Source organism: Ptychodera flava, chromosome 2 (assembly GCF_041260155.1).
Source record: "Ptychodera flava strain L36383 chromosome 2, AS_Pfla_20210202, whole genome shotgun sequence".
NCBI classification, from domain to species: Eukaryota; Metazoa; Hemichordata; class Enteropneusta; family Ptychoderidae; genus Ptychodera; species Ptychodera flava.
The window spans coordinates 26,855,424-26,916,371 of record NC_091929.1 but is presented as its reverse complement, the minus strand read 5'-3'; the positions used below and the strand labels follow the sequence as shown (position 1 = coordinate 26,916,371).

Below are 60,948 nucleotides of genomic sequence, written 5' to 3'. Positions count from 1 at the left end.
TACTGCTATCCCGTAACTTTCCTTTACCCACCTATGTTATTGGGTGTCTACAAGCCATGTGTACTGATATAAATATTTTGCAAAGTGAATGCCGTTGCACGCAATACCATAACATTACCCAAAATATCAGAGGTTTCATGACGCAGAAAGTTGACATCAAATGTCGAGTATCTAAAAGTGTGGAAAGGATTTACCATCCGTAAGCCACGAAGGCAACCATAAAGTTTTGTGAGAAAAATCCTCCTTTCCGCAATCAAACAAAAAAAACAAGCAACAAAAGATAAGCAAATAAGGAAACTCTCCCGTACGGCCATAAATTGCATTTGAGGGCATGTCGCTGACTTAACCTTGTTTGTTGCGTGAGAAACGATAATATGCCGCAGCGCTTTTGTATCATTCCGACCCGGATGACACAAGCCGACTCTTGGTTCGTCAATCACTGGTGACATCAAACAGTGGGTCAAAAATTCGGGTACCTTTCCCCTGAGGACCTCTGTCTGAAGGAACATGCGAACAGTTTTTTACGATCTATTGGTACGTTTCAAAAATGCTTTTCATCTAACAAAGTTGTCAAATTTATTTTTCTTATTTATATTGAATTAAAGATGCAGATGATCACAGGCTTCACTGTTTGAGGCCAACCAAGATCTAAAAAACTTATGTTATAGACACTATTCCTATATATTATACGATATTATAGCTTTGTCGTGACGTCGTCGCCAGATTATTACTGATGATCTATCCAATTATCCAGCATTGTGGCTTCACATCTTTTCTACATATAAAAAATCACTATAATTGCCAAAATATATACTAATAGCAATAAGGTACCCCCCCCCCCTTTCCGGCCCATAATGGACTTTAATAAACTTTACACTCCATAATATACTCGGCGTCGACTCGTAAATTATGTCGTGCAAAGTTTGCTTGTGTCATTTATTGTCCGGAAGGGTTAAACTATTACTTATAAATATAAGGGCTTTAAGAACAACATCCGCTATGATTAACGTCAACAGCAAGTTCATCATACAGGAGAGTTGAAGTCCACAACCAGCAGGGCCTAAGGCAATACTGGCGCGTACGATGTACGCAGACATAAATCCCGTGGATGTGATAACACCTTAAGTGTATGAGGTGGGTAAAACTATATTTATTTTGCTGCTTCATAAAATTAATGGAATTAGAAAGAGGGAATGAGGACAGCATGAGGTTTTAAAAGACTTAACTCTACGTTATGGAAACCGAACTTTAGAGAGTGTTGAACATGCATTTATCCTGCACAACCTTTATCAGTGCTTGCCTAACTTCCTCACACCAGATTGAAAAATGTCACACATGTTATTATCATAGGAAAATATCATCAGTGACAATGCTGAAGCTCCTGTCACAGACAGTAAATAAAAAATGTCTAAATGTTGCAATTTATGTCATTGGCTGGATTCCTTGAAGGTCATTACCGGACCAATTCACTTATCATACTTTTTATGTGAGGAAATATGTCAGTTGCACTGTGGTTAAAAGCTAGTCTTCTAAATAATCCTTGTTCACTCGTCTCACTTTGTTTTAGCTTATTTTAATTTCGTATCTAGCAATAAGCTTTCATTATTACTGTAGCAAACAACCGTTTCCGTTGATTTATGCTTATATTATGAACACTTAGTTACGTTATGAAAAAATTATGACAAAGATGACCTTCGCGGAAAGAGTTGTGGTCGTTTTTGCAAAGTATGCAAAATTATTATTTTTAAAACTTTAAATATAGTGCTTTTTTGATGTCTTTTTATGCATCTCAGTCTACCTTTCTGTTTGTTCCTACGGGGTCTTCCTGTCTCACAAAAATGCAGCTTTTCGTGTTCTCAGGTAGCTTGGCACGAATGAAGAGGGTTTGAATGAATAGATAGATAGATAGATAGATAGAGTATACGATGACGTCAAACGGAGAAAAATTCCATGGGATTGTAATTATCATATGAAAATCTTCTTATTTTTCTTTTGATGGGGATGGATCAAAATTATTGTCACAAATTTCATCATTTTATCGCGATTTTTGTTTTATTTACGCGGATTACTTCCATTTAATGTGCAGAACGGTCCGTCACCAAGGAGATAAAATACAAATTATATACAGTTACGTTCAGTCATAAATCCGATCAAGTTGAAAATTTGTGGCAACAGCACGATCGAAACAGTAGTTCTCATTCTTAAAGATGCCGTGGCTTTTAAAATATCACACGTTTACGACCAGTTCGATGACACAAAAAGTGTACCTTATTGCATCATGTTTGTGGGCACAACGCTGCCATCACCGATCTCCGTTCAGTACGTCTAAGTGTGCTGACTGTACACTTTCTCTTGTCCGCATACTGTAGAAGGGCTATAGCGCAAGTATGGCTATAAATCGATTTGCGCAATAAGCGATGACTAGTAGTTGCTATTTCTGGCTCGTCATGTTGACGTCTGTAGCTATGGTACTATGAGTCACCGTCGCCCAACTATATAGCTTTACAGGTATACAACAAAGGCACTACACGCTACGCTGGTCTTTCAACGCCCTCTGCCCATCGACCTGCCTCCTGTGTCAATTGGTTTAAGGTAGAACGCGCCTCGGGGACAGATAGTCAGACTCGCAAATTTCTACAATTCGTTTCTGATCTACCACTTGTAGGGGCTCATTTTAAAGCTCTTGGAGAAAGAAAAACTTTCACCGTCTTAGTTTGTCGAAAATTCAAAATTTATTTTTTTTCCCATAGTTTTAATACATGGGTGGCGGCCGGTATGAATTTTAAATATTTGGTAATTTTATTTCGCTGGTTGCAATCTTTGCTTGGTGATCCCCGAGTTTTTTTTGTTGATTTGGTAAAAGAATGGTTGAAAGTTCCCTTTAGGAAAGTTTGATAAAAAATTTTAAGTCTTTCACTTTCGAGGCGCATACTACCTAACTTCACTTTCGAGACGCATACTACCTAACTTAAAGGTAATTTGTCAATAAATAGAAGGGTCACCGAGTCAGACAAGCGCAGAGAAGTCGTATTAAAGCCATTTCGATGTCAGTGCGTATTGCTGCTGTGCCCAAAGCAAAAGAGGAAGAGTTTAGATTGTAAACACTTTTTTGTCAACAGTACATGTGAAAGATAACCCAACTGTATCAGAGAAACTGATAGGTACAGGAGGACTGCACTATGATAGAGGAATCACCAAGGATAGACCTTAGAGTGCTTGTGTGTTTGGGTGTGCAATATAATAGAAGACCATATGTGATACAGCACATTTATGATACAGCAATCAGCATAAATCAAAATTTAAACAGACACAGGGTAGGCCATTCCCTAGTCTCAAATCGAAATACATTTGATCAATGCATTTGGATTTCATTTCATGACCCTTCCTCTGGTTTCTTTAAAATCAAAATTCAGTGCACATACGTGCGATGTGTCGTTGCTTGATCCCGGTGACTATACAGGTTGTTGCTGAACTATCAACTTTGTGGAGTCTTCGACCTCTGCTGAGCTGTGATTAACAAAGGCCCAGCCAAGTTACCTCCGCAAATAGAATAGCTTGGTCCATATATATCAGCATGGTGTGCGGAACGATGATCATCAACATTGGAGAGAATATTTTCTTAGCAATACTGATTAAAATGATCGTTGTAAAATGCCCCGACTATGAATAAAATTGATGGATTGATTGATTGATCGATTGATTGATTGATCGATTGATTGATTGATTGATTGATTGATTGATTGATCGATTGATTGATCGATCGATTGATTGATTGATTGATTGATTGATCGATTGATTGATTGATCCATTTATTACGTTGGTGAGGTTAATAAAAGTATTCTTACTGCTGCCAATATGTTCAAATCAAATGCCAAAATGAAACCTGTAAACCTAGGAAGTATCAATACAGAAACTGTTTTATTTCAGAGAGAAGACCGAGAGGTCAACGTTTGCGGATTAGGAAGCAGAATGAAAATGTCAATTTACGTTTCATTGCATACTGTAAAAATGCACAACTTTTATCATTGTGTCTGTCTTTGACAGGTGACTGGAAATAAATAATATTTCACTTTATATTTACTTTTAAATGCTATAATGTTTGATTTCTTTAAATATCTTTGTAAGGTTTTCCATTTTACCTTTCAGGTGAGAGGGCGGGATATGAAAACGATTTTATTTCCTATCAAGGACTAAACGTTGGCCTCTAAATTGTTTTCCAGCGTTTACAGATGAAAAATAATGCAGCTCAGTTAGTATAGATATCCGGGATTTATGATCAAAAGAAGTGAAAATATAATAAAGGAATGTGGATACATGGATTAGGATTTTTTTCTAAAATATGTGTTCACTATCCAATAGCTATGATATGTCGAGGGACTGTTTACATGTTGCCTTTCTGGGTCAATGATGTCATGATTTCCGGGAGTTTATTGTCACTCCTGAAAATTTCAGGTACCCTGTTTGTGTTAAATTAGACACAAATCATCTCGCTTTTAATGAAACCCAGAGAATACACCGCCAATGCACAAAATATAACTGACGGGCAATATAATACATTCAACCCTTGCCAACTATTCGGTTCCACAGCCATAACTATTGAGATGAAATTGAAGCATTTTCAGTCGATTGAAAAGTAACACGATTGGAACTAATTTGGAAAAATTGGATGAGAGTAATTATTAGGAAAGTCTCACGAAATTTTTATAGCTGAAATTTTACAAAATGATAGAAAAGTGTAAATTTTAAAATATTGTTCTCATCGAACAAAACAACGAAAATACAAGGATTATTGAATACTTCTTTCATTGGATTCATTTTGATGAAAAAATAACGTTTATTTTTGTGTAAATGTTATAAGAAACGAGATAAATTGTATAAAATTTCTCTAATTGACGACTTTTGAGTCAGGGCACTTTTAAAATATCCCTGACTTTTTTCGTGAATTTAGTTCTTCATAAACACCAAATTGAGTCAGGGCACATTTTAAAAGACCTTGACTGACCTAACTGTAAATTATTCGAAAAACTTCATTTTGGTCAAGGCAAAGTGACAAACTGAGATAAGTACTAGTATTTCAGTAATGAAGAAACTACAGTCTAGCTCACATATTTTCATTCAAATATAAATATTGTTCCTATGTTTTGAACAATATTGCATTAGATACTATCATGCACTGATTTTTACTCATAACATTTCAACAGCATTGTAATTACTCAATAAAATTATAAAGTTTGTGAGCAAATATGGTGTTATATTGGACAAATTTCTAAAATTTGTGAGAAATTGTGCCAATCCAATTATCCCAATTTAGTTCCAATCAAGTTAAGTACAATAATTATTCTGCTAAAAGTCGGAAACTAAAATGGTCTGGGAAAACCGGAAAACTGCGCAACCACGTCACTTTTGCAAAATATCAATGACCAGAGAGCAATCTTTTTTCCGTCTTAGGTAGGAAATACTCACGTCGTTCCACTACTTTTGAAAAAATGGGGGCAGCAATACGTGTAACTTGAAATATTTAAAGAGAAATTTTAAAAAAGGTACGTATACCGGCGAAAAGATTCCAAGAAAATCATAAATATAATTGAATACAATCTTCTTGGTGACTGAAATAGTATACCTTCATAGTTTCAGCACATTCTTTGTCCATCTTTGTCGCAGATTCTGATTGCATTTCTTCTTCAATTATTAGCGAGACGATTACCACTTTAGCTGTCTAAGATGACCAGAGACAAGAAGAGTCATGTTTCTACAACTCATGCTGGTACAGTAAAATATTGATGTAGCAATTTTCAATTCTAAAAATGAACAACGGTCAGTGTAGACGAAATGGTCATAATAATTCTTGCAACCTTTGTTAAACTTTCTCGGTGCAAGTCATGTCTTGAACAAATATTTGTCGACCATTTCCTTTCGCTGTATTAAATATGGCCCGGAAGCAACTAAGTTAAACGACAGTGCTAACTGAACCTATTTCACTCTTGAAACGTCAGCTTATTATCGAAAATGACTATCAGTGGGATGAGTGCTCTCATAACATCTATAAAGCTATTCTGCTGTTTGCCACGCTGGTAATGAAAGTCAATTAGTCAAATCAAAGTGAGACAAGTGACTGAGGATAACCATTAAAAGACAAGCTTTTAACCACAGTGTAGCTTGCATACCTCCTTGAATAAAATGTATGATAAGTAAATTGGGTTTGTAGTGACTTCAGCCGATGTCATAAATTGCAACCTTTGCTCAAATTGACATTTACTTACTGTCTGTGACAGGAGCTTCAGCATTGTCTTTGATAAAGTTTTCCTATGATAATGAAATGTATGACATTTGTAATCTGGTGTGAGGAATTTGTGCAAGCACTAATAAAAGTTGTGCAGGATAAATGCCTGTCCAACACTCTCTAAATTTCGGTTTCCATGATGTAGAGTTTAGTCTTTTAAAACCTCGTACTGTCTTCATTCTTTCTTTCCCATTCCATTAATTTTTTGTGAAGCAGCAAAATAAATATATTTACCTTTTCATGCCTTGGTAGGATGCTATATAAATGCTCATACAGATAAGGTATTACCACATCTAAGGGATTTAAGTCTTCGTACATCGTACGCATTAGTATTGCCTTTGACGCAGCCTGTACGATGTACTCGCCAAGGACGTTAAACATAGCGGGTGTTGTTAAGGTAAAACGCACCTCGGGGACAGATATTCGGACTCTCAAACTTTTACAATTCTCTTCTGATATACCACATGTGGGGGTTCATTTTAAAGCTCTTGGTGAAAGAAAACTTTTCACTGGCTTAATTTTTCGAAATTCGAAAATTTGTATTTTATTTTTTATTTTTTAACATAGGGATGGCGGCCATTTTGAATTCCAATATCGGTAAATCTTGGGTAATTTGTTTCTGTAGGCCTAGTACCAAAATTTGCGCGGTGACCCCTGTTTTTATTTTTGATTTTGAAAGAGAATGATTGAAAGATTCCTTGAGGAAAGTTAGAGCAAAAGTTTAAAAGTCTTTCGCTTCCGAGGTGCATACTACCTTAATGCCCTTAGGCCTATATCTATGTGAAAGTGAACCCTTCCGGACAAAACGTGACACATGTCAAGCAAACTTTGCACGACATAATGTACGAGGCGAAGCCGATTATGGAGTGTAAAATTTATTAGAGTCCATTATGGCCCTGAAGGGGTTACTTTATTGCTATTAGCTTATATTTTTGGCAATGACAGTGAATTTTTTGATGTAGAAAACATCTAAAGCCATAATGCTGGATAATTGGATACATTACAAATAATAATCTGGGCGATGACGTCACAAAATTCACTGGTATTGATAACGCTATAACATAGTAAAATGTGTAAGAATAGTGACTGTAAAAAAGGTTTTTTAGATCTTGTTGGCCTCAAAGAGTGAAGCCTGTGATCATCTGCCACTTTAATTTGATGTAAATAAGAAAAATAAACTTGACAACTTTGTGAAATTATTAGTATCTTCGAAACGTACCGATAGATCGTGCAAGTCTGTTCGCATGTTCCTTCAGACGTAGGCCCTCAGGGAAAGATACCCTAACTGACCCACTGCTTGATGTGACCTGTGATTGATGAACTGAGATTTGGCTTGTGTCATCTGGGTCGGAATGATACAAAAGAGCTGCGGTTAGTCAGCGACATGCCCTCAAATATATTGTATGGCTGTACTTTCTGGGGCGTTTCTTTACGTATTTGCTTTTGTATGGTTGTGTGTTTGTCTGCTTTTGGACAGAAGGATTTTTCTCACAAACTCTAAATGGTTGCCTTCGTGGCTGACGGATGGCAATTCCTTTCCACATATTTAGATACTCGACGTTTGATGTCAACTTTCTGAGTCCTATAACTCTGATGTTTTGGGTAATATAGTGCTATCGCCTGCGACGGCGTTCACTTCGTAAATTATTTGACATCCATTCGGTATATCTGTTCACACGACTTGCAGACACCAATATTATACGTGGGTAAAGCAAAGTTTAAGATAACAGTACAGTTTAGATACATCTATTACATATAAATATGGAGGAGTAAGTTCACAAGCCACCTGATTCTCAACATATCGCGGCAAAGCAAAGGTAGACAATATTAAGGGATCTAAAAGCTATGCAAATTACAGAGTGCTACTTCGATTCGTGGGTAGTGACTCCTGGCATAGCACATGGCTAAGCTCGACGCAGATAAACGTATGATGAACACATATTTATAAGAATTATATAAGAATTATAAGAATTCTATAAAGTTGCAGCGGTTACAAAGACTGAAGTCCCTACCCTAACGGTACATACGAGTCGCACTCGGCAACGACCCTCTACAGAAGTAGCATGCGAACGGAGAAACCAATCACTGGGATTGTAAGTCCTGGCTAGAGCTCCTGAGGAGCAATATAAACGAGTGATTCATTCGAGTAAAGAGCTGCCGCTCATCAAGAAATGCTGAAACTTTTACTAGAACTTCTTCATTAACCCGAGTTTCTGTAAAATAAACATGATTGTAAGAGTGTAATTAAGATACGGGTATTACAATAACAGGACAGGGGGATACTGAAGACAGTTCTTTACTTTGTTGTCATGACAACTGTCCTCTATAAAAGTTGCAAATTTAACGAGCAAATATCTGCACAGCCCGACAACACTCAAATGAGACTCGAACATAGTTACCTTAAGACTGTAAGATGAAACAGGGGTAGCTTCATACGTTTTCACGACTGAGAAATCGATATGCCAAAACAACTCCAGACCACCTCGCAAAGTCAGGTAACACTATCAGCATTTCTATTCCTATTGTATATACACAGGTGTATTCTGATCACGTTACGCTACTATAATGTCCGATTACTTTGCGCACCTCAGGTCACCAAAAATGGTGCTTAGTCTTTGATATCCGTAAAAACAAATGTGGAAGATAAAGATGAATTGAGAAGGAGTGAGATATTGGTAATTTGTATAATTTATTTACGTACGTTGGTATCCTTGCTTTTCTGTGCTAACTGTTCTGAAGTCGTTAATGTCAACGAACTCAGTAGCTTTACCTGACAACGACATCTGACCCCACTTTCACCTGACCCTATTGAATAGAAAGGTCGCTGTCGGCCAGCTTGATTGTACTAGCTATAAAAGACCTATTGATATCGGTATAATAAGTGCCAATGTGTTCAGGTCATTCTGAAAACAGCTCAGTATTTCTATTCACAGGGAAAATGGAAACACTGTACACCAAAATATCATATTCAGGCCCTCCACAAGAGCTTCACGACGTAGCTGCAATGCGAGGCTATGTAGGAAAAACATCGAAATTTAAAACTACATTTCTACCAAAAGTATACATGTCAGTTAAGGATATATCATTAATGTTGGCGCAAAGTCGTAAACTTTCGTCTGCTGAAAGACGCTGGTCCCTTTCAAGTGTTCCTTCTAAACTTCCTAGGACGGACAACTTCATTTAATTTATTAAACATTACCCAGTGATAGTTACTTTTTAACAAAACGCCACATTCTAACCAATCTTACATACCTTAACATCTCTGCTGTGTTGAATGTTTCAACTAATGAAATAATCACCGTGTGATCCCTGTCTGTTCCAAAAACATAGGATTCGTAATATTTTAAGCAGTGGTTAAAGTGTAAATTCTTACACGATCTATTTGGGTAACAAATATCTAGAATATACGGTATTTGATGAAAATCATTTATTACTTTGATGTCTGTGCAATTTTAGTGTGTCTGTTCTTCATCAGAAGCTTACGTAAATATGCGACATTTACCAGGAAGAGCGGCGTGGTTGAAATCACATTTTAATAGCAAGGTGGCTGTAGACGAAACAAAGGCACTAGTTTGGGGTTTTTTTATTTGATGTAGGACAGTGCCCTTTGGAAAGAAATGCTCAAGTATTCAACCTAGTCTTGAAATGTAACCTCAGCTGCGTTCGTAACTAAAAAAAACCTATGCAAGATAATGCATTGCAGCTTGACAAACGGACTGCGCTGACATAAGGGGCATTTTGCCGAGGAGTAAACAATTGCAGTAGAACTATTCAGTGTGGATAACCTCCTTTCGTCAACACACATGAGCAGAGCCCGGCCACATCAACGTTCAAGCTGGGATATGCCGCACAAATTAGAACACTTTGAGAACATGTCAGAAAATACGAAGGAAAATTCGTCTTCTGAATAAAGAAAGCATGAAACTGAGCAGTTTTGAGATCATCCTGTAATATCGATAAGTGTCGAAATCTTCGATCTATTGTATTTAAAAAGGTGCATGCCGGTCACGTTTTCTGAGGTACTACTTTGTGCAACATGGGTAAGAAAAATGTCGGCAATATTGCGATTCCTAGAGTCACTGTCCCAAAAACCGTTCGTGGGGGTGGGGGTTAAAATTCAGTAAGGGACGAATAATAGCTGCTGTAGTTTTATCCATCTATACTATTTGTGATTGATTGTATCTATTGTCTGTATTCACTGTCATGACATCATCGCTAGCATTAACAGAGTAACTCCACCCGACTACAAAATCAATACGGCCTGCTCTTTTCCCGTGACCCCTTTCAATATAAATGTCGCTGTTGATCACCTCGGTCGTACTGCCTCTGAAAGGCCTATTCATAGGTACCAACGTCTTATAATCAGGTACGAAAATAGCTCTGAACGTTTTGCTCACAAGGAAGAAGTAAACACGGCCAGATACATACCAACTACTTCATCTTAACCAGCAACGGTGTCATCACAAGCTAATAAGAATTTTACCCATTACATTGAACATTTTCTTTTGTTCATGTGATGTTCTGAAAACAACGTTCAACTTGAATATTTACACATAGTGGTGTTTTGGGTTACTGAGCTTTGTCTGAGCTTCAAATGCGCACATTTAGAGTTTCAGATTAAATAGAACTGTTGATGGTCCAATCCTGACGGGTGTAACATGCTAGCAGGGTACGCTTACCCATTCCGGACACCTGGTACCACCACTAACTATCAGTGGTTCAGGATGGTCCTACTTAAATTTGTAAAACACTAAATGTCCAACGGACCTGGTAATGTATTACCTTGAATGAAATGATTATTGAATCAATTAACGTCATAATTACACATGAAAACATACTACTGACAATTATTCTATAAAAGTTTCTACCAGTTTTTATCGTGTTCCCCTGAGGTCTGAAATGAAACGGTAATGATTCCAAAGGGCATGCTTTCTTTAGAGGCAAACGTCATAACAGCACCCCTTAAACGTATGGTCGTGGGACTTTCCAGTTTCGGGGTTTCAGTCAGAGATACACAAATAGTTAAATAGGAAGCATGACTGAAACGTCTAATTTACGCAAGTGTATTTACAGACTTGAACGCTAAATCTTGTATTTCAACAATGTTTGTGGAGTTCTTGGTGTTATTTTCGTCAGCTGAACTTGAAGGCTTCCCGGGTGTTACCCTCGTTTATGCGTCGTCTACCAAGGGTTTTTACCCCAAGGCTGAAATTATTTATTCACATGTGACTAAAGACTTAATTTTGATTGGCTGATATAGAATGAATCGTTAAAGAGTGTGGCGATGCCACTTTGCGTCGCGGCAGGTAAAAACGGAATATTTGAATTAAACAGTTTGATAGCTGTTGTGAATAGGACGTGGCAATTCTTCTAAATTGCTTTTTTATTCTTGGCTTCTCTTTCTTATGAATTTAATGTTGTGATTAATAAAAAACTGGTTAATATGTTCATTAAAGAAGGACACGACTTACCTATTCCATTTTAGTCTGGTCTCTTTAAGAGAGGGTTGTACCCAAAGACTACAATAGTTTGTTATATTTTCTACTTCCTTGTCCACATTTAATCAGTTTCGGATCAAGATGAAGCGGTTTTTACTTTTGCTCGTCCTTTTTGTCAGTTTATCGATCTGTTTCGGCTGCCGCTCGGGAAATAGCCGTTGGAGTTCATGGGCTAGCTGGAGTGGTTGTACCGGGTCATGTGGTGGGCTGGGTACAATGTTTCGATTCAGGGAAAGAAGAATATCTGGTAGCTGTAGACGAGAAAATGATGTCGTAGCATGCCCAGAAATATGTTATAACGGAGGTACATTTATCGGAACCCAGTGTGTCTGCCCTACTTATATGTTTGATCCTTGCTGCAATACAAGTAAGTGGTATAGCTTTTCTTTGTATAATCGTTTGAGAAGCGATTTCGCACTGACTTTACGCTAAGAAATTGCTGTCTTCAGGGATCGCTTTGCCTTTGATGTCGTATCGTGTATGCATAAAATCTTCTCTTCTCAAGAGAATCAATAATTAGGTAATTTTGTTTCAAAATCCTAGACGATTTGTTACTTTCAACATGACAAGTGTACCTTAATTAACAACCATTGTATCGGAGCAAATGCCAGTCTCTACGAATTATACACTTGTCATTGTCTAAGTTACAGTTAGATTATTTTAGAGCGGAATGCACTGCGTTAAATTAGTAGGTTCATCTTTTTGTCAATATGAAACTCCCCATATGTTTTCTTCGTTCTCTATCAAGTTAGCAAAACCCCCAACAGATTAGGATTATCAGATACGACGTAGAATATACATGTAAGGTATATGCCAGAATTTATCTGATTGAAACCTTGAATAAACTTAATAAGCCTTTCTTTGTCACGTTTTAACATATTTTGGCGGATTTGTGCAGCAATCGCGATCCAAGTAATATTCGTAGACACAAACAACTGCGCAACGTATTGGCGTGCCTCCAATTGAAATACTTTCACACAATGGCTGTCTTTGCCAGACTACCACAGACACGGAAGTGACCTTTCAAGAAACTTTTATTGACACGTTCCACATATGTGAATTATATTTGAACAGCGCCTCAAGTGGTGAAACGGCATAAGAGCAGCTATGTTTATAGAGATGTGTTTAGGGGTCTGGACTAATAAACGTTTAGTTCAGCACTACACATTCAATCAGACAAAACATTTCAAGTACATCCTATATACTTGACACTGTACGGTACGACGCGGCCTGGTACCTGTTTCTCAGGTCTGCTGCGTGATGTTTCAAATTGACAACGTCTCCAAGTGGTAATAACAGTACCGGACAGTTAATATAGGTTTGCAGAGCCTAACAATTGAACGGCCGACAATTCTTTTTATTAAGAGTACGATTTGATATTGAAATATTTTCCGTTAGAGTAAATGTAGATTACGTGAGAAGGCACGTCTGCATTGTAATAAATGAGAAACGAAGTTCAGTCTAAGAGAGATGTAAAAAAGTTGAAGTTTTACCTCGAGCAGAGTTCCCGTTCTGTAAATACATGCAAAGTCATCAAACTCAATTCTACTGGCACGTTCGTCTTCAATTACACACGCATCACGGTGCCGTGTTACTTTTTATGCCTGGTGAGGACTAGACCCTGTATGACTACTCTTCGCAAAAAAACAAGTTGGACCGATTGCTCAGTTAAAATACCAAGTGAAAGTTTTGTTGCCAGCGTGTAAAGCGAATGCCCATTGAGAGTATATCTGGACAGGTATAGTATACTTCGAGTTATAAAAAAGTATGTAAGTGCCACTACAACTGAGATGATGAAATTAAGATTGATCAATCAATTAGCATGACAATAGTGACCAGTATATGTTTGTCTTGGCTGACACAAAAAGGTAATTTAGTGAAAGTTTCATTATACGAACCTGGTAAAACTTTGACTTGAATCTTCTCCGACAAGCTGCTTTGCCCTCGGGATTCGCCTTAATTGTATCGTTTGTCAGCATTTACCGGACAAAACCTATCAGCAGTATCAGTATCTTTAATGTACGCCCTCAGCATAATAATGAGCCATCTTGTGGCGATCAAGAGTTATTGTTAGAAGTACGCATGCTCATATAGACATAAATGTAAACATCTGGTGACACGCAACCTTTGTCATTTGTTTCCCCTAAAACTTGCAGACTTTCAGTCTTGTAAGCAACGTTTCTCATTAGAAAATAAAGCATGTTGTAATACACTATTGCTTAATGCTCTACATATGAAGGAAAACTGCACAGTAATATTCAGACGCAGATTATTCCGTAGTGGGGCCATTCCACTCGGCTGGAGGGGTTGACATGCACTGTCAGAGTAAACAATTTAAATGTTTAGATGTCGACGCTTGTTTTCACAATTTTAAAGACGAATGCATTCATATTCAGTACGACGGTAAATGTAAAACAAAGCCGGAGTGTGTAAAATGAGTGTTTTTCCATGTTGTGAATAATAACGTCAGCCCTTCGAGAGAGTTATGGGGTCCTTCAAAAATTGGGTCGCACGGGCGCTGTTCAGCTAGGATTCCAGAGGGTGCTCGAGTGACCTCGCAGAGTGACTAGTACACCAGCATTAACGAACGAAATCTGGATATCGTAACCCTGACAATCAACTTTCTTCAAGGATGTACATGTCCGTAGGCGCCTCCTTTGCCGAATTCACCATCTTAGACAGGAATCGGCGGTCTTGGGTGGATTAGTACTCAAAGTGAGTACAGCGCCCTAACTCGTTTGAAAATTCATCGGGCGTTTTGCTTCAGTACGAATATTTAAAAAAAAGGTATTCGGACCGTCTTCTTTTACATTTCCGTTACTGGCTTGCCCGAGTGGAAGATGAATTTCTTGTCTAAATGACCTCCACTAAAGTTTGACGTTCTTGGAAGTATCTTATAATTTGTACCTGGTGTCTGTATCCCTGAGACTTACACTGTTCCCTTGGAACGCCATCAATCATGGCCTCTCTGAGTCACTGTACATGTCGGGAATATAGGACATGTGCGTCGTCTCTATTCTGTATTTTCAGTTGTGTTGTCGTATTTTTGTGATCGATTATTGGCTATGCTTGAATATAACTCACTATCTGGATATCGAAATCATCCACGGAAACATGTCGGACAAAGGTCCTGTCGCGATGCTCTTCAAACCGCTGCCATACTCTTCATCAGCGTAGACGACAAATAAAGTCGTACGGTCGTGAACAATGAAAGGTGTCGGTCGCAATACATGCATATTTTCAAGGCGATTGTCTGTTTGTTCGTTTTTTGTTTGTTTGTTTGTAAAATGTACTTGTACTATTAGTGCAAGGGCCAAAAACTGAAAGCAAATAACAAACATTTATCCATAATTATAAATTACCTTTCGGAGTGCCCTAACAGGCTATGACTAGAAAACTATTCTTGTGATCTATTTTGCTGATTTTTTATTTATCTGTCAATGACAAGAATATGAAAAGAAAAGTTTGGACGAAATGACAGTGTCATGATCTTCCCTAAAGCATATCAACATAGCGGAATAACTGCTCGCGTTTATGAAAGTCGCTGTATCACAATGCAATTAGTGTCAACTTATTTTTATTCATAATTAATAATGAATACTGTGATCTTGATGTTATTGGAAAATGTCTTAATGCTGTATTTATATGCAATCTGATCAGTGTTGCAGCCATGACCGCTCTTGCGACATTGTCCCTAAAACGGAACTCGTTTCGCATTCTAGCATACTGCGGGTCACCTGTGGCGCACTCATGAGTCAAGTGTGTTGGATGTAGTCAGAAAGTAATATCTGAAACCGACGGTGGCCTATGTTTTGCACGATTATTTTAAGGCTTATACAGTATGTATGTACTTTTGGAGCTGTGATTAATCTGGCGATGGATACGGGTATACTGCTACAATTGCCTGAAATTCAAGCATAGCAACGCTATCCCGGTAGTTTGAATTTTGTCATGTAAAACTAATTTGTTACAAAAAAGTACTTCAATCAAATTTGAAAACGGACGCAAACTGTGCTAAATGTCCCCCAAAATAAACAGAAGTGGGACATAGTGTCCCCTGGTTTAAAAATCCTGGCTGCAACACTGCAATCTGCATTGGTAAGAATCGACTACGACAAATTTTTAAAAACTTTTACCGTGACAATTTTAGTTAAGTTTTACGAAATTCAATGGTGATTTGTACTACACAAAAAGTTGATGATGATGATGATGGTGATGGATTATTATTATCATTATTATTATTATTATTATTATTATTATTATTATTATTATTATTGTTGTTGTTGTTGTTGTTGTTGTTGTTATTATTATTATTATTATTATTATTATTATTATTATTACAAGTTTAGGGGCTATAAGTATTATATAGAAATCTAATAACAATTCATTGAAGCTGTGGGAATTCTGAAAAAAAGGAAAAAGGTGTTGTTTATTTTAATTTTGTCAATAGGGGTGACTTCTAATTGTCGTACGTATATTCTCTCCGCCCAGTTAGATAGGTGTTTCTTTTGACATCACTACCCTTATGAATATTCATATACTTGCAAAAACCAACAGTCGTTGTCTCTGGCAGCGCGTGCTCACAGCTGCTGAGCTGCACAGCGTAGCCTTTGATCGCAGGCCCATCGTAGCAGTCGTGGGCGCCCACAAACAAGGCACAGCGACTGTGGAGAGTCTATGCCAGTGGAATGTTAAATGTATCTTCAGCGTGGCATTTGTAGTTGTGGCGAAAACCATAAACCCTCTCCCTGTGCTGACGTTGTTGGGTTTTATTTTGTTCATGTGCATTTACTGTAAGCGATCGAGGAAGTTTTGGGATGGAAAAAGCATGAGTTTTTCCGCGAAATCTGTGCTGCAAATATAACTTCACGCATGCGCACTCGTTTGCCAGTGTACTCTGCCAATATGAGCATGCGCGTGAATGTGTCGTCTGTACACTACGTCTCGTGCTATAATCTTGTCGTTGAGCTTTGCATGTTGACAGAAACTGGAATTACTGCAGAGAATACTATTCAGGAGATCACAAGTGAGTCCCTAAGGTAACAATTAGGACGTTTAGGAAATCATTTCAGAAAGTTCACGCCGCCTGTGGCCATTTTGTGGAGTATAAGCTTATACGAACCTGGACTGGAGCGACGCTATACGGTATTTCTACTGTAAATATTGCCAGATAATATGCGATGGAATTTTGCGTTTCACGTCGTTCAATCATTCAGATGGAAATGCCGGCCTTCTCCAAACTTTGAAAAAATTAGGGTGACAGACTTTGGCTAACTCTTGTATAACAATGACGTAATTTAATGAGAAGAACTTTGTATTCGAGCTCGGCAACATGTTTTGATTTGAGAACTCTGATCATGACGGATTCACTGAAACAGTGAGTACGAGTATTCAACAACTTTTCCCTATGTCCATGTAGCACTTGTGCAAAAAATAAGCGAGTCCACAGGCCTTTTGCGAATCAATAAATGCGTTTTTCACCAAGCTGAAAGGTTGAAAGATGCGTCCGTCACTTTGGGACGAGCTAGATAAATGCAGTCAAACCCAGCTGGGCGTAGAAATTTGCCATATTATGACTTTGTTCTAGAGACGACCGGCCGTGCGGTGGAACTTTGCAACAAAGTTTCCATATCTGAACTGACGTACTTGAATGACAGGCACAGGAAACGCCAATAAAAATGCATTCTCGTTGCATTTTGATAATAATGTATCAATCACAATGACACGGAAATTATGCCTCCTCCCAACAGAAGGGCCAAGGTCTATTTTTAGCCCTGCTACAGCATATCTCAGTGCTGAATCGAAAATGCCATATAGCGCTGTTCACGGTTACAGGTTTGTTACTAAATATAGCTGTACGCGCGCGACATCGCACACGCAGCTTGAAATGCGGACAAATTTTATCAATGTTGCATACGTGGCCGTTTTTGCAGCTAGTACTCAGAGTCGTGAATATGTTTTTTAGTATTCATTGTTACACTAGCAGTCACCCACTGAGATGTATTTTCGTCGTTCTTGCATGCGTAATTTTCAAAAGCGTTATATGAAAATGTGGACAAATATTTATTTTTGCATATTAATGAGACAACAGTGACGTTAACTGTGAACGGCCCTATTGTTGTCATATTGTCCTGGCGACTTTTAAAATTTGCATACAACTGTTAGAGTGAAACGGGTTGTTTATAGGCCACAAAACTTTTGAGTCCCACTGTCATCCATTACACCTGTTTCCTTGGGCATTAAAGGTGTGCAAGTATACACATCAAAAGACTAGAAATTCACTTCATGGGCAGAACCTTGTAAAATAGCCCTTTCTTGTCTGGTTAACGAAAAAAGATACCCCAGATCTAAAATATGCATGGGCTACCAGCCAGTGTCACCCTCCTACCACATTCAGAACATGGTTGCCCAAGTGGACGACCAGGGAAAAAAAGTTTATTTCGAGCCCTGGGCAATATTAAACATGAAACATTTAACTTGTAATATTTCCCCTTGTCTTGGCCTGCTGGGTTTAAAAAATGTTTAAAGGTATACAGGGACCATGTTCAAATTTAGCCATTGCTACCATGGAAAGGGGAGATCTAGCTAATCATATGAATCATAGAGTTTATGGGGTCACGCCAGGTCACACACAAAAAAAATGCACCACTACATGGCCATAATTTTACTTTAGTTAAAGAATCAGAAATAATTTGTCTTCATTATTCTTCCTAGAATGAGGCAAAGAAATCAAAATAAATTATTATAAAATGAACATTATTATACGTTGTTAGTTATAAATCCATAAAATAAATAAGTACCAGTGAATTATGTTTTAAATAAAACAAAAAAAAACTGTTACTGGTTCTGTCTGTGGCCTTTCAGCTAGGCGACTGATGCCGTATGTTGTGGGTTCGAATCCGATTTAAAACTATCCGAATTTTCTACCCTGGGTAGGTAACACTGCTGGTGGACAGAATTGTCCCCGAGGTTATCGTTCGCCCAGTTAAAGCGATGAAATTCGTTTCTTCGCTTCGATAAAGTGTGTATGTGCGATGTATGATAGTGAGCATGCGTGCGTGAGTGCTTCACGAACTCTACAACGTGTTGAGGGGCCTCAGTCAGAAAAATGTAACAACTTAGCCGGCTATTGAACCACTCTTTTTTGGGAGTGGAGATTTAGCCGACTGGTTCTGTCTGTGGCCTTTCAGCTAGGCGACTGATGCCGTATGTTGTGGGTTCGAATCCGATTGAAAACTATCCGAAACTGCTTCTGATAAATAATGGTACATTGGGTGATAAGGGGAATTGGGTTGATAAAATTAATTTGAGATACAAGTAGAATTAATTTTAGCACATAAAATTAATTTGAAGGCATAAAATTAATTCGATGACTGCATAATAAGTTGGTACAATACTCTATAACACTTATTTGGGATGACTGCATGAAACAAAATTAAAAATGCTTGAAAAAATTTTTTCTGGTCTATATAAAAATTAATTCAAACACACTATAATAAACGGAAAACAATTTTGACAAGAATGGCCTCAATGTACATTATCTTTATTATTCTTCCTAGAATGAAGGCAAAGAAATTACAATTATTATTATTATTATAGAACACACATTAAAAGTTGTTACTTAGAAATCCATAAAATAAATAAAAAACAGTGAATTGTGTTTTAACATAGACCCACTCAAGGGTCTTTTGTTTTAAATTAAAAAAATTTGTGGTTCCCAAATAGGTTACCATGGCAACATAAAACAAAAATGAACATTGAGTTCATGCTGTGATAAATACACTTAGGAGAGCATTTGCATAGTTACTACGATTACTTTTAATGGAATTTTGAAAAAAAATGAAATTTTAAAACGCAAATAGGTTACTATGGAAACACAGGAGAGGTAAAAATGGATATCATATTTTGTCTTTCTAACCTAAAATAACCCTTTGGTATAATATTTCTGTTGATTTAATGGATTTTTACACTGATATTAGGTCTTTCTAATCAAAAATATCCCTTTGATATAACACATTCTGTTGATTACTGGATTTTAGGTGGAATCTTTGAAACACCGGTAATTTTTACTCATGAATGGTTGCCATGGAAACATCTCACATTAAAATGAGTGTGATTTTTTTTGGTGTGCTAACCAGAAAAACCCTTATTATCAATTTTTTTACATCAATCAATAGTTCTTTAATAGGAATTAGGGAAAAAGAAACATTTTCAATCCCACATTGGTTACCATGGCAACTCGAAACATTAAAATAAGTCTGTTTTTTTTTGTGTTGTCTAACTCGAACTCCCCCACTAGATAATTTTCATAACAACCAAAGTAACTTTTCATGGGATATTAGAAAAACTGGAATTTTCAACCCCTAAAATGGTTACCATGGAAACATGGGGCAGTGAAATCGATATCATATTTGGTCTTTGCGACCCAAAATACCCCTATGGTGAAGTTTTCATGGAAATTGAACCTATTATTATTCGCATTATTATTTCTATATAATACTTATATTAATTATTATTATTATTACAAGTTTAGGGGCTATAAGTATTATATAGAAATGTAATAACACTAGTTCATTCAAGCTCTGGGAATTCTGAAAAAGAGGTGTTGTTTATTTTAATTTTGTCAAAAGGGGTGACTTCTAATTGTTGTACGTGCAGCGCAGAATTATACACAATACTGTACGGAGAGAGGGACATCATTAGGCCAAGGAGTAATTAAATGCTTTTCGGAAAAGTGACACTAAGCAGTTTAAAGCGATACCCAGCAGGCCTAGACTTTTAACTTGTGTGCGAACTTTATGGATACACATTCAATCGGAAGCCACAGAACAGCACCACAAACGGCAAAAATTAGAGAGGCACCTTTTTCATCATATAGGCAGAAATCAATGTATTATTGCCTTATGTGTATTGTACGGTGATTGTTTTAACAGCACAATGGCAAATTAACTGTAATGTTATTAAAAATTACTTCAAACCATAACATAAATGATCAAAACAGGCACGTGCATATAGAATAAAACATTTTTTTTATTTCTTGAAGTGACAAGACTCAAATAAATTACATGTACCGATAACAAAGTTTCGGGCAAACATCTTTTACAAACTCTCTGAATATCAAAAGTAACTTATCCCACAAAGTTGCATTTTAAAAAAGGGACAAATAAAGAGCTAAACAAAAAATATAGGAAACGAAAAGGAAAGGTACACAGAAACTGAAAAAATACAAATTGAAATGATCAAATACCTTTATTTTAAATACAATCTGAAAAATACAGACAAAATTAAAAAATGAGAAATACTTGAAATCAAATGGACACCTGCAACTTCCAGGGTCGTTGTATTCTGTAAATAGATAAGCAAAACAAGGTTATTTACATCTGTACTTGTTAGTATATATACTAAATCATAATGAAAGCATTTAGAAGTATTTCATTCTTATTTTCATGCTAAAAATTGTAACTTTTCCAATGATATTTCATGTAAGATAAAACTGAAGGAAGTTTCATTTGAACATGTGAAAACATCCTAAAATGGTAAGTTTACATTTAATTCATCATTACATATACAGGACTTACCATAAAGATGACTTTTCAAACATCAATTTTAAATTGAACAAGTCGTTGATGGCACAGTCCCCACTTGTTCATTGGTACTTTAATTAAAAGTCCTCAGAGAGGATAGAGTCCTCTTCATTAATTAGGTCTATGATAAAAATACTGTGATACAGATGGCGCTAAATGGCCAAAAATGAGTTCCACGGTGGTGAAAACATAAAACCAATGTAGGCCGCCATCCTAATTACAAAATGTCATTAAATGAGTCAATTAGTAATGAATCAACAGGATGTTGCCGAACATTTTTGCATACTATCCTAACACTAATAGATTATCACCGGTACCATATTTCATAAAGTTTGATGCAGCATTTACAAACTATGAGATCAACATCTGTACCGAGTTTCATCAAATTTTGACGCAGTATTTGTGGATATATAACTCTAATTAGGAAAGTTCATTAATAAGCAATTACAAATTAATTAAAATGACACTGATAAATGCCTTTTTTTTGTTAAAGCAATGTAAGCTTAACATGTGTACCAAGTTTCATGAAATCTGATGCAGTATTTCTCGACATATCAGTCTAATTATGAAACTTAGGTAATTGACATGATACTGCTACATGCCGTTCAACAAATCAATGTGCATATGTATGACATAGGTCAATGTCCTTATACCAACTTTGAATGATACTGGTGGAAAGATGTCTGAGTTATGGCTCTGTACATGAAAAGATCGTAACAAAATGGCAGCCATGCAGCCATATTTAATCTTACTGTCTAAAAAATCTATATGCATATGTATGACATAAGTCAATGTCCATGTACCAACTTTGAATAAAATCGGTTGAGACTTGCCAGAGTTATGGCTTTCGACATGAAAAAAACCCATAACAAAATGGCCGCCATTTGGTCATATTGGATCATATCGTGAAACAAATCGACATACATATGTATAACATGAGTCAATGTCCTTGTAACAACTTTGAATAAAATCGGTTGAGATATGATTGAGTAATTGCTCCGTACATGAAAAAATTGTAACAACATGATGGCATGGTAGCCATATCGAGTTCATATGTATGACATAGGTCAAAGTCCTTGTACAAAGTTTGAATAAAAGCCATTTAGACGGGCCTGAGTTATGGCTAAGGACATGAAAAAATTGTAACAAAATGGCTGCCATGCGGCCATATTGGATCATATCATGAAACAAATTGACATGCATATGTATGACATAGGTCAATGTCCTTGTACCAACTTTGAATAAAATCAGTTGAGATATGCCTGAGTTATGGCTCCGTACATGACAAAATTGTAATAAGATTGCCGCATGGCAGCCATATTGGATAATGTTGTGAAACAAATTGATGTGCATATGTATGATGAAGGTCAATGTCCTTGTACTAACTTTCAATAAAATCGGTTGAAACATGTCGGAGTTATGGCTCTGTACATAAAAAAATTGTAATAAAATGGCCGCATGGCGGCCACATTGGATCATGCATATGTATATATATTGGACATGCATATGTATGACATATCAAGTAATCCTTGTACCAAGTTTGAATGAAACCGCTCCATGTATCTCTGAGATATCTGCGTGAACAGACGGATGCATGGACGGACAAACGCACACACTGACACACGCTCGGACATGACCAAACCTATAAGTCCCCCTGGACGGTATCTTGGGGACTAAAAATACAAGCATCAATTTAGTAAAAATATGATTCATAGAAAGAACCAGATTTCAATGTTTTTATTTACATATTGGTTTGTTATTGACTTAATTAATTTGTTCTTTACATGTTTATTTTATCATGATTTATCTTTACTTTTATCGCTATGGCCATCATTATTTCACGTTGCTTATTTGGTTCTGTATGAACCCCTTTGTGTTTTTGGCACTTTCACATGACTTGAATTGGTCATCACATGATGCTCCCTTACCATAAGTTCTAATTTCTTTAAACCATTATAGCCAGGTACTTTACTATACCGGTCCATTCCCTTCCTAATCTCATGATGGATACTCTCTACACAGTTCTGTGAGGAAACCAAAGCCAAACCCTGTGTTTTCAATCTGAGGGATGACATGATCTTCTAACATATGCATTTTGGGGGGGACACTTTCATTAGGAAAGTGTTCTCTGTAATATGCCATTAAATGTGATATGTTTGAACTGAGAATGCTAATATATTCATCTGACATTCTATTGCTTGTACTCTAAAGATTATGGCAGGCTGCAAATTTTGAAAATATTGGCTTATACAGACCACAAATGTGTGCAGCCTGTTCATTCAGCTATGGGCATATTTGCTGTGGTCCTGATGACGCTCTTGCACAACGTTTGAATGTTTTCTTCCTGAAACACAAAAAATAAAAAAAGGATATGATAACTTTCTTTCAAAGAAGCAAACAGAGTTGTTTCACTGAAAGTAGGTCAAAATAATGTAGACGAAATACATCTTCTGTAGTATATATATAACACACAATAAATCTGACACTGAAAGCTTGATGACAAGCAGAATACTGAACCTTTTAATGACTTTAGCAACAAAACAGTGTACAGTTGTAAAACACATACTTTACAGCACTTGTTCACATGATTTCCGATGAATGCCTGCCCGTGGTAAGAATGACGTCCAACACTAAATGACTGCAGAGCTTGGTCAATACCGCAGACTACAAAACCACATTGTTTTGGCAGTTTCGCTTTTACGTCTGTAGCTTCAGATATCTAAGAAAACAAAGATAAACACTGTGTTGTCTGGAAATGACTGCACTACAAATGTGCACAAGCCAAAATTCTGAAAATGCAGCATAGACATGACTGTGCACTTGAGATTGACAATGTTATTGCTTATCATCACAAAAATGATCTTACTTCTGGTATCAATATGCCATTTTCAAAGATAAAGGAGACCCTCTGAGATCTCAGGTTGCTAGACAGGTTATCTGTGGGTGTTCTCACATGATACAGGAAATTTAACACCATGCTAAACAAACATTACATGTTTATTTAACATGGCAACTATTCCAGTTTGATAAAAAGTTTGACTTGGCTAGCAACTCACTGCCACTGAAATTAATTGTGTCTCACAAGATTTCAATATTATCACAAAATCATGTATTTTTATTTTGTTAATGTAGTATGGTCTTCTATTCATAAATACTAACATTCCTGTCAGCTTCTTCACTGAGTTCCTGCACTTTCTCCTGGGCTTTTTTAACTTTGCCCAAGGTCATTAGTGGCGGTCTGCCATCATCTTCACTTTTGTCGTCATCATCATCATCATTGTCACAGTCATCATCAGAAAGGAGAGCCTTTTCAACACTATCAGCCAAGGTCTTAGCTTCTTCTTGGAGTTCTTTCGCTTCACACTGTAATGTCTCGACTTGTTTCAACATGGCTACATATGTGTCAAATCCAGCAGGCTTCAGCACGGGTTCATCAATGTCATCATCTCTCTCCAGAGTCGTGATGATCTTGATATCCAGTACTGCACAGCTAGCTTCCATCATGGTGAAAAACTTTTAAAACAAGCCAGGACTGATGTGCAACCCTGGGACTGCAACCTGTGATAAAATATAAGGGTTAGCACATGTATCTTTTACTTTTAATGTATGACAATATCTTGTAACTTTCATACCTACCTATTTATGAAGAAAACACAACATACAAATATACAACAACTAGATTGATCACAAATGCTGACATATGTGCTGGCTTCATTGTCAACTTGTTTTCGCATATAGCTTCACTAATAAACTTCTATTTGTGCACACCATTATGGACATAGTGGCATGCATACATGTAGATAGGTCACAGTGTGGTCTGTTGAACTGTTCAGAGAAAGGTAAAGTGAACTGATTGAAACAGAACAGAGCTATATGTTTAGTTGGTCAATGGAAGCAAACAACATAGTGGATTGAATTGATTAGTACATACTCTGTGCAGTGGTACATTGAAAAGTGGCTTTCTGACACTATTGTAGTGCTGCATGGCATGCCTTAGGTTTCCACCTGTTGAAAGAAATTCACTGTGACATTTTCTGATATCATCAAGGGTTCTCTTCTTCATTGATGACAATGGTTGTTCCTCCTTCGGCAACTGTGCTTGTTCCTTGCTGATCAATCAGCATACGCAAAAATATTTCCCTAAAATATTTCAATGTGAGGAAGACAAGGAACAAAAACTGACATAATTACTTAAAAACCTTAGTAGGTATAGACATGACTGGTGTTCATGAAGTCAATTTGATGTGCATGTGTGAACTCTTGGAGAGGATGTACCTGTAATATGCAAACTTATCAATTTAAATATTTATTTCAAAGAAATTCATGGTTACTACATTTTGCATTGCCAGTATACATATTAATACTATGTGTAAGAATTAAATTGAGAAATAAACACAAGAATTTCTACAGAGGAAAACAATCATTTGTCAATAGCTTGCAAATATTTATCAAGATCTGACCCACTGTGTACCCCTTCCTTTAAATTTATCTGACTAATCAATGTTAGCTGTGAATGTCTTAAGTCAACGAAAAACTACAACAAATTATCATAATTGTGTTCTACAGCATATCATACACAATGCATGCTGATTATTAACAGACGCACATATTGCAAACTGATAGGTCAAGGACGTACACATATAAATCATAGGTAAAACTGAAGTGTACACAATAAACTGCCTGTCCTGTCAGTGCCTCAACTTTTCTTACGTATAAATCATAGCATGCAAGTATACATTTCATACCATTTGGTCCAGACAATCCATAACTCTTGGCCAGATACTCATAATCTCCCATCATCCGTGCTAATAGTGTCTTGTCCCTGAAATAAATCAAAGTGGAATGTAAGACAATTGTCCACACCATTCTAAATGAATGCCCATGTTTCTACACATCAATGCATTTTGTACATGCAAGAAAACAACTTTGCCTTTTGTACTATTTAATGTAGGTATCATATTTATGCTCCATAAGTTTGGTCAGATTTGCACATTGTTTTTCAGATTTTTGGATCAGCAGTATAATGCATGTATTAAACTTGGATAACCAATATGTATGTATCTTAAGTTCCAAATATTGTACCAAAATAGATATATGGTACAATCTGTTCATTGTTTAGTAAAACACAGTATGCATGTTTAGACTTACTTCCACTTTGTGCCATCCAGTTTGTCTACCTGACCTCTGTTAACAGCTTAAGCTATTTCTAAATTGTAATAGGAATCAGGTGCTGCAAATGTACTCCAAATCACTGTATTATCTGCTACATTTGGATTACTGGTGTTAGCAACTTGGTAAACCATTCTCAGGGTTCCCTGACCCTTGTCCCCACCTAACTTTATCCAAATTTCACTGGTAGGTATTGTACCATGCCGGGTAAGTTTGCTAGACCTGAAGACAAATATGAAAAAGATGCAAAAACAACAGTAACACATATATTCAGTAATATGTGATAACAAGATTACTTATCCACAGTCTTTCTCTACATGATCATAATAGAGTTTGCACACAATCCCAAAAGTCTGACTGCAAGCCTGCTGTCCCAATATTAATACTCATGTGCTTATATAAGAGCATATAAGAACAATCTAGAACTTTTATTGACATGCTAATTACTGTTCTAAAATTCTTTCTCTTACACAACTAATTAAATTTCCAGAAAATTCCAAACATGACTTAATAAATTCATGGTTGTGAGGTCAAGAAGGACAGTGACCTTGATGAGTGTGGGGGAAAATGACCTGCATAACATACCTCACTTCCAATATTCACATGCCATGCCTTGAAGTAACGCCGTAATTTCCTCTTGGCAGCCCATGTTGTTCCCATAGCAACTTCCAAATGAAGGCCAGCACCTGGAGGTATGTCAGGAGTGAGTCCCAAGATCTGGAGGATTTTCCTTCTTGTCCTTTTGTTGGTGTCTCACTTCCTCTCACTCAGCTGCAGCATCGCATCACCACCACTGACAATGTCTCTCCTCTGACTTAACTGCAACACCCTCTGACGTCTTGTCCTAGTGCTAGCTTCTGAGGTTGTTTTTCATGGCTTTGGTGTATATGTTAAACACAATGGCTGAAAAAAATCACAAAAAAAATTGAAAAACCAAATTTATCTTTCAAAAGTATATGTGGGTGATAAATTCATGAAATTGGACTAGCTCATTACTTGATGAAATTAATTTGTTGAACCACTACCAGGTCACACATGTACTACAAAACCAAATAAACGTTATTACAAATACAAATTTACAAATTATCATATTCCATGATAGCTTTATCAGAAGAATTTACTCCAAAATCTAACTGTATATTGATATGTGGGTATAGATCAGCAAGAGTAATGCTGGTAAAAAACTCACCTGGCCCTTGGTTTTAACCTTTATCAAACTATCATCACTTCTGTTTGCTTCTATTTTTTTCTTGACAAGTGTTGTTGCCATTTCTTCATACTGTAGCAGCATATGCACCGCTGATACATTCTGCAACACAATTTCTGCGGCCTTCACTGCACATATATTGTTCTGCCTATCCCTTGATGTTTCATCATTTGATGTCTCGGTATTGATTGTGTAAGGAATGGGGACTGGAGCATGGTGGCTTCTGATGGGAAATGGGCTCACTGACGAGAAGCAGTGGTCTCTAGCAATGGACTGGTAAACACACCGTTTCGTGTTGTGTTGCTGATCTTGCAGTGGCACAACTGACTTACAACCGACATTCCCATAATCACATGTGACTGTGGCATTTGATAGCATGTTTGCAAAGGCAATGGGGGGACTTACAAGAGATTCACACATAATAGAGAGACGGCACACAGGACAGGATGAAGAAACTTGCAACCACTGACACAAACATTCCGCACAAAACACATGTGGTCCATCACACAAAAGTTGTATTGGTCCATCTATTATGTCTTTGCAAATGGGACACTCCATTTCTTCAATGAGATCATTGAACCTCTGTCTCTACAAGGGAATGAATCTTCTCATCTTTTTTTCTTGCCCTCTGTTTTACAGCTGCTGTTAGATTTGTACTGCCATGAGTTTCACTCTGTAGTTTCCCCGTCTTTCCTGTCTCCTTGCCAGTGATACCAGAAATGTCACTGCCTTGGTATTGACTTGGTCTGCCCCTGTTTTTACTGTCTTTCTTTTTCTTTCCTGCCTTACACAATGCATCACACACCGCACATCTCCATACTCTACAGTGTCTGGACCATTTCACTACGTGTGTCCCTGGCCGATAGGTTTTGTTATTGCTTTCTGCCTGCTGCCATGAAGCAATGACTCTCTTACAGAGACAACAAAAATTGGACGGGTGAACATCAGAATGTCTTCACTAAAACTGTACTCTGAAACAATTCTTTAACTCCATGATAAAATTGGAGCATGGATAGCTTGTGCCATTTATTTTCCGTGCACAAATACGACACCGGTTTTTAGCACACGAGCATGAAATTCGAATGACATTTTCACAGTCTAGGCCAACAGACGATTGAAAAAGGCGCCAGAAAATATGCAAGTGTGTAAACAAACCCGTTACCAGGGAGACATGCGTGATGGTCCGAAAAACTATGCTCAACTGCAACGCACATATGGACGTAAATAAAAAACCCACACGCATAAAAAATAACCCGACAAATCACGCCATGAAATGTACAGATTAAATCACTGCGGACACGGTTAAATCGGTTTCAATCTTGTTAAAATTGATTTACTTAAAATCTGAACCTCGTAAATTACACAACACATTAATGAAAATACTTACAGACCGCCATGCTGTATGTTATCAAGTTGTCCGTGCTAAGAAACTTCTCCTGCAAATGTCGCGAGGTCAAAGGTAAACTAGCGATAAACATCCAGCTATGCTGAGTATGACACCTTATTAATTGAGAACAGCTTTCACTATCACATTTGAATGCATTTTTTAAATGATTATGGGTCAGAATTCGAGGAACAACACGCGCAAGGCGAGCGATCGTCTCGGTATGCACACAATACGATGGCCGCCATCGCTGAGAGTGCGTTCGGCTGTTCGTTATTTGTTTGCTCAACCTAAGTTGCCAAGTCGGCCGCGCCGGAAGCAAAACACAGGTGACGTAGTCTGCCTGTATGAGCATGCGCAATTGAGCCTGGGAGCGCGAGAATGTGTATAGTACCGTAGAACTGTCTCGCGCTATCATGTCGTTGAGCTATAAAATGTGTGCATGTTAACAGAAACTGGAATTACTGCAGAGAATACTTTCCAGGACATCACATGTAAGTCTCTAAGGTACCAAGGAGGACGTTTAGGAAATCCTTTCAGAAAGTTCACGCCGTCTGTGGCCATTTTGTGGAGTATATACGTACCTGCACTGACTACTGTACAGTGCACATATTGCCGGATAATATGCGATGGAATTTTGCGTTTCACGTCGTTCAATCATTCAGATGGAAATACCGCCCTTCTCAAAACTTTGAAAAAAAAAAAGGTGACAGGTTTGGAATGCTAACTCTTGTATATCAAGAATGACGTAATTTAATGAGAAGACATTTGTATTCGAGCACGGCTACAGTTTTTGATTCGAAAACTCTCATCATGGACCGTGGTTGTATTCAACAATCGAGAGGGTTAGGTGAGTCGAACTTTTTCCTATGTCCATGTAGCACTTGTGCAAAAATAACCGAATCCACAGGCCTTTGGCGAATCAATAAATGCGTTTTTCACCAAGCTGAAAGGTTGAAAGATCCGTCCGTCACTTTGAGACGAGGTAGATAAATGCAGTCAAACCCAGCTGGGCACATAATGTGACTTTGTTCTGGAAATTACGAAGACGACCGGCCGTGCGGTGGAACTTTGCAACAAAGTTTCAATATCTGAACTGACTACTTGAATGACAGGCACAGGAAACGATGGCCAATTAAACGCATTCTCGTTGCATTTTGATAATAATGTATCAATCACAATGACACAGAAATTATGCCTCCTCCGGCAGAAGGGCCGTGGCCAATTTTTAGCCCTGCTACAGTATATCTCATTGCTGAAAAGGCCATGTTGTTGCCAGGTTGTCATGGCGACTTTTAAAATTTGCATACAACTCTGAGAGTGAAACGGGTTGTTAATAGGTCACAAAACTTTTGAGTCCCACTGTCGTCCATTATACCTGTTTCCTTGGGTATTAAAGGTGTGCAAGTATACACATCAAAAGACTAGAAAATTCACTTCATGGGCAGAATCTTGTAAAATAGCCTTTTCTTGTCTGGTTAACGAAAAAGATACCCCTGATCTAAAATATGCATGGTTTTAAATAAAAAAACCTAAATGGTTACCATGGCAACATGAAACAAAAATGAACATGGCGTTCATGCTGTGATAAATACACTTAGGAGAGCATTTGCATAGTAACTGGGATTACTTTTAATGGAATTTGGAAAACTTTGAAATATTAAAACGCAAATATGTTACTATGGAAACACAGGGCAGTAAACTTTGATATCTTGTTTTGTCTTTCTAACCCAAAATAACCCTTTGATATAATATTTCTGTTGATTACTGGATTTTTACACTGGATATTTGGTCTTTCTAACCCAAAATATCCCTTTGCTATAACATATTCTGTCGGTTACTGGATTTTAGGTGGAATCTTTGAAAAACTGGTAATTTTTATTCCTGAATGGTTACCATGGAAACATCTCACATTAAAATGAGTGTGATTGTTTTGGTGTGCTAACAAGAAAAACCCTTATTATGATTTTTTTACATCAATCAATAGTTCTTTAATAGGAATTAGTGAAAGAGTAACATTTTCAATCCCAGAATAGTTACCATGGCAACTCGAAACATCAAGATAAGTCTGGTTTTTGTGTTCTCTGACCCGAACTCCCCCACTAGGTAATTTTCATATATCAATCAAAGTAACTTTTCATGGGATATTAGCAAAACTGAAATTTTCAACCCCTAAAATGGTTACCATGGAAACATGGGGCAGTGAAACTGATATCATATTTGGTCTTTTCGACCCAAAATACCCTTATGGTGAAATTTTCACGGAAATTGAACCTATTATTATTCGCATTATTATTTCTATATAATACTTATATTAATTATTATTATTATTACAAGTTTAGGGGCTATAAGTATTATATAGAAATCTAATAACAATTCATTGAAGCTGTGGGAATTCTGAAAAAAAGGAAAAAGGTGTTGTTTATTTTAATTTTGTCAATAGAGGTGACTTCTAATTGTCGTACGTATATTCTCTCCGCCCAGTTAGATAGGTGTTTCTTTTGACATCACTACCCTTATGAATATTCATATACTTGCAAAAACCAACAGTCGTTGTCTCTGGCGGCGCGCGCTCACAGCTGCTGAGCTGCACAGCGTCCATCGTGGCAGTCGTGGGCGCCCACAAACAAGGCACAGCGACTGTGGAGAGTCTATGCCAGTAGAATGTTAGATGTATCTTCAGCGTGGCATTTGTAGTTGTGGCGAAAACCATAAACCCTCTCCCTGTGCTGACGTTGTTGGGTTTTATTTTGTTCATGTGCATTTACTGTAAGCGATCGAGGAAGTTTTGGGATAGAAATAGAGCAAAAGCATGAGTTTTTCCGCGAAATCTGTGCTGCAAATATAACTTCACGCATGCGCACTCGTTTGCCAGTGTAGTCTGCCAATATATGCGTGAATGTGTCGTCTGTACACTACGTACTACGTCTCGTGCTATAATCTTGTCGTTGAGCTTTGCATGTTGACAGAAACTGGAATTACTGCAGAGAATACTTTTCAGGAGATCACAAGTGAGTCCCTAAGGTAACAAGTAGGACGTTTAGGAAATCCTTTCAGAAAGTTCACGTCGCCTGTGGCCATTTTGTGGAGTATAAGCTTAAGCTTATACGAACCTGGACCGGAGCGACGGTATACGGTATTTCTACTGTAAATATTGCCAGATAATATGCGATGGAATTTTGCGTTTCACGTCGTTCAATCATTCAGATGGAAATGCCGGCCTTCTCCAAACTTTGAAAAAATCAGGGTGGCAGACTTTGGCTAACTCTTGTATAACAATGACGTAATTTAATGAGAAGACCTTTGCATTCGAGCTCGGCAACATTTTTTTATTTGAGAACTCTGATCATGACGGATTCACTGAAACAGTGAGTATACAACAACTTTTTCCTATGTCCATGTAGCACTTGTGCAAAAAATAAGCGAGTCCACAGGCCTTTTGCGAATCAATAAATGCGTTTTTCACCAAGCTGAAAGGTTGAAAGATGCGTCCGTCACTTTGGGACGAGCTAGATAGATGCAGTCAAACCCAGCTGGGCGTAGAAATTTGCCATAGTATGACTTTGTTCTGGAGACGACCGGCCGTGCGGTGGAACTTTGCAACAAAGTTTCTACATCTGAACTGGCGTACTTGAATGACAGGCACAGGAAACGATGGCCAATAAAAATGCATTCTCGTTGCATTTTGATAATAATGTATCAATCACAATGACACGGAAATTATGCCTCCTCCCAACAGAAGGGCCAGTCTATTTTTAGCCCTGCTACAGTATATCTCAGTGCTGAAAATGCCATATTGTTGTCATGTTGTCATGGCGACTTTTAAAATTTGCATACAACTGTGAGAGTGAAACGGGTTGTTTATAGGCCACAAAACTTTTGAGTCCCACTGTCGTCCATTACACCTGTTTCCTTGGGTATTAAAGGTGTGCAAGTATACACATCAAAAGACTAGAAAATTCACTTCATGGGCAGAACCTTGTAAAATAGCCCTTTCTTGTCTGGTTAACGAAAAAAGATACCCCTGATCTAAAATATGCATGGGCTACCAGCCAGTGTCACCGGCCTACCACATTCAGAACATGGTTGCCCAAGTGGACTACCAGGGGAAAAAAGTTTATTTCGAGCCCTGGGCAATATTAAACATGAAACATTTAACTTGTAATATTTCCCCTTGTCTTGGCCTGCTGGGTTTAAAAAAAATGTTTAAAGGTATACAGGGACCATGTTCAAATTTAGCCATTGCTACCATGGAAAGGGGAGATCTAGCTAATCATCAGAATCATAGAGTTTATGGGGTCACGCCAGGTCACACAAAAATAATGCACCACTACATGGCCATAATTTTACTTTAGTTAAAGAATCAGAAATAATTTGTCTTCATTATTCTTCCTAGAATGAGGCAAAGAAATCAAAATAAATTATTATAAAATGAACATTATTATACGTCGTTAATTATAAATCCATAAAATAAATAAGTACCAGTGAATTATGTTTTAAATAAAACAAAAAAAACTGTTACTGCTTCTGATAAATAATGGTACATTGGGTAATAAGGGGAATTGGGTTCATAAAATTAATTTGAGATACAAGTAGAATTAATTTTAGCACATACAATTAATTTTAAGGCATAAAATTAATTCGATGAATGCATAATAAGTTGGTACTATACTCTATAACACTTATTTGGGATGACTGCATGAAACAAAATTAAAAATGCTTGAAAATTTTTTCTGGTCTATATAAAATTAATTCAAACATACTAAAATAAACGGAAAACAATTTTGACAAGAATGGCCTCAATGTATATTATCTTTATTATTCTTCCTTGAATGAAGGCAAAGAAATTACAATTATTATTATTATTATAGAACAAACGTTAAAAATTGTTACTTAGAAATCCATGAAATGAATAAAAAACAGTGAATTATGTTTTAACATAGACCCACTCAAGGGTCTATTGTTTTAAATAAAAAAAAATTGTGGTTCCCAAATAGGTTACCATGGCAACATAAAACAAAAATGAACATTGAGTTCATGCTGTGATAAATACACTTAGGAGAGCATTTGCATAGTTACTAGGATTACTTTTAATGGAATTTGAAAAAAAATGAAAGTTTAAAACGCAAATAGGTTGCTATGGAAACACAGGAGAGGTAAAAATGGATATCATATTTTGTCTTTCTAACCTAAAATAACCCTTTGATATAACACATTCTGTTGATTACTGGATTGTAGGTGGAATCTTTGGAACACCGGTAATTTTTACTCCTGAATGGTTGCCATAGAAACATCTCACATTAAAATGAGTGTGATTTTTTTTGGTGTGCTAACCAGAAAAACCCTCATTATCAATTTTTTACATCAATCAATAGTTCTTTAATAGGAATTAGGGAAAAAGTAACATTTTCAATCCCAAATTGGTTACCATGGCAACTCGAAACATTAAAATAAGTCTGTTTTTTTGTGTTGTCTGACTCGAACTCCCTCACTAGATAATTTTCATAACAATCAAAGTAACTTTTCATGGAATATTAGAAAAACTGGAATTTTCAACCCCTAAAATGGTTACCATGGAAACATTGGGGCAGTGAAATCGATATCATATTTGGTCTTTTCGACCCAAAATACCCCTATGGTGAAGTTTTCATGGAAATTGAACCTATTATTATTCGCATTATTATTTCTATATAATACTTATATTAATTATTATTATTATATATTATTATTATTATTATTTTCGTCATAGTAGTAGTCCTTATCGTTATCATTACTATATAAATTGCTTTGTTTTTGTTGTTATAAGAGCGGTGCTCCTGGCGATCTGACAGCAGGTTCTGTTATCCTGGCACCTGTCCAGGTGATCCAAGCACGTGCGTCTGCGCAGAGGGCTTCAATGGCCCAGACTGCCTGAGGAGTGAGTAGACAGTATTCCTTTAATTGTTTACCTGTCACACAGCATCCTTCACTCGTATGCAAGATTTCGCTCCTTTATTACAAGGAGTCTCTTCTAATAAAAAGAAATGCAGCCTAAATGATACATTTGACATAAAACTTCAGAATCATTCCTTTCTTACAATATTAAGGTAGAGTGGGCCTCAGGGACATATATTCGGACTCAAACGTTTTATACTTATGTCTAGTATCTGTGGGGCGCCACTATGAAGCTATAATGAACTTTTTTGTGAAAATCGAAGGGCAATACTATCTGAATAAGCACGCTATCTATCTACATTTAGTCCTTACACTTTGAGAACATTAAATGGCTTTTCTATTCGATATACAAAATATGCTCATATCTACCTTATTGTATCATGCACAGGCAGTGAGTCCTGCTGTTGTGACTTCTATACATGAGGGAAAACATGCAACACGGGCAGGGATACTGCTTGACCGGAATCGTACTCCTTTTCGCTGATCAAACTTGCATGGCCTCATTGTGGATGCTGCGCTTCTATTCTCCAAAATTTGAAAAAATGACCAGTGATGTTCATGTTCCGCAATGATAGGACATTGTCTTAAGTTCACTTGTGCCAATTATCAGCAGTGCTATGCACTTGAATTGACGAATCATGTAATCTAATTCAAAGCAGTCCGTTACAGATTGACCGTATATCTTTGTACATTTTCTCTTCAGTTGATACAAGGCCATCCATCGACCAATGCACAGGTACTTTCACTAGATCAGGTGTCGGCTATTTGCCGAGCACACTTGACTGCAGTACTGGTGCGCCTCAGTACTGTCCTATTAAAGCCGAGAGCGTGGTTGTTGGTTGGGTAACGAGCTTCGTGCCCGATTTAAGCAACATTGAAACACCAGCTTACGTGAACGATACTGCCTTGGGTATTGTTGATGCTGAACTGCAGTGGACTCTGCAGAGAGGTAAGATATATTCGGCTTAAAGAGACATATGCAATACATGCAGACATATACACTATGAATGGAAATAACATTATGTAATTTTACATTAACATGCAAACACATAAGCTATGCATGAATATAGTACACATTCACTCAATAAATACATACATACATACATACATACATGCATGCATGCATGCATACATACATACATACATACATACCTACATACATACATACATACATACATACATACATACATACATACATACATACATACATACTGAAGTACGTCTGTATTACACATTTCTATTGGTTGTTAATTCTCATTGATGTTTGTAGGGCATATAACTATTGAGAGTGGGTCCAGTACCTGTGTGTCATTCGAAGATCTAAACATAGACGTTTTTGACGTTCCACTCGATGAAGCACAAACGAGAAACTGTGAACATACTATAACCATCACCGCAGAAATCAATCACAATGATTTGTAAGTAATTGTTACATTTGCCGCTCCGTGTGTACATGCCAACCGTTACCTAGTCATTTTACACTTTTCTCGTGCATTTCTATGTTAATATTTTTTTATTTAAATTAACATCATAAAAGATTATTTCTAGAGATATTATGGAGAACACTTATTTTCATTTTATTTCTATATTTTGACGCAATTATGTCAGAAAAAATAAGTTCTCGGATGGGAACGCGTGACTTGTAACAAAATAGAGTGTCTTCGTTTCTTTTGATCATCCTAAAGTACCAGGTCGTAAGATTATTAACATTTACCACATTCAAGAAAATACACTTTTTCATGTTAGCGTGCCTTTACATCCATTTAGCCGATCTTAGGCCATACGGAGTTACCAAAGAAATTGTCACGAATGTTTAATGAACAATAGAGGGCGGCCAAACGCTATACAAATCAATTATACCATAAAAAATTCGCTGTAGGTAGGAAAGACAAATTATCAGAAAGACGATCAAACAGAACAGTTCTATCACGATGTAGTGATTCTGGCCTCCCCGTTTGAGTAACAGACCGATCATTGCACGAAAACACGACAGTAAAATCTCGAGTTACTAGATAAGTGACCGATTAACTCAGTTTCGAAATATGCGATAAGAATAATTATGAGAAGAACTCTTACACGTGACAGAAGTCATGGGAACAAGATTCATGCTCAACCAATTGACTGTATCACATCACTAACAAAATGGCGTTGGTTTGTGAGGCTTCTTTCTGAAACGGTGGGAATATGGAAAGTTTAGACTGTCAAGCTTACTCAAGAGAAACGTTTGAGATGCCAGAGATTTTTAAAATTAAATCCGTCTATGCCTTCCCTCGACAGAATGGAGATCATCGTCGGAGCAACAAACGGTGGATTGATCAGGTTAAACAACTTTGACATTGAGGGCGTAGTCACGTTAGAATCCCCTAAAGAGTACGAGACGAACTATCGAAGTGTAAGGACAGAAGTTCACTTTGACTTCCTTGCTCCCTATCACTGCAGTAAACCGTCAATGTCATGCGGCGCGTACTTACTAGATATTGGAAACCCATACAGAAAGACCGTAAGTAAATTTTATCTCATTTCGATCTATGCAAATTGTAAACCTCTTGTGATGTTTTGGTGAAGTTAAAAAACCACTAAGTTGGACTGACAACAGAAAAAGAGCAAAACAAAACAAAGAAGATACTGCCTTGGTGATGAGCGGATTTCGGCAGATGTTAATCGGGCACAGATGCAACTACTTTAGAAATCTAGCATGCAAATCAAGACTAGAATCCATAGATAAACCATTCTTAGAACCGTGTGACGAAATGTCGACGTCTCTTTCTATATGCTTGCTTCCTAAGAATCTATATCCTACAGTACCTGTTTTTGGTTTTCTCAGAAAACTGTTGTTGTCAGATGGGTGCCCACAGACTGGCACGATGACCTAGGAGGTTTAAGCCACTACAAATGCGAGTCATACCGACTGACAGCGGGTCCCGATGGTAAACTTGATATGAACTTTGCCGATCCATACCAGGTCAAGGATAGCCTTCCGTTATCGTCGTCGTTTGTAAATCTGATATTCAATGACAGAGGTAAGATTCCTTAAATATAGTGGTATCACCCTTGTCATGTGAGATTTTCTGTTTTCTGAGTTTATGTAAATTGACAAAAAAGTTATTTCCCAACATATGTTGAGAAAAAAAATCGCGTGAGAATTGATGCATAATAATGTCAACAATGTAGAACATTATCGCCATAGACTCTTTGGCGAGCTCAAGGGTTTATGATTTTACCAACATTTCTTTTTCCTCAAAAATACCAAGTTAAAATGAAAGACAGTGGCTTTGCTCTCTTTTCACAGTCCCTCAACGACGACGCCAACTCAGATTGTGCAAGCGCTCTCAACAGCGAAGCAAAATTTCGCTGCGTGTTTCCAGCTGGCTCAGTGAGCCTCGCTTTGGAAGACTGTTGAGGGTACGCGTCATCGTTTGGTAGAAAATCAGGGTTGCATGGCAACGAGGGGCTGTGGGAACTTATACTCAAGTTTATGCGCAGTAGTGACCATGGATTATGGATATGATAAAAAGTGATTAAAACATGATACTCGTTGCTTTGACAGAGATAGGGTGTGGCAATTCTTGTGTCACAGGGAAGCAATTGCCAATTCACAATAACTATATAACAAGTTTACTATGCTATGGCAACCGTGAACATAGTATTATCTAGAAGACAATTATCTTCCGAGCATTGTTGTCAAGTATTTTAGCTCAAGAACCGGTTTGCAGTTAAGATAATTACAACAACTCTTTGTATCGATTTTATTGTTTGAGGAAGTTTAGTGCATAGTTATTTTTGTCCGGATTAGAAGATGTCTTCAGCTGATGCTACCTCATATATCCCATTTATTTAAAATTTTGTCTTGGTTTCAAAGGAGTGTACGCTATTGTCCTAAGCGTGTTCGACAAAGCTGGCAACGCCGCAAAAGTTCGCAGATTCCTGGTGTATGACGACCAAACCTCGACGGAAATTAATGAAAACGCGCCAATCACCGCTCGAGAAGCAACTTACCATGCTGACGTTAACTGGCTTACAGTTGAGCAAGGAAAGGTAAATCAGTTCGACATTTGCGAATTTGTTGGAGGGTACTTTTGCAAAACGTTGAGTTCTGACTGTTATGTAGTGTCTGAGATCTGCGTAGTAAAATGATGAAGTTAACTACCATCCCCGGTTGTGTGAAATGTGACCAGGTCAAAGAAAGCAGTCGGGAGACGAAGTCGTCTAATACAATAGATGACTACTCTATTACTATACTAATAATAGCCAGTGGCTAATACAGTGAAGCATGACACTTGGGTGAGAGACCATGCATAGAGTCCAGTGACGTAAAGTGTGTTATGGGTAGAATGTGTCTGATTTGGGAAGGCGAGGTTTCCCGTAGATAACGTACTTTTGGCGGGTAAAGTATCTAAGAGTCACGAGAAAGGCATATGCTTGATTAGACATATTGTCTTAACAGATTGAATCTCTGGTTGGTAAAATAAACTGTGATGAAAAGCGATCCTCGATGCTTCAATCTCAGTAGTGTAGTTTGAGTATCTATAGTTAGACACTGTACCGATAATGACGTAATACAAGGATATATATACACTGGTTGAATTGTCTCTCTCTACATACCCTCATGTTCCTTTACCCTGAAGTATCGCGTGTAAGATTGTTAATGCAAATGCCGTCATATTGCAGTTCAGAACTACCTCTCTTGTGAGAGATGGTAATTGCTATAATTTTCCATCGAAAACCAAAGGTAGTGTAGAATGGCGAATTCTCTTTTATTCACACACAGGGACAGATGTCAGTCCCCTGGGGTGGGTAAGGGCGGGGTTCTCTGTGCAACAGTTTATTTTGTTATATTTTATTTTATTAATTTTGACTTGATATTTAAAATAAAGATATTGCCCATGTCGGCTAATTAAGGTAGTATGCGCCTCGAAAGTGAAAGACTTAAACTTTTGCTCAAATTTCCAAGATGAAACTTTCATTCATTCTCTCACCAAATGAACAATAAAATTCGGGGTTTAACCGTGCAAAGTTTGGAACTAGCGAAAGAAATTACCCAACATTTGCGATATTTGAAATTCAAAATGGCCGCCAGCCCTGTGTGAACTCTAAGGGGGATAATTGGATTTTTGAAAACCTAAGACGGTGAAAGTTTTTTCTTTCTCCAAGAACTTTAAAATGAGCCCCTACAAGTAGTAGATCAGAAAAAATTGTAGCAATTTGAAAGTCCGAATATCTTTCCCAAAGGCGCGTTCTACCATATGTCAACACCACAGCTGTCCCACCGGTAGTCTTATTGTACCACATGTGAGACAGCTGTGGTGTTGACTTAATCAATTAATCCGTCAATACGGACAGCCGATGAGCCAGTTGGCAATGTGTATACACAGGTTGGAGACAAAGGATTTGTAGGTAATAAAGAAAGTAGTTAGACGGTTTGGAGTCGAAATCTTTATTTGAAAATATCACAGTAAATATAAAATAAAGCAAACCGACACCGTTGCACAAGAACCCAACCCTTCCCTACCCCTGTCCCCTGTGATTCATACAGTTGACTTGTATTTTAGTACCGTACTTTTATGAGCGCCTTAAGAGCACTCTTTGTAAGACGCCTAGGTCTTTTTATCGCGATTTTCTTTTTGCTAACCTTAAGGTAGAACGCGCCTCGGGGACAGATATTCAGACTCTCATATTTCTACAATTCGTTTCTGATCTACCTCTTGTTGGGGCTCGTTTTAAAGCTCTTGGAGAAAGAAAAAGTTTTACCGTCAAAGTTTTCCAAAAATTCAAAAATTAATTTTTCCCCATAGAGTTTACACAAGGGTGGCAGCCATTTTTAATTTCAAATACCGCAAATTGTTGGGTAACTCGTTTCGTTAGTTCCAAACTTTGCAGGCTGACCCCCCGAATTTTATTGATGATTTGGTAAGTGGATGGGTAAAAGTTTCATTTTGGAAAATTTGAGCAAAATTTTCACTTTCGAGGCGCATATTACCTTAAGAAATTGCACTGTAAACGACCACATTCGGCTGTTGATAACTGAATTCAATGAGGGGCCAGAATAAGTGCAAATCGATTTAGACTATGCCGAAGGGTTAAAACACAGTTGTGCGATCACTATTTCTTTTACTGGTTCCATAATGCAGTGCATGCTTGCATTAGGTATACAAAGCGTAGAACGTTTTAGCCATATATGCGGGGTAAATGTATTACTCATAGTCATACATTACTACGGCAGGTAACAACCTGACTTAATTTTCGTCGTCGATGAATACAGAATACACGAGGCACCTTTTTGCATGAAAATTTGAGTCATTGTGCGTATAACAATCCAATGCAAAACATAAAATTAAATTTGTTTTTCGTCATTTTAGTATGTATAACGTGTTTGCTACAGCCACAGCAATGCATTATAGGCAGTGTGCGAAATAAGAGAAAATAGCTTCAGGTCATGAGGACCTGCACCAAGCCAAAGCTTCAGGTCCTTACAGAAAACTGCCGGTCCTCAATAATGCAGTGTTAACGACCATTAAAGTCAACTTCTCCACCAATACTATGCTTTTGAATGTTGTAATATTTAATTTTTCATGTCCTTTTATCAATAGAGTCAGTAAGTATTCACTCCAAAAGACTTAGTTGTTCACATAAATTGCAGAATAGTGTAAGTGAATGATCATGAAATATTCATCTACATGATCTGGAATCTGACAGGATCTGTCATGCGCACACATTTATCAATGTTTTCCACCACGTGGGGGGACTATGGGACTAACAGGAGAATTTGACATTTTTTCTAGCCATGTCAAATCCCCCACTCTCGGACCATAAAATGATGTCAAACACCCAGGGGCCGGGGAATACAGGTTCATGCACTGGCTACATGTGGATGATGAAAGCGAGAAAGTTTGTCTGTCATGACTTTCTATGGGGAATGTTGTTCTCTGCATTGCTGAGTACAATTGTACACTACACCACGGCATGTGATATTGTGATTTGAAAATGGTTGGCGCGCTGAAAATCACTTCTGAAATAAGCCAACGCAGGTGGTAGAAGAGTGAGTGAATAACTTAGTACCCTGAAAACAGTCATGAGTAAGGGGAGTGTATGAATTAATTTTTATGCAAACATTGATCACTACGACTTTTTTATTGTAACGTAAAACAGAAGGGAGAAAATACCTGGTGTGTATTTTATATGACGTATGGATTACTTTCAAAATTTTTCAATAAATATGCTTAAATATGACCTCTGTTGCATTCATGAAGAAACAGATGAAGTTATACTTTTAATTAAAAGGACAAGTATCGTAACTTTTTCTCAGTTATAGAAATTGCAGACAACATGAATGGCACATATTTTCTGATCAAACTGTTTGCCTGAGTGATTGCTGGGTCTCATCGCCCTTTGAAAGCTTAAAGTTATTAAAATGACTCTGAAAAGTTTGACAGACACTCGATACTGCTGAAAACCATCGCTACACGATCAGTAAATGATACCGTAAAATCTTAAAAGACTTAATTTTTGCGACATTTAGGCCTATACAGTCCATGGCCAGGATGACGGTGAGTTTTTCCTGCCTGTCGTAAAACGGTATACATCGAAACAATTTGAAGCCCTACTCTCGGCCTCTGAGAGTATACACGACGGATCGTGGAACTCAACAAAACTGTTATGATAAGGCCGCTCTGTTTTATAAAATGTACACTTGTTATCACGATACATCGTGGTAACAGTCGGCCTTGTGAACTTTGGTTGAAGACCAACAAGCAAAAGCAAGATGTTCTAGTGGTCCACAAACAAACGCAGCGAAACGTGAACTTGCCTGTCGACTGCAGGTAGCACACTTAGGCTGTCGTGTAACATCTTATCCTTGTATTAGGCGTAGTTCAAAACCATGGAGGTAAAACAATACCTCCATGTTCAAAACTTAATATGTTTATTTTAGTCAACAGCTCTGTTCTCGTAGTAGGTTTTTGTCTTAAACTCTTCTATGAACCGCTGATGTTTTGAACGCTTTAATGGAAAATCAAAGCAAAGAAAACGGAGTCAGTTTGATAAAATGAAGGGCTGTATTATGTACATTTGTGTACATGTAAATTCCAAACACTTACATGTAAAGTGTGGAACTAGTGAAGTGATTCTGGGTGTTGTTATCATATGACACAGATATGCTAACATTACCAGGCTTACACTCACTAGACGAGTATTATTATAATATTGTGTCGCATTGTTGCACCAAAATCAATGCATTCCATTGCTAGAATCTGCATGCACGGACGTAATTCATACTGATCTGAATGTAGGCCTAATCAGCTGCACCGTGCTCTGCGCGTCGATCGGAGGGATTAGACTCTTCGTAAATGTAAAAAGTCGCAAGACCAAAAATTACTTTGTTGCGACATTGTCAACCCCCCCCCCCCCGGTCTGGCGTACCATAGAGATCGAATTCCCCACTACCAGGACACGAAGTGCGATCAATATCCCTTGTTGCCCCTCACTCCCACGGTGGAAAACATTGATAGGTGCATGACATTCAAGTCTGAATCACATGATTCAGAGTCAGTCATCATCTGCGTCTGTTACAGGTATTGATGGAGAAATTTTCACCATTTATTCCAAATTCCAGTCGGTCATAAGGACCGACATGTTGCTAAAAACTTTCGGCCCGACGAGAAATCTGTCGGTCTCGGACCGTCGGACCGACGTTAATTTCGCACACTGGTTATAGGATAACCGGCAAAGGTCTATCAAACTATACAAGGCATGAGGGCGCTCGACACCATAAGTGGGCAGAGCTCCACCGTGGTCTGGCTTGTATAAACTATGCTCATGGCTCTTGTCAAGGTATGGTAACTGCTAACTTTTTGTTTGTGTTGTATTGTTTTGTATTGTTTTTACTGTTTTTACTAGATCACAGTTACATGGAATGGTCATTTTGTCAACAACTATTACAAGGAGGGTAAGCTTTTAAACGAAATCGAGGAAATGCCACCACCTTTGGACGACGTGTATGACGAAGAAACCGGCCAACCGCCATCATCGAGATCACGTGAAGCAATTCCTAATGCCGAAGGCCTGACGAAGTTTGAAGTTGGTCTGATCCCATCAAGCGCCAGAGACAAACGCGACGTGGAACCTACAAAATGGCTCACTGTTCCAGCAGCAGCGGTGAGGGTCTTTAGTGACCTTGTCTTTCTTTTCGCGCCAGTATTTCTTTGCGAAGCTTGCAAGATTTCGGCAATTTCGTCTCTCACCACAATAGAGGAAAATAAAGACCCAAAATAGATCTAACCTCACCCAAATTTACTATTTTGTACAGGACTATAGTTACAACGTGAACTTTTCCCGCCAAATCGAGAGACCGTATTCTCCACTTTGCCAATGACATTGAATATTAAATTCGGAGTGTATATTGCATTTGATCGCAGAAATAGTCAAGTTGACAGTCCTTTTCCCCACTCTTCATTTTGGAAGTCATTCATACACGGGTGATGTGTCTGGTAGAATGGTTTCGCTATCATTTGAAACGTTGCTTCAACAGACGAGAAAAAACCGAATACTATACCGTAAATATATAAAGAGTAGCAGATATACAGATGTTTCGTATACACGATTGCTAAAGTTTTAGAGGAAAATGCTCTTGTATTTTGGACAGACGGAGGCTGACATTACCATCGATACAGACCATGGAGATAAGGTAAAAGTCGTGGTGAGAGCTTATGACGTCATGGGTAACGTCGCTGAGGACTCAGAAGATTTCCACATCGATACAACGCCCCCTGTGATCAGTGGTATAGAAATGCTTGATGAAGATGGGAAAAATATGTCAATGGGTTCACGTGTCATGGATTTCAACGAATACATGTAAGTTTGTATTTGAATTATATTCATTTAGAAAACGACTTTCCTTTTTCTCTCATTTCACTCATCTCAGATTTCCCGTTTCATTGTGTCTCTCCCTATGTTCTGCTCTCTCTCTCTCTCTCTCTCTCTCTCTCTCTCTCTCTCTCTCTCTCCATCTGCGTACATGCACTGTCTGTGTGTCTTCACGTCCATCTTCTCCATGATAAGATCATGTCATTTCAGAAATAACAATTTTGCGATGTATTCTGTTTTTGGCAGAATTTCAATACAAACTTTCGATAAAGAGAGTGGCATATTCCGAATTCAGTGGCAACTTATCGATATTAAGTCCAGGACGACGGTGTTCGCGGAAGGACACATGACGGAAACTATGAAACCGGTATGTACATACTACATATTCCTACCTTTCACGATGTTTGTCACCTGTGGGGGAAAATATTAACAACACTTATCTCAAATATTTCACATGGTCATTGAAGGGAAACGTTAATGCGTTATACTGTACACTGAATTCAGATCTCGAAATCGGGTTTTGATACACGTATGTGGAGAAACGTGTGATAAATTGTGGACTATAACAGGGCGATAATAATTTTGTATGATACGCATAGAACAAGACAATACGTTGACAACAAATATTGTGCATAGTTCTTGATTTCTTCTTCTTCTTCTTCTTCTTCTTCTTCAACGATGAAGACGAGCGAATGCAGCCCGATAACATGTCACTGTCCAAACCATTTGAGCACGTGTTTTAATCTGAACTATTACGTCACGACCGGAAGCAGCGATTTCATGTTACTGCCGCCAGGGGACGTGAAATGTGTCATGAAGATAACTGTTGTAAACAGCGCACAGGTGCAAAAGGTTGAGGAAATAGAGGTAAAAAGCTTTGTTTCAATTATTTCAATTGTAGTTGATAGCAAACAACTAGCAATTATTAATTGTGCTGAGAGAGAGAGAGATTTACATATATTTAGTGCGTATTTCAGCTGTCCGTTGCAGCCATTCACTACTGCTTCAAAAAAACTGTTGGTACATGTGTGTTTCTCGAAGGAATAAATACATTTTCTTCTACTTCAATGATCATCAATGTCGTAGGTAATGGTTAGGACTCCGAAATCCGTTCCATTTGGCGACGGTGGAACATCAAATGTCGGTGGTATCGCTGCTGGTGTCGTCGTTGTGTTAATTCTACTCATTGCTGTTGCAATTGTGCTGTTGATACTCTGGAGGAAAGGCAAGATAACGGTGAGAAGACACAATATTTTTACCATATGTTAAAGTGTCAATTGCTGTAAATTTTGATGTTTTTCAACTATTTTTTGTTTTAACACGATTGGAGCTAATTTGGGATAATTGGATGGTGAAGTGATTTCGGTATAATCTACCAATGTAAGCTCATTTTCTTTTCTTTTTAAGTTAAACACTTGTTTTTATGAGTAATTTCTAATATCGCAAAATTCAGCTGTGGGGCACTTAAGGTAAAGGGCGACGAATTCGGACGCGCACACGCTTTAGAACGTTTCTGCGCAGATTTAACTCCAGCCTGCCGCAAATGGGTTATTTTGTAGCGCATGTATTTAACATCACCTGTCATTGTTGAAATTGCGCTTTTACCTAATTTTTTGACCCAGTGTCTTAGAAATACATGTGACCTATAACCTTGTCATATTTTGACCCCCTAGGAAGCTGGTTTTTATTCAATATGAGCGAAAAAATTAACATTTCTCTCCATTTATATGGCGCAAATTACCCATTCACCTGGAGATATTGTAAAAAGTAGCGTGGTGACACCCTTTTATTAAAAGTGTAAACTAAATGGTATTATGTCAGGAGTTTATTCGCCAAGTTTGGTCAAATGACACCATACAAAGCGACAGGAAGAAAGTTCGAAAATTATGTAGTGATGTAATTTTGATATCGTAATGTTGTAATCGATATTTATGTTAAAATAGTTTCACAAACATCATGAAAACTATACATTCGATAGATATGGATCTTAAGTCTTGGTATTTATTAAAATTAACTCATTTGCTAAGCGTTTTATAATTGCTTTCTTTAGTTTAAGTGAATTATATCATTTTTATTTATTTCTAACGACGCCATTTTAACGTCCGTTTCCATGGAAACGAGCGTGGTGACCCCCATTTTTTATTTCATTTTTGCACATGCACAACTTCCAAGAATATTTGTGCAAAGTTTCAAGAAAATGACACCACAACTTAATTTTGACGTAATTCGTAGTACTTCACCTTAACACTTTTGAAAAAATTTGAAATATACGAAGATCCAGTTATCCCAAATTAGTTCCAAACATGTTTGAAACCGACTTGCAATTATACGATAAAAGAAATTCTGACAATAGACATTTTTTTGCAAACTTTGTGCGGGAAACCTGTTATCAGCTGCACCATTTTTTGTATAATAATGAGTTTAGTCTTAAACTCACGGGCAATGTCCGATACTTGACTCGTAACACTTACATGCTCCGAATGCAGGAAGTGTCACAGTGTAATATTGTAGCCGACGATTAAATTTCATTCTTGTCGTCATCTTAATGATGTATTATATACATCTATTGTAAAGCTTTTAATAGTAAGGGCAATACTTGGCGAGCTCTTTCGACATACATTACTGCAATGCGAAAGAATACATTTCTGTTTCATGATACCTAAATAACAAGAATGCCATTTAAAGGGAAATAGTCGTCGGAAGTGCGCCTGTGCGAGTTTCTTGTTTACAAGTATTTCGTGCACGATATCTAGATGCACCTCATCATTGTATCATTTAAATTGTACGATGTAGATTATATGACAGACATGTTTTAACTTTCTTCAATCACTATCGTATCTTGGAAACAGTGTTTACATTGGTCCCATACGACCTTGAGCGCAGTTCCGACGACTGTATCCCTTTAAATTTAAAACCATTCTACTGATAAATGTCACATTAATGTTTATTTATAACTAGTTCCGAAGGCGAGATCAACCACCAGCCCCAGTAGCAAAGCCCTGGAGTAACTTGGCCGAGCCCCCACCGGTGAGACATCTCTACTTTACTAAATAATTACAACTTGTTGTCAAATTGAACAATACCTCCAAGTAGCCATGTAATGTTGCTCTCATGGCTTCCGAGTTCTAGGGGCACACTATGTCAGTTTTCATTTTAAGCAAAGTTTGAGAGATGATATTCAAAAGTGTTTTATCATAGAAGTTATTGGGATCCGTGTACACTATATTCCTTGATTGAACTTTGACGAGATGAACACAAGTTACAGGCAATGAACGATGAAAAGTGTCGATAGAAATGAGTACATAATTTCAGTGCGTTTGTTTGTTTGCTTTTTGTAAAACTCCGCTGAAAGCGAACAACTAAATTTTGGCCTTAATTACAAATGACGTTTCGTAGTGTCTGTTCGCCAAACTGTTTATTACTGCTGTGGTGTATATGTAGCTGGTATGCGCCACGAAAGTGAAAGACTAAAACTTTTGCTCGAAGTTCCTCAAGGAATCTTCAACCGCTGTCTTTAAAAATCAAGGTCACAGTGCGAATTTTACTATTACCCAAGATTCACCGATATATGAAATTCAAAATGGCTGCCATACCTGAGTTAACTCTATGGAGAAAAATAAGATGTGCGATTTAAATAAGATGTTCGATGTTTGTAAACCTGAGGAGGTGAAAAAGTTTCTTACACCAAGAGCTTTAAAATGCACCCCTCCCCCACCAATGATAGATCAGAAAAGAACTACAATGTGTGTCCCCGAGGTGCATGCTACCTCAACATGTTAAAATACAGGTTCATATCAATACTCTCTAAACAATAGGAGAAGTGTGATACATGCATAGCATGTAGGCTTATGATAAAAATTCTCAGTTTCAATATTTTCTGTGTTATTTAGATTAATCAGAATGGAACTGATAAATGCCATGTCAACATGGGTTACCAATACACGACTGGGGTTGATGAGGAACTCCAGCCAAAGAAGTTAAACAATGCCGAGGTACCTCCACCACGCTTGCCTAAAAAGGCAAATGACTATGCTACACCAAAACCAGTGGTACCTCCGAAGGCGCACTTGGACGATGCTGCCCTCACCGTCGAAGAAATGGAGATCTCTTCCGCTCATCTTGAACTGGTTGAGATGCTGCAGTCTGGGATTTACAAGGCGAAAGCGACGAACATTGGTGGAAACTTTGGCGAGTTCCCCGTCGTTGTGAAGACAGTGAAAGGTTGGAGAAGTTTCATGTTAACCTTTTAAAAGCATGCGGACGTTAGCGTGGTATATTTATCCCCTTCGGGAATTTCCCTAATTTCGGATAGGATAGGGTTTGGATTATAATCGTGGGGGGGGGGGGGGTGTCAGGAATTTAACTGCGCGAACTGTTTTTAAAATCAACCAAGTCTGTATTGCTTTCCTTTCCTTCCGATCTTTTGCCTCTGTCTCAGTCTATCTCCCCTGTAACATCTCTTTCGTTCGCATACTTTTCTGTACCTTTCCCCTTTCTCTCTTTGCTAACCTGACAAGCCCTCTAAGTATCTTGGCTTAAAGTGAAGGGGGTCGTCGCATCTGCCACTATACGTATGGGACCAACACAACATGCCTGTAACTATGCACGACATCTAACATCCCTTGCGCATATCCAAAGTTTATTTGGCAAAGACTTGCAATGATTGGAAAGCTACAAAACTGTTAGAACTAGAACATGCACCAATGATAAATTTGCTTCATACTTGCTTGTCATTTATCGCCGATTTATGGGAAGAGGTAATGTTTACCATCAAGACAATCTCTCCGATCCACAGGCTACAGGAATAATTTTCAGGAAATCATGGCTGCTGTGATCTCATTTTCATAGTACGTTTTTTAATGTAGATCAAGGGCTTGAACGAATAAGATAAAGAATGGAGAGATCTAATGTGCCGTGATCTTAATACATGGCTCGGTTTACGATCTTTAATTATCAAAAATATGTGACTTTTGATATGATCTGTCACCTTCCTCGGCGTACATCTCTGTATCACCCCTCTGCCTGTCTCTGTCTGTCTGCCTCTCTCTCTCTCTCTCTCTCTCTCCTCTCTCTCTCTCTCTCTCCTCTCTCTCTCTCTCTCTCTCTCTCTCTCTCTCTCTCTCTCTCTGCGAATGGGGAACGAACGTATTCGCAATACTGTACATTATTTACGATGCACTTCAATTTCAATATTGTATTTCAACAGACAAAGACAAGCAAAGTCAGAAAGATTCCCTAATGAATGAACTGGACATCATGTTGAAAATAATGCCACACGACAATGTAATTAGACTTCTCGGCTGCATGGTTCACTCAGGAAAGCGTAAGTGTTACCAGGCATAGGCTCTTTCAATGCAAACCTCATTACCATTGACAGAATATATGTTATTCACAGACAGATCTTTAAGAAGGACATCTTCCGGTCCTGAAGTGAGGACGTAAATTTGTTGCATGTTCTGTTGAGAAAGACAGAATTTTTCTTTTAATTTAATTGTAATATACTGACACAATCGTTTTCAATATTTTAAATTGTTTCAATCTCATAATGACAAATCAAACGGATAATAAATTTCAAGAAATATACCTCATTAGGGAATAAAAGTATATACAGCAATTGACGAGGATTGAATTTTATATTCGAGGTTAAAGTGCCAGTAGTTGTAATTTTTGATAATATTTTTCGCTATTTTTGTTTTGTATGTCAACTACAAGTTCTTTGCCTCTTCTACAAAGCATTTCAAACACAACCTATCTAGTTTGCCAACACAGCATCTGTACATTTGAAAAACGTTGCTAATGTTTAGATTTTTGAATTCTCGCCCGGAAATAAAGTCACTTGTCAACAATAACAATGCAGTTTTACATATTTAGGCTGAATTGACAAGCTCAACACTGTGTACATACCAAAGCGTGCTTTGGGGAGTAGAACAAAAAAGATACAGTTGACATTACGAATGCACCTCGGGAATAGATATTCAGGTTCTCAAACTTTTACAACACTGTTTTGGTTTAATACGTATGGGGGCTTATTTTGAAGCCCATGAATAATGTTTCCAACGGCGAATATTGCGAACATTTAAAATATATTTTTCCCATAGAGTTAAGGCAGGCATGGCGACCATTTTGAATTTTAAGTGTCGGTAACTGTACTTAAGTAATCCGTTTGTATAGTACTAGACCGCCAATGCCCATAGGTTTTACATTATTTGAATGTTTTTGTCCATTTACAATTTATCAGCAAAGCCAAGCATAATCATAGAGTATGCATTGTACAACAACCTCTGCGAAGTGCTACGTCGAAGCCGCCGTCTGACTACCGACGATGGAGCGCCCCCACGAGACAATGCCCTGTACGGGAATCTGTTTGAAGGAAGCGACTCTCTCACTTCAAAACAGCTGATGAAGTTCATCGATCAGGTCGCTCGTGGCATGGAACATCTCGCTAGTCTGAACATCATCCATCGCAAACTGGGTGCCCGCAATATCTTTGTCGGTGAAAACGAAGTCTGCAAGATAGGATCCTTCTCACTGGCCATACAAACGAGTGAACCGGAAGTAGTAGATAAACGAGAGGTAAAGAAAGGCAAATTAGAGCGCTGTACTATCTGTCCGACTTAGATATAAAATCAGATATATATATGACTGATGAAGTTTTGGGCATTTGTAAGTGTTTACCTTTGTGTACTTGATTCTAGCGAAGGCCATGGTCGCAAAATATAGTCTGGCACATATGCTTACCGCGGTATTTCCATTTCTGACTATCTTGTTCGGAGCCCACCATTAAAGAGCTCCAAAAGTAAAAACCTTACTCAAGTAGACATTGAATCTCTTTGTTATTCAATCAAAAAATAGGATAAGCGTAAGTTACCTCAATTGCAGAGACAGTATATTAAACAAAGGCAAGACAGTTTTCTCAAGTTTAACGTGTTATTTTTTCTTAAGCGTCAATCCATCTTATACGGGATACAGAAATACATAGTGGCACACACAACCGCGATTAAACGGTAATAATGGCTAGAGATTCTACAAAAGCAAAGCATAACTCATGTTTGGATTTAACTTTCTTCATAAATTTTCTAGACTAGATTACCAATTCGCTGGATGGCAGTGGAATCTTTGAAACACCAAGTATTCTCCACCAAATCTGATGTCTGGGCGTTTGGCGTAGTGGTATGGGAGATTGTGACACTCGGTATGTAATAAAATTACCAAAGATGATAAAACACCATAGGGTATAGTTTTGATTAACATTCACTGCCTCCATTCGGTTGATATGGTATGGTAGAAACAGTTATGTAAAATGTCAGTGTTTTTCGTACATACCAAAATATTCTCATTTCAAATGAACATCCCATATCTACAGCGGGAAAAGACTGTGAAGATATACACATCATTTGAACAAAACGGAATGAATGTTTTACGGTTTGCAGGGGCTGTGTTTTTCACTTGAACATCTTTGTGAAGTGCACTTTCGATCGACGATGCCACATACCTGTACTTATTTGCATTAGTTTGCTACTCCATCAATCACAGCTTTGATTTTTTCTCACCCTTTCAGGTGCACTTCCATATCCCAAGATGAAGAACCACGAGATCTCTGATCAAGTAAAGAGAGGATATCGAATGGAACAGCCTCCACATTGCACCCAACAACTGTAAATATATTTTCCATTTTATTAATTTAATAGCTGCCGTGAAAGCTAAAAAATTGAGCAAATAGCCTTTGAGAAAACAGCTCCTCACACCTTGGCAGATCTTTAAATCATCAATTCTCGTAAAAATTCTATCTATTTGATTTGGTTCAGTTTGATGTGATACATTTAAGAGATGTGAAAATCTATCGACTGTTTTTGTTTCTTTAGGTACACTATCATGTTACGTTGCTGGAACGATGTGATCCCTGACCGCCCAACATTCTCTGAGCTTTTACGAGACATCCGAGACATGAACAAGAACGAGGAGGTAAGGAGTGCGCGTCATTGTTTGTCTTACTATTATGGGCCCTGCTCAAGCGATGGATCGGAAACCGAGTGAACGATTATCTTGAAGAAAAACGCTTTTGCCAACAGCTTCGTAACTTTGGTCAAGTGACTTGTTCCAACATTTGAATACGATTATCATAAGCTTTGAATGGATCCTGTTGCGTAATCAAAATTGCCAAAATTATCATCTTTGACAATGTGTAATTGCTCCCCTTTGCTCAAGAAGACCTTTATTTTTCATCAATTCTTCAGGTGGTGAACCTGAGTCAGTACGACAGCGAGCTGTACGGAGATGTACGTGACCTGTAGAGGGTATGGGTGACCTTCCGATGTGAAGACGCGCCATTCAAAATGTGTAAATGGCCAGCCATATTTACAACTGCGACTATTTCCTAGTTTGAAGCCAGACAGACTATGTTGTGTATATTGTTTAAGGATATCAATACATGGAATTATTAATAGATATACTCCATTAGTTTATAAATTTTTTGTATTTTTTGCACAAAAGTTTGTCATAATGATCAATACCTGTTGTAAGATTGTAACTGTAGAAACATTTCAATGTTTTACACCAGATACAGTAGACCAGTAGAAAGAATGTGATTTTCATACAGTTAAGGTTAAGACATATCTTGAAATGTTCAATTACTTACAGGATAACCAGAGTTTGTAATTCTCTCAGATTCGTAGCAAACTTTAAGGGAATAGACATGAGAAAATATTGGATGATGCAAGTGTGTAAACAGTAAAATTTGTACACACTCCAGGATTGTGATGAGTCGAATTTTGGAAGTCTTTTAAACAGTATTTACATGATTGTATGTAAAAACCTAGTTATTGTATAGACGATGGGAGATCTTGCAGTACTATGGGTTTCAAAACTTGCCGCCTCAAGATAAATAATTTATAATAAGATTCTGAACGAGTTCAATTGAATAAAGGTTCCACAAGTATAACGGGTAGGTTGCCTTTTTAAATTTACCGCCACCAGAGGATACAGAATCGGAGTGCCTAGCATTTGTGAAGTGGTCGATTTTGCAAACATGGGAATTGATCGACAGCGTTGTGACTTCCACTTGCAGCAACATGTCATCATCTGCAGCAGTAGGACAACCAAGTTGCCTCGTGCCAGATTATAGTTTGAAATCCACACAAATTGCATTTAAATCCACTAAAGTGTTTGATCACAATAGCTATTTTGATTATCGAATCGTAAAATAGAATTATCTTGATAGAGCCGGCTGTCATAAAACTAAACATGACAAGTTATTCTTTTTTATGACAAGTTTATTATGAATTTTACACAGGACACTATACACTCTGTCATGTATACAATGTTTTAATTACATCCAGTAAATACAATGTCTGCTCTTTAATTCAAAGGTAAATCAGTTTTGCGAAAACAAAATGTCGTACAAACGAACTTCATCACTGATAACAGATGAAGTCAGATATTGGTCAAAGCGTTGAATCTTATTCATTTCACAATGCCATGTTCTCTTGATCATATGTAGGAACACAATTTTGATTATTTGGCAACAGTAACGATTTTCATTTTTAAGTCTTGAACAGAATCGCCTATATAGTGGTCTTCCTGGTTAGAAGACCAAAAAACTGCCAACACTCAAAGGTTACGTTAAAATCAATCAATACCTTTAATGGATTCTCACTGTCAGAGCATAATTTTCAGTAATCTTTATTCAAAAAAATCACCAGAATTGTACGCCTGACACAAATTTCATTTACGTCCATGTTGAAAATAACATGTCAGACAACACACAAGAAATGAATGAGTCAATGCCAATACCTACATTGTATCACACTTTGGGGACGACAGATACTGATTCAGGAAACGATATTACATTTTCAAGTTTTTTATAAGGTGACCTAATAAACGATATTTTATTGTCTTATGAATTCTTTTGTAACCGACTGGATCGGTATTATTCAGAGTAGTAATAACAAGTTTTATACTTCTCTACAATTTACTGAAATTTGTCTATTTTTATTACTAAATATCAGTGTTTAGACTTACATATCAGTGTTTTGACTTATTTTCCCTTTTTCATAAAGTGTGTGGTATATTTTTATAATATTATCTTCTCAAATAATAACTCCACTGTACGTGCCAGGTTCCCATGTTATATTATCACTATTAGTTACGTTCTGTGAATAACAGCAATAAACCACTCGATGTGATCTGTGCTTTCAATATTGTGTCTTCTATTACCAGCAATATGTGCGCGTATCAGAAGCTGAAATTAATCCAAGTTTAAGGTAGAAGGCGCCTCGAGGACAGATATACAGAATCCGAAAGCTGTCCAATTCTTTTCTTGTCTACCACTTGTCGCGGTTCATTTTAAAGTCATTGTGTAAAAAACTTTCACCGTCTTTGTTTTTCCAACATCGAAAATCTGATTTTTTTTCTTCGTATATTTAACGCGGGAATGGCAGCCATTTTGAATTTCAAATATCGGTAAATCTCGGGTAATTTGTTTCTGTAGTACCAACATTTGCTGATTGACGCCGATGTTTATTCTTTATTTTGAAAGAGACTGGTTGAAATATCCATCTATCGCGTAGTACAAATGCACATTTTTAAAGAACAAAACGTGCATTTCTCCTCAGATCACCACATTATCGGAGGATGGTGAGTTCGAGACTCTAGCACAGTGTTATGGCCTTGAGCCAGGCACTTTACTCCTCATTGCTCCCTTGGGTTATTGCTTATGGTTTAGATAAGTTTTCTTTGTGTGCTCGACCCTTGTGAAAAGAGGCTTATATCTATCAAGGTTATCGAGTTAAAGTAAAGATTATTATCATTATTATTATTAAATGTTGTGTAATCCCCCGGTGAAAGTATGCCAGGACGTCTTGCGGTGGAAATCTAAAACAGTTGGCTTAAAATATTGAGGGTAATGCGCGATGCCTTGTGCTTTCCTGTTAGGGCTACGTTTTTCAAATACATCGATATGAAGTTTAGTTGAAGTTATAATTTCTACAAATCTTTTTTGATCTACCACTTGTTCGGGCTCATGTTAAAGCTCTTCGAGAAAGAAAAAACTTTTACTGTGTTAGCTTTTTTCGCAAAATTCAAAAATTAGCTTATGTGATCACTTCAGGAGATATATAACTATTTACGATAGACCAACCGTTCAACACTAATCCATATCTATCGTGTGAACAATATTGAAGCCACGTCTGAGGGAAAGAATCAAACTCTATGCTCACACTAGAACATCAGACACGAACAATGATTCCCCTTGTCTCCCTTGTATCAAGATGACACAAGAACAGGGAGATACATTATCTTGGACGATGATTAGTTTAAGCTTTTCATCTCAAATAAAGATTAGTAGGATAAGCAAACTATAGTAGTTACTACTTAGAGAAAGATCTCGGACAAATATTCTTCAAGGGAAAGGGACCCTCCGTCTTGCATCTTAATTGCAATAAGAGTGAGCCATGACATGTTCTCTATAGACCATTGAACAAAATATGAAAGTAAATTTAAATTTGCTGCCATCCCCAAATCCAAATCCTTATCTAACCTATCCCTAGCCTACATTTCGAAGTTAGGTCAGAGTACCATCATAATTATGGCGAGCTGTCTTTATGTTAATGCTACCTGATTCTTGCAAATAAAGTTATGAACTCTTTTGTCAACAGAACTACCATGCAAAAAGTATCAAGAATTGCACTATTATCGGTGGAATTCTAATGTCGACAGATTTCGATCTGGCTCCGAATTATAATAATTGCTGTGAAGTTACGATCGTAACGGATATCTTTACCGTTATTTGTGCAACTAGTCAGTTAGGAAAAGCTAAACTATTAAATGATGAATATGAAATGGAAGGCTACAAGGAAATAAGTTCCCTTTCTGTCACATGAATCTGAGTCCTCATCAATTATCTTGCACTGAAACTTGTCATTTTCGCACTCATCAGTCTCTTTCAAATCTACAGAGTCACGACATCTGCTTCGCAAATCTGAAGGATATGATTCTTGCTGATTAGCTGAATGCTGACGAATCTTTCTGTCATAGTAGTCTCACAACCACAAGTCACGGCAATTGGCTCCCTTCTGGATTGTTTCCCCATCATCTTGTCGCCACATAACGTAATGCGGCAAGCGCTTGTAAATATCAGGATAAGCATATTACGTAATTTTAGGAGACTAAATCATGATACAAAACACACTTTGAAACCAGAAGACGAAAGGCAATATTACAATTTCAATATGACAGTGATCGCAATTCTAACTTTCGCTAGCTTTTCACTTGATCATCAGTGAGTGATTTAGGGGCCGTGGATAGTTTAAAAGGCGCACAGTAAATACAAGTAATTGTGTTCGGCCTCAAACTCCTCATGCCGCCTCTTACATGAATTGAAACAATGTATCGAAAATGATTTTTACGTCATTTTACACGTGTAATGAACCACATGTACGTCAAAGGAATGTTGGTGTAGCACTGATACCGCACTGGCCTGGTACACACTAGACAATATAGCGATATTTTGAGATACATAAAAACGTATAGTGAGATGTTGTGATAAAAAAACATGTCGTGCGATTTTTGAGCACGGTTATCAAAATACAGCCAACACCTCCACCACCCCCCCCCCCCAGGCTCCTTAGGGACCGCAGATAATTAAAACACGTGCATGGTAAACGCAAGTTCTGTGTTTAGAGGGAGGGGGTTTGGCTGTATTTCGAGTACCGTGCGCAAATTTCGCACTACATGTTTTATATGTCAACATCTCGCCACACGTTTCGCAAAACATGAATCGCAAAATATCGCGCGACGTTGTTTGGCGTGTACCAGGCCAGTGCGGCACTAACGCTACACCAGCATTCATTTGACATACATGTTGTTCAGCTTACGAATAAAATAACGTAACAGTCATTTTGGATACACTATACTGTTTCAATTCACTTCATTCCGTTGGTTGCCTCATTGTCGAGTTGGCTCTGATCTAAGATTAATTTAAGAGGGGGTATGCCGGGGGTTGGGGGTTGGTAGCGTATATGTGATTTATTTCATATATAGCGACATCAATTACCGATTGGAGGTATACTGATACAGAATGAGGTTTGGTTGGGATTTCGCACTTCTAAACTTTCGTTTTGTGGATGGGGTGGAGGCAAAACGCACTTAGTTGCGTTTACAGTGCACATGTTTTTTATTATCAACGGCCCCCTAATACACTGATTTGCGTTTATCCATTGGCAAGAAGGGAACCATACATATTGTATAAATAAATGCAGAAGTTGCCAAAACTGTAATTATCGTCCTGGTGGAATATATGACTTTTCCCAATCGCACTAGCTCATAATTGAAAGTAAACTTGTGCGGTGCAGTACTCTGTTATTCCCTTGCTGGTTCGTTCGTTGTTGACTGTGTCAAAGTTAATACGATTATAATCTGGTGACAGCGTCCATAGATTAGTATCTTACACTCGCTTATTTGGCGCATTAGGCAATCACACGCATGATTAAACATCGTAAGATTATCGCAGGACAAATACATTACACTTTGGATGCAGTGAAGGAGAACAAATTCAATAAGAAATCTTTTGAAAACCAGTTTTAAGACCAAGACACTTAGGTCGGTAGTATAAATCTTTATTGGCAGTATGACACTCCAGCGTCAGGAAATAAATAAACGACAGCAACAAGAAACATGTCCTGAGAACAAGGCGCCTCTTAACCCTGGGGACGGACATATGAACTGCTAGTTCGTTCTGATGCAAATTATCAGTATTATTGGGGATTGAACTTCATGAAAATGTACCAAAACGCTATGTGCAGACTGTATTTCTTTCCGATAGGTTGCATTCCAGTGGATTGATAGAGTGAGTATATAGAGAAACATAAGCTTAAATAGCATTGACAGAAGAAAATCCACACGATTTTATTTGTTAAAAAGGTAAAACAAAATTCTCGTTTAATTCGTCATAAAACGTATATATCGACAGTCCTTCACAAAAAATGCGAATGAATTTCAGAGAGACGTTATCATATATTTAAATGTATGGAAAAGCTGTGATAATAATGTGACATTGGTGTAATTAAAAGGGTATTCACCAGGAGACAAACGTTTAACATAAGGACGAGAGACATGTGCACGTTATCATATATTTAAATGTATGGAAAAGCTGTGATAATAAAGTGACATTGGTGTAATTAAAAGGGTTTTCACCAGGAGACAAACGTTTAACATAAGGACGAGAGACATGTGTATTCAAATTCTAAATTTACCTTAACCGGTTTTACAACGATGTAGCATTGACGAAATGTAGAGGGCATTGACTTCAGTCTTCATCATCTCGAAAATTAAAGGTGCATGATTCAGAATATATACACGATATGACATGAATATGACGGATTACAAACTAATCGAGATTAAGCTTTATTGACCACCTGTCTTGAAAAAACGTCTAATCCAATTAAGATCACAGACTAGGAAAGGATGAAAAGCAAATCGAAGTGACACAATCATATATTTAGGTATTATTAAAGTACATGAAAGTGCGACAATATGTTTGCTGCAAATATGGAGCCATAAACTCCATATTTAAATACATAAACTATTTTATAATAATGAGTTTTTGTGTGTCCTCTGTGTCTTTTGCGTCATGACAAGTTCTTCGCTCAACGCACTTTATCCAAAATTAGCTTCTCTGATGTCAGTAATAATCACATGAAATTTTGACAGGTACAGATGCATGTACAAGTGACTAAACACTCAAAAATTCGAACAGCTTGAATTGATTAATATTTGTTATAGGATATACTGACCGTTTCGACAGCACATGAATAACAAGTAGGTTGTTTGAAGCGGAGGTTGAGGTGAAGTGCTCCTCGGGGACAGATATTCGGACTACCAAATTTTTACAATTATTTTCTGATCTACCATTTGTTGGGGCTCATTTTAAAGCTTTTGGAGTAAGAAAAAATTTCACCATCTTAGTTCTTCAAAATTCGAAACTTTCATTTTTCCCATAGAGTTAAAACGGGAATGGTGGCCATTTTGAATTTAAACTATCGGTAAATGTTAGGTAAGTTGTTTTACCAGTAGTTATCATTGCACGGTGACCGAGTAGTTTTTTGTTGTTTATTTGTTTGTTTGTTTTTGGTAAGAGTATGATTGAAGATACATTGAGGTAAGTATGAACAAAAGTTTGAGTCTTTCACTTCGGGGAACGTACTATTCAAACCAAACACGGGAGAATGTGACGAATATGACGAAAGGTTTGACTTTATTATATTGATAGTGGCACACTTGAGAAGTTCTTTGGCGACTGTAAAATGAGAGGGTTGCATGTGACACCACTTTAAAAAAAGCAAACGTTTTGAGATCTACAATGCTTGCTTTGCTGGTCTTTGAAACCATCATGCCTTCCATCAGGCACATAGCCTACGCGTGCAGGCGATGAGGCAATTCAGGTCCCCAGCCGTTTTGTATCTCGAATTAAGCAAAGTGACCTATAATACAAATTAATTTCCCGTCTTCTAAATATTTCATTTTACCTGCAAAGTTCTTTCGTTTACTCTTTTTAACATATGCAAGTAAAGTTATATCATAATATTTATTATAAACTAACATCAATATCGTACATCTTTACTATTTCAAAAATAGAGAGTTGGGAGATGATATGGGCGCTGCCAACGCACATTGCATAGATATCTGTGCAAGCTTCAGCACGGATTGATATCATTGATATGCATGGTAAGTTTTAAAAGAAATAGCGTCGTGTTCGAAACACCGTTTGTACTGTTGTCAGCAAAAGTAAGAGAGGCAGCTATGTTGGTCACAATATGATTCGATGGGCTCTGCAGTGGACCTTACATAGTCTCGAAACAGATGCTTCAATTTCTGTAACCCTAGCCTAGCTATGCTGTGGCTGGATTCGTTCCTGGAATAAGGTAAGGGTATTCATGTTCATGATGATCCTTTTTTTACAAGGCTTTCTGATCCTTCCTCTGTGACAAGAAAACTGGTCGAATAATTATTTCCATTTAGTGTAAAATATTACCGGGTCCATG

General features: G+C 37.6%; 2 protein-coding genes across 3 annotated transcripts; one reads left to right on the top strand and one right to left on the bottom strand.

Moving 5' to 3' along the window:
* Positions 1–11,780: 11,780 nt before the first annotated feature.
* LOC139118160 (uncharacterized) lies at positions 11,781–55,095 on the top strand. 2 transcript variants are annotated; one of them, XR_011548629.1, is made up of 21 exons: positions 11,805–12,249; positions 34,929–35,039; positions 35,760–36,005; positions 36,327–36,474; positions 37,334–37,556; positions 37,881–38,076; positions 38,916–39,091; positions 43,949–44,206; positions 44,694–44,902; positions 45,161–45,281; positions 45,599–45,781; positions 46,001–46,150; positions 47,873–47,941; positions 48,805–49,135; positions 50,121–50,237; positions 51,153–51,487; positions 51,995–52,106; positions 52,473–52,569; positions 52,777–52,876; positions 53,149–53,780; positions 53,848–55,095. XR_011548629.1 is itself a non-coding variant. In XM_070681457.1 (20 exons), the coding sequence occupies exons 1-20, from the start codon at positions 11,860–11,862 to the stop codon at positions 53,203–53,205; spliced, it is 3,525 nt and encodes a 1,174-aa protein (XP_070537558.1). In that variant the 5' UTR covers positions 11,781–11,859; the 3' UTR covers positions 53,206–55,095. The 2 variants fall into 2 exon arrangements, 1 of the variants encoding a protein (XP_070537558.1); XM_070681457.1 differs by having other exon boundaries at positions 11,781–12,145; positions 53,149–55,095.
* On the bottom strand, positions 20,791–27,434 carry LOC139118187 (uncharacterized). Its single transcript, XM_070681483.1, has 8 exons — positions 27,117–27,434; positions 26,511–26,753; positions 26,108–26,184; positions 25,294–25,502; positions 24,522–24,920; positions 23,929–24,081; positions 23,618–23,706; positions 20,791–21,123 (listed from the first exon to the last, which is right to left on the bottom strand). Exons 5-7 carry the CDS (start codon positions 24,864–24,866, stop codon positions 23,638–23,640), a joined length of 567 nt encoding a protein of 188 aa, XP_070537584.1. The 5' UTR covers positions 24,867–24,920; positions 25,294–25,502; positions 26,108–26,184; positions 26,511–26,753; positions 27,117–27,434; the 3' UTR covers positions 20,791–21,123; positions 23,618–23,637.
* Positions 55,096–60,948: the final 5,853 nt, after the last annotated feature.

Bases quoted from the DNA above. Each gene is read 5' to 3' on its own strand.
- LOC139118160 (XM_070681457.1), top strand. From the start codon at position 11,860: ATGAAGCGGTTTTTACTTTTGCTCGTCCTTTTTGTCAGTTTATCGATC. The intron at 45,782-46,000 runs GTAAAAAGCTTT...TCAATGTCGTAG, and splicing joins AAAAGGTTGAGGAAATAGAG to GTAATGGTTAGGACTCCGAA. The intron at 52,877-53,148 runs GTAAGGAGTGCG...TCAATTCTTCAG, and splicing joins ACATGAACAAGAACGAGGAG to GTGGTGAACCTGAGTCAGTA.
- LOC139118187 (XM_070681483.1), bottom strand. From the start codon at position 24,866: ATGATGGAAGCTAGCTGTGCAGTACTGGATATCAAGATCATCACGACT. The intron at 24,082-24,521 runs GTTAGTATTTAT...TTGTTTTCTTAG, and splicing joins GTGAAGAAGCTGACAGGAAT to ATATCTGAAGCTACAGACGT. The intron at 23,707-23,928 runs GTATGTGTTTTA...TTTGTGTTTCAG, and splicing joins ATGTGAACAAGTGCTGTAAA to GAAGAAAACATTCAAACGTT.